Raw genomic sequence first — 72089 nt, 5'->3', positions numbered from 1 at the left:
CTCCCTCACTTTTCATTTCCAAGAAACAAAGTAAATGCTATTTTCCTGGCCAAAGCTAACTGAGGAAGGAGCAGGAGCAGAGCCCAGGTTAACAATGTCAGCAATGGTAATACAGCAAAATTAGTTATAGTCAGTTAGTGCTGTTTAAAAACAGTGGGGGCAAATTCTATAGTCCTTAAATAGAGTAAATGTACCACTAAGTTTGGTGGAAACTTTGCTTGACTAAAGACCACAGAATTTGGCTCAACATTTGGATCTATAAGGGCAAATTTAGCCCTGGTGTAAATCAACAGAGAGAATGGGAATATTGCACTGAGTAGCCTGTGCACTCTAGTCCACATTGTCAGTGTCTTCCCAGGCTCGCTGTCTCCATGACACTGCAACTCTGAATTGCTTCCAACTCACAGCAATCTAGTCCATAGTTATTCTCCTCCAAACAACCTTAATTTTGACCCTATACCAAGACCTATCATCTACCTTTCCATGAACAGTCCCTTTACTTCCACATTTATTCTTGAATACCCTTCAATAGTTAGGCCTGGATAGCAAGGTACTTAAAATTAAGCATATGAGTATATAAGAATATTTGTAACTTTAAGCATATGAGTAGTCGCGCTTAAAGTTACTCACATGCTTAATTACTTGTGGAATGATATAAATCTCACTACTCCGGAAGTAGAGCTGGCTCTTTGATGTCTCTTCTGGGTAATTAATAATGAAGCCCTAACCTGCCTTCCCTCGCCTGCATTATTATTTTAAGAGAGGAGAAAGACATATCAATGTGCCTGAGAAAAAAAGAAATGGGTGTTTTTCCAGTGTTTTATTCTGTACATACAGACACAGGACAAATATGCCTTTTTTTGTTTTTTTTTTTTTCTCTGACTGACAGGGCATAGGTGAGGAAGCTAGGCCAGATACAGAGGCAGCAGTTGTAGTGACCCAAGCAGTTGAAGAAACAATGAAGATGACTGGATGTGGGAGCTGTGGGATGTACATAATCCTGGAGAGGGTACCGTAAAAGAGCTTTGTTTATATGAAGTGCCTCCTAATAGAGCTGATGGAAGAGAAGATCTGAGGCTTCAAGTTGCAGGTAGAAACTCTGGTTGAATTTAGAAGAGGATACGAGCAGATGATGGAGCAAAGGCATGAGGAGGCTGAAGGGAAAAGCCCAGAATTGCAGATGGAAGCAGGACCAAAGAACTCTGAGGGGAGACTGCTGGGTGAGGAAAGTGATCAGTGGAAATATGTGACTACGAGAACCAGGCAGTGGAAAAGACAGGTTAGTGAAGGAGAAACAGAGCTCAAGAACAGGTTTGCAGAACTGAAAAATGAAGAAGGGGCACAGCAAGCAGTAACTGAAGACGGGAGGACAAGGAAGAAGAGAAAAGCAACTAGTCCTATGTACACAGTGGATGAGCCAATGGAGATATCACCAAATAAGAGCCCCAGGGGAATCCAGGATGAGTTGCAGAAGATTGCAAGACAGAATAGAAGACAAGACGATTTGCAGCCATAAAGAACAGGGGAGAGGCCAGAGAGTCACACCATCACCAGGAAAAGGCAGGTCTACATGATTGGGGACTCCCTGCTGAGAAGAAACAGACAGGCCTGTAACCAGAACTGATCCGGAGAACAGAAGGATGTGCTGTCTGCCCAGTGCTAGGATATAAGATGTGGACCTCAGGCTGCGGAGGATTCTAGCGGGAGTGGGAAAGAATCTACTGATTGTCCTTCATGTGGGAACAAATGATACAACTAGATTTTCACTGGAACGAATCAAGGGAGACTATGCCAGGTTGGGGAAGACTCTTAAGGAAATCGAGGCTCAAGTGATCTTCAGTGGGATTCTGCCTGTCCCTAGAGGAGGACAACAAAGGTATGACAAGATTCTGATGATCAACAGATGGCTCAGGCAGTGGTGCTATAAGAAGGGCTTTAGGATGTATGGCCTCTGGGATTCATTCATGGACAAAGGATTGTTCTCTTGGATGAACTTCACCTGAATAGGAAGGAAATAGACTTCTAGGGTGGAGGTTGCCACAACTGATTAAGAGAGATTTAAACTAGGAAATTGGGCAAGACGGTTGGGAGATGCCTGAGTAATCTCCAGGCCTGATTTTAACATTGAGAGGGAGGAAAATGAAATAGAAAAGGATATTGCAGTGGGTAGGAGAACAGATGTTAAGAGGAGAGGTGGTGTAGATACCAGTCTAATAGGTGATATTGGTGGTAGAATGACTGTGACAAATTGTATATGGCATGTGAGCAAAGCCAAATGGCAAAAATTAAGATGTTTGTACACCAATGCGAGGAGCCTGGGTAACAAAATGAAGGAACTAGAGCTACTTGTGCAGGAAGTAAAACCAGATATTATAGGAATAACAGAAAAATGGTGGCATAGTAGCCATGACTGGAGTACAGGTATTGATGGGTATATGCTGTTCAGGGAAGACAGAAATAAAGGCAAAGGTGGTGGAGTAGCATTGTATATCAATGATGAAGTAGACTATAAAGAAATTAGAAGTGATGCAATGAACAAGACGCAGTCTGTCTGGGCAAAAATTACATTGGGGAAGAAAGCTACTATAGCTTCCCCTGGGATAATGCTTGTGGTGCGCTACAGACCACCGGGATCTGATTTAGGTATGGACAGAGATCTCCTAATGTTTTTAATAAAGTAAACACTACTGGGAACTGTGTGATTATGGGAGATTTTAATTTCCAAAATATAGACTGGAAGATTAGTGCTAGCAATAATAATAGGGCTCAGATTTTCCTGGATATGATAGCTGACAGATTCCTTCACCAAATAGTTGCTGAACCTACAAGAGGGGATGACATTTTAGATTTGGAATTGGTGAGTAGTGAAGACCTCGTAGAAGAACTGATTGTAGGGAGACAACCTAGGTTCAAGTGACCATGAGCTAATTCAGTTCAAACTAAATGGAAGGATATACCAAAATATATCTATGACTAGAGTCTTTGACTTCAAAAGGGCTAACTTTAAAAAACTTAAGGCAATTAGTTAAGGAAGTGGACTGGAATGAGAACTCATGGATCTAAAGGTGGAGGAGGCTTAGAATTACTTCAAGTCAAAGTTGCAGGAACTATCTGAAGCCTGCAGCCCAAGGAAAGGGAAAAAAAATCACAGACAAGAGCTGTAGACCAAGCTGGATAAGCAAGCCACTCAGACAGGTGATTAAGAGAAAGCAAAAAGCCTACAATGAGTGGAAGATGGGAGGGATCAGCAAGGAAAGCTACCTTTGGAGGTCAGAACATGTAGAGACAAAGTGAGAAATGCCAAAAGCCAAATAAAGTTGGACCTTTCAAAGGGAATTATAACTCAGGAGTTGTACCATATGACTGGAGAATTGCTAGCATAGTTCCTATTTTTAAGAAAAGGAAAAAAAGTGATCCAGGTAATTACAGGCCTGTTTGTTTGACCTCAGTAGTATGGAAGATGTTGGAAAAAAATTTGATAGAGAAAGTAGTTAAGGACGTGGAGGTTAACAGTAACTGGGACAAAATACAACATGGTTTTACAAAAGGTAGATCGTGCCAAACCAACCTGATCTCCTTTCTTTGAAAAGATAGCAGATTTTTTAGACAAAGGGAATGCAGTGGATTTCAGTAAGGCATTTGATAAGGTTCCACATAGGGAATTATTAGTTAAACTGGAAAAGATGGGGATGAATATGAAAATTGGAAGATGAATAAAGAACTGGTTAAAGAGGAGACTACAACGAGTCATACTGAAAGGTGAACTGTCAGACTGGAGAGAGGTTACTAGTGGAGTTCCCTCAGGGATCAGTCTGGGACCGATCTTATTTAACCTTTTTATTATTGACCTTGGCACAAAAAGTGAGAGTGTGCTAATAAAGTTTGCAGATGACACAAAGCTGGGAGGCATTGCTAATACAGAGAAAGACCGGGATATCATACAACATCTGGATGATCTTGTAAACTGGAGTAATAGAAATAGGATGAAATTTAATACTGGAACATGCAAGGTCATGCACTTAGGAGACTAACAACAAGAACTTTTGCTATAAGCTGGGGATGCATCAGTTGGAAGTGAAAGAGGAAGAGAAGGACGTAGGTCTATTGGTTGATCACAGGATGACTATGAGCTGCCTATGTGATGTGGCCGTGAAAAAACTAATATGGTCCTAGGATGCATCAGGCGAGGTATTTCCAGTAGAGATAGGGAGGTGTTAGTACCATTATACAAGGCGTTGGTCAGACCTCATCTGGAATATTGTGTCAGCTCTGGTCTTCCATGTTTAAAAAAGATGAATTCAAACTAGAAGAGGGCAGAGAAGGGCTACTAGGATGATCCGAAGAATGGAAAACCTGCTTTATGACAGGGGACTCAAAGAGCTTGGCTTGTTTAGCCTAACCAAAAGAAGGCTAAAGGGAGATATGATTGCTCTCTATAAATACATCAGAGGGATAAATACCAGGGAGGGAGAGGAGTTATTTAAGTTCAGTGCCAATGTGGACACAAGAACAAATGGATATAAACTGGCTATCAGGAAGTTTAGACTTTAAATTAGACAAAGGTTTCTAACTAACTATCAGGGTAATGAAATCCTGGAACAGTCTTCCAAGGGGAGCAGTGGGGGCAAGAAACATAGCTGGCTTCAAGACTGAGTTTGATAAGTTTATGGATGGGATGGTATGATTGGACAGCCTAATTTGCCTGATCTTTGATGACTAGGGGAAAATATGTCCAATGGTCCGTGATGAGACATTAGATGGGGTGAGTTCTGAGTTAATATAGAGAATTCTTTTGGGGTATCTGGCTGGTGCATCTTGCCCACATGCTCCGGGTTTAACTGATCACCGTACTTGGGATCAGGAAGGAATTTTCCTCCAGGGCAGACTGGCATAGGCCCTGGGGGTTTTTCACCTTCCTCTGCAGCATGGGGCATGGGTCACTTGCTGGTGGATTCTCTGTACCTTGAAATCTTTAAACCATTATTTTAGACTTCAATAACTCAGCCTTATTTTAGGGGTCTATTACAGGAGTGGCTGAGTGAGGTTCTGTGGCATGAATTGTGCAGGAGGTCAGACTAGATGATCATAATGGTTCCTTCTGACCTTATTGTTTATGAGTCTATATGCCTTTGAGATAGTCAGACTCCAACTCTGGAAAACTGACAAACAAAGAAAATATTCTTAATCATAATCAGTCATGGTCTTGAATGTTGACAAATAGTGCAAAGGCAGCAAAAATAGACTAACAAAAATCACAAGTTTAATTTGCAGAAGCATGTTAAGTACAGTACTTACGACATATTACATTAGGTTTGAGGTAATGTTTTTCCCCTAACATAAGGAATACATTTTAGTTAAATGAATGGATGTAAAGAAATAAACTGTTATTCTATGCCTTTACAAAGGCCTCAGGAACTACTGATGGATAATCCAAAGCACTATTGTCCTTAAATTTAACCCATGCTTTTTGGTGACCCAAGAGTAAATTACACATCCCTTATTGGAAATCCTCTATAGTTTCTTGAGTTAAATCCCCCAAAGTCTAAACTTTTTCCTGGCATGCTTTCTGGTATATTTGGGGAGCACTCTGACCTTAAAAGGTTTAACACAAAGCATGATTTTCTAGACACATATGCAATATTCTGTGTGAAAGGAAGTGTCTTTATAATCCTTCCAAAATAGAAAATAAGACCTTGCACATTTTAAATCTAAGAAATACAGTAATAATGTCCTGATCCACCACAAAACAATGTGGAAAGTTGCCACACCCATCTTTGATGGTTTGCAAACACTGCAGGCATGCTGATGTTCACTGGTCTGGCATCTGATGCAATTCTGAATAGCTTACACAGATAAATAGTATTCCTCACAGGGTTCCTAATGAATATCAAGTTATTGCCATATCTACAGACCACATTTACTTCAGATGGACACTGATCCATACTTTAAAGATAATAATGAAGTAAGAGTGCTGGCTGGCTAGAAAATACTATAAATTGAAATTGTAAATTATAAAATCTTATAATTATGTTCCTTAGGGCTCAATTCTGCAACGGTTGCAGTTTCCATTTAACAAAAACACTCAGCATCATGTAGTATCAGCTCATTCATTAAGGATAGCAGAAGTATATTTTAGTATTATTACTATAAAAATATTTTTGCTATAGAGGCGTTACACAACATAGAATACACACACATTATTCAATACACAAATATGGAAGTCTCTGGGAAACTCAGCCCCTCTCAAATCCTTAAGCAGAGACGTAGGCCGCAATCCTGCAAAAACTTACACACCTAATTTTATTACTTGAATACAAGGTAACTGTCATCTCACATATCTATAAAGCACTATGCCATACATATTACTGCAAACTGACCCAAAACACTTGGCCAAGTTTGGTGGGGGAAAAAATAATTTTGCACTCATTTTGCGGACAGAGAGCAAGAAATAAATATAATGCAAGAGTTTTACATCCTAGAGTAGTTTTATCACTGTTAAAGTCAACAGGCATTTTAGTGACATTCAGACAAGGGAGTTATGAAAAAAAACCCATAAACCTACAGTGCTACAGATATTTGATGTATACAACACAAAGTTCTAACTTCCACATGCCATAGCTATATCCTAGACTATAAGGCTCTGATACTGCAAAGACCTTCACTCCGGCTTGGTCTACACTAACCAGCAAATTTGGCAGCAGTCAACAGGAGTTACGCAAGCTACACAGAGTAGCTACATAGAGTAGCTTGCATAACTCCTGTCGACTTTGTAACGTCCATTTTGCCTGCTGTCTCCACTAAGCTGCACAGATGGGAAATGTGTACCCATTGACGCAGTGCTATGCTTTTTTTGGAGATGATTTTATTAGATCGACTTCTGGATTGATTGAGTGTGTCTTCACTGCTGCTCAATCGAATCCCATCATTTTAAATAAAAGATACTTTTCCCTACTACTTTTAAGTACAAATTTTTTGTTTAATTCAGATTTTATCATAAAATAGACAGAACACTGGCAAATTCAAGATTATCCTTGTTTGGTTTCACTAAATCTTATCATTCAGGTTTTAGATTTGAAATCTAAAACCAGAAGCAGTTTGAATCTAAATTCCCATTTTATCTGAATCACTAAAGTTCAGGGATATGAATAAGAGACTCCAGTTCAAATTTATTTCCAATAAAACAGTACTTCTGTTGACCTTGTCAATAATGGAACCAATCCAATGGCCAAAAAAGTCCATAAAAAAGTCTCATTGGTTTCAGCCTGGTCCTTGTGTTACTTTTCTCAGTAGCTTACAACATCCCATTATTGTGACGAAAGTTGAATTTTGAAGGAATGCATCCTTTGAAGAGAACCATGGAACAGAGAAGAAAGTAGGAGGGAAAGGATGGGAAGTTAGAAAAATGACATGCATTCTTTTATGGAAAAGACTGATACAACTGAAAGATGTTATAGAAATGCAAATTATTACTCCAACGTGACAAAATGGTTTCATATTTTAAGTATTTACAAGTAGTACTGGGCAGAGTTCAAAAACATTTGGTGGCTTACTTGTCACCTTGGAGTAAGTTTCTGTTTCATTCTTCTGAAATGAAGTATTGTCCAAAGCACATTCACTTTAAGTTCAGGCAGGTGAGGCCACATAGCAATCTTGGTGAGAAGGCAGACAGGGCTCTGGAGGGTGCATGACTGGCACTAGGTCCTGCTTTGCTTGCGGGTCATCCTGCTGGAACCTGTGGCACTCAAGCCAGCAGGGAGAGCAAGGGGAAGGAGGCAGGGGCCAGAGGTGTCATTTTGCTATATAACAAAAAGGAAATGGAGAATACTGGAATATTGCAAATCATAATCTTACTCATGAAACTCCACAGGAGTCTTCTAAAGGTCCTGCTACAATAAACGAATAGGGATTGTAGGCCCTATACTATATATGCTTATCAAGAATCTATTGTTAACAACTCTGATTCTTCTCATAACTGAAAAGTCAGTGAAGGATCAAAGCATCTTTATTCCTTTTTGGAAATGCAGACCCTTCATGTACAGAACTGAGTCTAGAGATCAAGATTGACGTACAAATGGAAAACAGGAGATTATTCATTGCAATAACATGTTCTCCATATACCCCAAAGGGTATTATTCACTTTCTTCCAGGTAATCTAAAATAGAATACAATGAAACATGCTGTTTATGGATCTGACAAAATTTATTAATTATAATAAATGTGTGTTGAACTTAGCTGCATACTGATATACATAAGATATTACCTTTCACATCAGGATGACTAACAAAATTCCTGAATCATGGGAGAGGACTGAAAATTTTACTTGTACATTTAAAAAAAAAATTATTATAGTTTTGCATGTAAATATACAGAAAAATGTGACAGAGTAGAAAAAGAGAAAGGACTATTAGTGCAGAGGTCAGTTATTTAATATTATGTTAATAATCTCACATTTTAAACAACAACAATAAATAGATTAGTATATCTACAAAGCTTGGTAGCAATCACAAACTCAGTATTCATGTTTTCATCTTAGTCTATGTGTGAGTAAAGAAAAATGTCATGCCCATTTACATGTCTCCTTGCCAAAAGTATGCCTAAGTGAGTATATAGTTTTGGAGAGGAAATCACATGTAATATGGGTCTTGCAGATAAGCAGCTTTGTCCACATAAAGAAAAATCTTGTTGTTCAAGTATTAACAATGACATGGTTGTTATCAACTGCTGTATTGGGACTCAGTCTTGCAACTCTTAATATGTATGGCTGTATTAAGCTCCATGGAAGTCAAGCTTTCTATAAGATTCCCAGTATAGTTAGAAATAACAAGTGAACAGCATTTCCCTCGATATTTCTACACTTCTACATAGTATGAAAAAGCGTAAGGACATGAAAAAAATGCAATTTTCCCAACCCAACTAGATCATAAATATTCAAATACGTAAACTCATTTCAATTTTGTCAGAAACAATAGGCTACCATGGTGGATTAGGTTGCTAGGTACAACTGAGCAATTAACTTGAAAAGAATAATTTATTCACCAAATTTTGCTTTTTTATAAGCACAAATTCCCAGCAAATTGTGATTTTTTAAAACATTTTATTTACTCAAATTTTTAACTGGATAATTTCTGAGAGTAATTCTTAGTCTGCAGGCTGTTTACAGCCACCCACCCAACCTGAAGCAAATACTCACCAGCAACCATACACCCTACAAGAAGGCCAATCCAAGAACCTACCCCTGCAACAAACTCCGTTGCCAACTCTGCCCACACATCGACTCTAGTGACACCATCACTGGTCCTAACCACATCAGCCACACCATAAGTGGCTCATTCACCTGCACATCTACTAATGTAATATATGCCATCATGTGCCAGCCGTGCCCCTCTGCCACGTACATTGGCCAAACTGGACTGTCACTACGCAAAAGAATAAATGGACGCAAATCAGACATAAAAAATAACAACATCCATAAACCAGTTGGAGAACACTTCAATCTCCCAGGACACTCTGTCCCTGACTTGAAAGTTGCCATACTTCTGCAAAAAAACTTCAAAAACAGACTTCAGAGAGAAACTGCTGAGCTTGAAATCATCTGCAAACTCGACACAATCAAACTGGGTCTGAATCGGACTTGGAATGGTTATCTCACTACAAGAAGAAATTGCCACTGATCACACATTCTCACCTCCTAATCAATGGTTGTGAATAGGCCTCAACTACTCTAACTGAATGGACTTTGCGTTTATTCACCTTCCCCATTGTTGTTTCTTCCCTTGGATATGTATATATATGCCTCCCATGTGATTTCTATTCCTTACATCTGACGAAGTTGGTTACAGTCCACGAAAGCTTATGCCTGGAGAAATTAAATACGTTAGTCTTTAAAGTGCTACAGAACTCTCGTTTTTGTTTGGTTTTTTTTAGTCTGTTTATAAGTACCTAGCTGTGAGTATTTGATATCTGAAATTTTAGCTGTTTATTTGATACAGAGGTCACATGACATATTAATGTTTCTTGATTGGATGGCCATAACTCTTAGAATAAGTTTCCCCAGAGTGAACAGGATTACTGAGAGAAAATTTGCTTTCAATGAAAAATATACAAGCATTGCTTTTAAAAAAGCTATTAGACCAAACATTCTTGCCAGGATAGGCGTTTGCTAGCACACTGAAGAAAAACAAATAAAGGAACCTTGAACGTAGTTGAAATAAATTCATCAATCAGAACCAATATTTAAAGAAATACTTTTATGGCATTCACCCTGCTCTATTTATAGGTGATGCCCAGCAAGCGTTACGCTCCTTAGAATAAAGACAAAATTCTCTTTAGTTTCATGAAAGTGGAATAAACAATGTCAAAGTTTTATTTAACTCATTAAAATTTTTCAAGTGTTCCTATCCCTTTCACTCTTCCTATAAAATACTTCCTTAAAATAGTCCCATATACTCCCCCTTCAGAGTGATGTAGAATGCACTCACATGGTGCAAAATATAGCAACACCACAGAAAAAAAGCTACAGCAAGCCTATGGTAAAAATTTGTTGCAGTACTGTCTAAAAGAAATTCACAATTACAAGAGTTATCGATCTTCCAGCTTTAGGTCAAACTGATCACCTGCTGGGCTTTGGAAAAACCATCCCCCTGTGGTATACTATTGTTCTGCTCAGTTGCATTACGGGGTTATACTCATCTGTTATTGGTCACTGTCAAAAATAGGACAACTGGACAAGATGGCTCTGCTCTAATTCAACAATATTAATGTTCCTGCAGAGGGGGGCAGTCCTAATTTTACAAAATTTTAAGCTTCCAGACAAACCCACACAAACAAACAAACAAGTGAAATGATGCATAGAACTGCCCTTTCTGACAAAAAGTGTGTCATGTCCATTTAAAATACAATTCTTCACTGAAGTACTATATAACTTGCCTTGAGGGGGTACGGATTCTGAGCTATAGACTTTAATCTCTTGCTACTCTAAACCAATTTCCATTTTGTGAGAGAGCATTTCTTGGCTCAGTCTAGGTACACACTGCTTTTTTATTGCAGGGCCAATTTATAAAGAAGTGTGCTACAGTACATGTCCAGAATTCAAAACAAAGTTCAATTTTGTTTTGTGTTCTGGTCTGCAAACAAATTTTATTTCAATATATTTCTGCTATTTCACAAGGACACTAAATAGAAGGATTTTAGGGTGCTTTGGTTTAAAAACAAACAAACAAACAAACAAACAATTGCAGCAGATGATTCTCTTTTTGAATAATATTTGAGATTCATGCTGTCTTTGCAGGCCAGGACCTATATCCTGAGGTCAGTTACTTGGTGTATACTTGGAGTAATACAGTTTACTGTGTTAAATCAAGAGAGTCACTCCAGATTTACAGTGATGTAACTGAAATCAGACTATGGTACTATAAGTAAGTGAAAGTTGAATGATATTTAAGCTGAACTGGAATTTCTAAACCATACAGATTTAGCATGAAATCATCAATTTTGGTATTCAGCACACTGACTATATGATGTTCAGACAAATAGGTAGCCAATAATTTTCCATGGAGGGATATATACAAGGATTATATTTTTAGTGCCTAAGTAAACTACTCTATGCAGCATTATTTGTACCATGGTTTGATGTGGTCTGTCTGTGAACATATAGCATGACCAGTCTGACATTCTGACATGATGCATTATCATCACAGGAGATAATAACGGAGGCAACTGAGCTTCTTTAATACTTTGCCGCCATCATGTGGCTGGTGAGATAAATAAATGGGGGGAAAAACATCAAGTATTAAAAACAACTTGCCCAATGGTATTTAGAATTCAGTGTAAGAGAGAAGAGTCATTCTTATAGCTAGTTTAAATTAATCTTCTAATGAACTGAATAACTGGAAAGCAATATTGTGTTTTTGATGAGTAGTAGCTGGTTGTTTATTTAAACCATATCAAAATATCAAATACTTGCATTTCCCAATAATATCAAGGCCATATGTTTGTTCCCATTCAGAGTCTCTCTGTTTTAAACACTGGCATGTTAACTGCATATATTTTGGGAAGAATTTGTTATCCAACCCAGCTACCAACTCCAGGTATTACCTATAATTGTATACATTTCTTGTAGTATTACAGAGATTTTCCTGCATGTATGAATCTGCTGAGAGTTTCTGCCATTTCTGCATATAGTTAAAGGACCTGGACACCAGACTCTGTGACACCTCTCTGTCTGTTCTGTTATTCAAGAAATATTCCTATAGTAGCTGGAACAAGGAGTCTGATAGCTCCGTTTATTTGCAATTTTTTTTCCTCCCACTCTTAATCACATATAGCTGCACAAAGCTTCTCCATCACTCTTTGGAAGAACTTTGTGTATCTTCCTGTTAGCAAGGTCTGCCCTTATCAACATAAAAAATTATTTTTGGTTTTTTTTAAACTTATATATACTGTGAACCAAATTCAGAGACTGAGTTATCCCATTGGACCTAGAGCGGACCAGTGCTTACTATTCCAAACTCAGAAAAACTGAGATGAGAGTTTGCCTGAATAAAGACAGAGTCAATACTGAACAAGGTCCCGAGGGATTTGATTATTTTGTTAAGTTCATACAGATCATTCTATTGACTTCAATGTGGAGACACTGCCTTAGTATAACTCTGGGAAAAGTTTGGATCTAGATGTCTGAAAACACCTACATTCCCTAGAAGTGTGTTAAAATATTAATAAAATGAATACCATTAATGAAGATGCCGAGAGCTTAGAATTAGTTCCAGCATACAGTTCATTAACTAATAGTTACTACAGGCAAAAACCAACTGTTTTCAGGAACATCATCATAAATAATATAGACTTTAGAGTAACACTAGTATCTTTCAACTGATGATTTTAAAGAGCTGTACTAAATCAAGCAAGCAAATATCTCAACATTCCTGTCAGGTAGGAACCTGTGCTCTAGATTCTCCGATACCCTTACTCACATTGGGTAGTACTAATCACACAATTAACAGTTACTTAACATGAGTAAGGCTAGCACAATCTAGACCAATAATTATCCTGAGCTAAATTCCCTTCATGGGTACTAAGGAAATTATTTCCCCCACCTCAAATGATAAGGTCATTTCAGTGTTCAAAACACAGGCATGTGCCTCAATTCAAATTTTCTTTGATGACAGTCCACTAAAAAGTCCAGTACTGAAGCCAAGACTGACCTTTTAAAAGGTTTATGGCAAACGAGTCTGTAGAATCCTGCATGGAACATGCAGGGATGAGCACAGTTTGCAGGAGGGAAGAGTTTGGAAGAGACAGCAGGAAGCCATTCTTTTTGCGGATGACTTGAATGCTAGCTGCAGCATCTTTGTAAATTGGTTTATTAATAAAAAACCAATGTAGTTTTGCAATCACTGAGCCTTCTCACGTTATTACCCAGCCCACAGGCCATAAATAAGGGTCTGCAGTATCACCTTAAATATCTACAGAGACAACAGCAAAGGATGTTGGCATTTCACTAGTCTCTCCTCCTTTGGAAGATATTTCTCTGCAACAAAATCTGGCTCCAATGATTCTTTTGGCAGTTACATGGACAGCTGTATAGGTTTTATAGTTGCTGTTGGACCTGTTGCATCGTTAGGCCACACAGGAAGAATACAACTGAGTTGTTTTTCTTCTTGAACATAAATTTGTTTTTGACATGTATGAACTTCTGTCCTCATGAAATAAGGTTTTATTTTTGTATTTAAAAGTATACAATAATAAAACGCACCTATCCTAAGCTCTGGGCATTCTATCAAATTTTTAGTCACATAACTAATCAGAATATTATTGATATTAATTTCAGGGGTTTGAGCTCCTCCTATCCCTGTCAAGAGAACAAAAAGAGAGACGAGGTTGGAAAAGATTATATCCTGAGGCACAGATCAGCTCTTTACTGTCTAATAGCAGTATCACTGGCCTCATTTGGAGGGGTTTTTTTTGTAAGTGCATAAACTGATAAGGACTGTATTCTTCATCTCAAGTCAAGATTAGCACCCACACCACTAACACCACTTCTATCTCTAAACTCCTACCTCCATCCCTGTTCCCCAAATAAAAAGAGCTTCTCTTTCCACCCCCCAACCCCCACGCAAAAAGGGGAGACATGCCACACACTCTGAAGTCCACAAAGAACTCCATTGTTGCTATTGATTTTATATGTATAGGCACTCTTTATTAGAGGGCCTCTGAACTTAATTGGGAGTGTTCCAGGCGGTGAGATTCTGAGTGTGGCAATCAAGGCTTCGAAACCACAGCTCCCATGATGGCTTGGGGGAAGAGATAGAGTTCCTCTTCCAGGGAGGGAAGGAAAAGTAGTGAGTTCTATCTTGGGAGAGGAGTTCAGATGGCTTTTATAGAGCTCTGTCCATACCAGGAGCTGCTGCTAAACTTAGGAAGCCAGAAGCTGCCTGGGAGCCTGCTGGGGTTTTGATGGAGCAAAGAACCTGAGAGGTGGTTGGTGTCTTCACTGGAGCCAGGGCAGAGACTGTTGCTGTGCTGACTGGGGTGGGCCTGCAGTGAAGGCAGGAACCACCACTCTTGTTTCAGAAAGTACTTGCAAGGGAATGAAGACAACAAAGAGACTCTAAGGGGTTGTTTGAGTCTGAGAAGAGGCAAAGTGATCTTCTCATCAAACCAAGACCCAGGGTTGCTGACATTTTATTAAAACAACTCCGATCTCCAGAAAGGGTGTACACTTGGTGCCTCGGCTGGACTGATTCACTGGACCATCCAAGTGCTGTCTCCAGCTTCAAAATCTTCAAGTATACCTATTCAAGCAAGTGTTTAGAACTCTGAAATCCAGAGGAATGTACACTCCTGGGTGGGGTTAATGGTGGCAGTGTAAAAGCAAGTTAGGTTAATTTTAAATTTACTACTGTAAACTATATTTTTAACTGATTTATTCAACTATCCCCTGCAGATTTAAATTAGTGGTGAAATTTAATCTCAGTTTGTTATATCATGTTTTCTTAAATTTTTAAGTAAAGGTGTGTTATCTTAAATGTAAATGTATATTGTTTATAACTGGTATTTTTTAGTTAGACCCATTGCATAGCTTAGCTTAGATTTGTTCCTGGAGGCTCCGGAGGCACACCATTGAGTGTGTACATGGCCAAGCTAAGTGGAGGCAAAGCCAATTTTAATTTCCTTTTCAAGTGAAAGGACTGCAGCAGAGGGGTGAATAGAGGATTCCCACCTATCTAGGATCACCACTGGGATACTCAAGATCTCCTTTTCTGTCATCATCATCAAGCACCTGGGCACACAGGTGAGTGTTGCCTGCTCCTGAGTAACCCAGGGAGGAAAGGGGAGGTTACATATGGAAGGCTCAGGTATTGCAGTTCATAGATTCCAGAAGGGACCACAGTTATCATCTAGTTTAACATCCTGTAAAAACAGGCTCTAGAACTTCCCCCAAAAAATTCCTAGAGCAGATCTTGAATGTTTTGAAAAACATTCTGTCTTGATTTTAAAATTGCCAGTGAGGAAGAATCCACCACTACCCTTAGTAAATTGTTCCCATGGTTAATTACCCTCACTGTTAATTTACAAAATAAATAAATGAATAAAAAAATACACACCTTATTTCCCATCTGAATTTGTCTAGCTTCAACTTCCAGCTGTTGGATCATGTCATATCTTTCTCTGCTAGACTGAAGAGCCCATTATCAAATATTTGTTCCCATTGTAGGTAGTTATAGACTGTAATCAGCACGCCTTAGCCTTCTCTTTGTTAAGCTAAATAGATTGAGATCCTAGCATCTTTCACTATAAGGCATGTTTTCCAATCCTTTAATCATTCTTGTGGCTCTTCTCTTAACCCTCTTCAATTTATCAAAAACCTTCTGGAATTGTGAACACTAGAACCGGACACAGTATTCCAGCAGCAGTCATACCAGTTACTATAACCTCTTTGTTCCTATTCAAGATTCCCTTATTATGTATCCATGGATCATTACCCTTTTTGGCTACAGCATCACACTGGGAGTTCACATTGATCTGATTATCCATCATGACATCCAAACCTTTTTCAAAGTCACTGCTTCCCAGAATAAAGTTTCCCCATATTGTAAGTATGACCTACATTCTTTGTTCCTAGATGTATATATTTACACTTAGCTGCATCAAAACACACTGTTTGCTTGTGCCCAGTTTATCTTGTGATCCAGATAATTTTGTATCAGTTACACTGTCCTCTTCCTTATTTACCACTCCCCCAAAGTTTGCAAACTTGATAAGTTATGATTTTATGTTTTCTTCCAGGTCACTGATAATGTTAAATAGTTAAGGGCCAAGAAACAATTCCTATAGGACCCCACTAGAAACATACCTACTCAGTGATGATTCCCTGTATATCATCTGAGACCTATCACTTAGCCAGCTTTTAATGTGTGTCAGGTTAATTTTATATCATCTTAGATACTTAATCAAATTTCTTGCTCTACCAAGTCAAATGAGACACAGAAATCTAGGTATTATGTCACCATTATTATCTTTATCTACCAAACTTGTAATCTCTTCAAAAAAGATTTCATGCTAGTTTGACATGATCTATTTTACAAAAACTCACATTGATGTCTTAATTATATTGCTCCCCTTTAATTCTTTATTAATCAAGTCTTGCATCAGCCACTCCATTATCTTGCCTGGAATTGATGTCAGGCTCACAGGCCTATAATTACTCCGGTCATCCATTTACCTTTTTAAAATATTGGCACATTAGCTTTACCCCAGTCTTCTGGAAATTCCCCATTGTTCCAAGACTTTTTGATGCAAGTTATCTGGATCTGGTGATTTAAAAATATCTAACTTTAGTAGCTGCTGTTTAATATCCTCCTGAGATGCCAGGGGAATGAAAAGACGTGATATGACTACATCGTCTGTTTCCCCCCCCCAAGACACAATAGAAATATTTTCTTTTGCCTTTTATGCATTATTATTGATTACTAGATGGAAGTGGCGGAGGAGTTATGGACGAATGCTATTGGTAGGATTCTTTTTGTCCTTTATGTATTTGAAAAACTCCTTTTTACCATCCTTAATTCTGCTGACCATAGATTTCTCCTTGTGTCCTCATTTGCTTCTTCTACCAATTTTCTACAATTCCTAGCTTCTGATTTCTGTTCATTACTATTAACTTCCCCTTTTTTCCATTTATGTTTTGTCTTTTTTTTAAAAAAAAAACAACTGCCTTCATTTCCCCTTTATACCAGGATAGTTTTTTTATTCAGTACATCCTTCCTCCTTGATTGTCGCTTTTTTTGGCTTCTTGTAAAGTGTTCTTAAACAATTCCCTATTATCATTTGTCTAATTAAATTCTTCTTCCCAGTTGTTTTCAACTTCGTGAAATTAGCCCTTTTAAAGACCAAGTATATATATATTACAAGTCTGGACTTTATTCTGTTTGCACATTATAGATGTGACCAAGTCATGATCACTTGTACATAAGCTACCATTAATTTTTAGTTCTGTGACCATTTCCACTTTATCTGCCAAGATGAGGTCTAATATAGAGCTCCCATGTGTTGGAAGCAACACTTTTTGAATTAGGAAATCGTCATATATAATATTTAGGAATTCTAAAGAGGTTTTACTACTGGCAGCATGATACCTCCAAGCCTGTGTCATTCAAATTGAAATCCCCTATGACGATGCAGCTTTTTTCCTACATAAAAAAAGAAAGATATGGGGTGGTGGTGGAAGTATATAACCCTAAGACAAATGTTAATAAGGTTACCAACATTCGTGAGCTGACCATGAGTTTGCATGTATTACAGAGACCTAAGGGAGGAAACTACAAAAAAATCCATTATTAATGTAGTTATCTCCTGACAAAAATGCCTCAAAAATCTGTGAACTCCTCCCTTGCAATAGAAGGTATATATGGAATGATCGGATCTTAAGGAATTTATGTATTACCCTTGGAGATCTGCTATGGCTGCTGTAAAAAATTGATGGGTGCTAGTTGATATTCATGTGTTAGTTCCTTTTATATTTTTTTCCTCTCATTGGGGCTGACAGGTTATCAATTTGCTTCTCATTGCCTTAACTTGTGGGAAAGGAGTACCAGTGTAAAATCTATCATTTGACTAGTAATTATTATATATCTCATAGCTTTATTAGATGGTGCTTTCCTGTGGCCTAATGTATTAAGGTTCTATTGGCAATAGGTGATTACTATAGTGGTAATGGTTGGGGCCCCAGGGGTCGTGAAAATCTTTCAGTTTCACTTGATCTGGCTGCCCCCTCTGGGTGTCAAGTGTATTTCTGGACTGTTTAAACAGATTATTCATTTTGATTGTATGATAATGTGTCTCTCTCTCCACTAATTTTTCCATTTCGTTTTTTTCACATATTTAAATTTCTCCTTCTGCCCCACTCCTGTTACCCTCCCAAGCCGGGAATTCCTTCCCACTCTGTAGAATGTATACTGGGAAGTGGCACTCTGGCCCTGGCCTATATAATTATCGCTGCTTAGATATGCAAGAACTGTATGCTGCTCAGGAAAATTTGCAATTTGTCATTTATTCGCCAAGTGACTTTATATTTTATTTGGTATATTTTAACAATGAAGGTGCCAATACTGAAATGTGTTTCCTGGAATATAAACGGTTTTAATAACCCTATTGAAAAAAAAAAAAAAAAAATATATATATATATATATATATATATATATATAAAATACACACACACACAATGCTTAAAAAAAGAGAACGCTGACATCACCATGCTCCAGGAGACAAGTCTGCCAGAACTTGAAGCTTGTAAACTGAATAGAGATTGGGCAGGCCTCTCTAGTTTCTAGTTGCTTTAATTCTAAAGGGAGGGGCCTTGCTCTACTAAAGCATTAAAAGTTGAAAGTTAATGTTCTGAGCACAAGACCTAACAGTGAGGGCAGATTTACTGTTTTTAGGACTGAAACTGGCAATTCTATAATCATCTTTGCCAATTTCCATGGGCCAAATTAGACTGATTCCAAAATTTGTAATGTATTGATGAGTATAAATACATGGGACACCATACTATTGTAGTTGGAGACTAGGAAAACTTTGGAGCTGGTCCTTGATAAATCTTCTCCATCTCCATATAAAAACACCGTTACTAATCAGGTATTTTATATATATATGGCTGATTCAGGTTTACAGGATGTGTGGAGATTGGGTAATCCTATATTCAGAGACTATAAGGGTTTTTTTTTTGTTTGGTTGGTTGTTTTCCTGCAGGTCATTCAACAGTCAATATTGGACTATTTCTTAGTGTCACAAGACTTGATCAGTTCAGTCACTGATTGTGGCATTGGCACTATTATTATATCTGACCATGCGCCAATACATATGTCTTTTAGGCCCCCAGGATATGCACCCCTAACTAAAATGTGGAGATTAAACACCTCTCGGCTGCTTGATATATCATTTGTTAACTCTATCCAACTGGAATTAGAACTTAAAAAATAAAATATCCCCACTGCTTCATCAGTTGCCAAATTTTGGAAGCCTTAAAAGCTTTCATCAAAGGCTGTCTCGTTTCTTATGACACCTCTAAAAAGAAATGGAGAAAACATAGAATTGATATACTTGCAAGGGAAAGTAAGGCTGTAGATGATGTTTCTGCCCCTTCCTGAGAGCGCCTCGGAACCTTCATCAATCGAAAATATGAAGTCAAGAAACTTCTGCCCCAAAAGGCTGAGTTTATGTTATTCTGTTTGAAGCAAAACTACAAAGAATCTGGTCTAAGAGTTAGCAAGCTGTTGACATATAGACAAGCAAAATGCTATTGCAAAAGAATGCTGCTATTCATCATAATAGCAATACATTATATATAACACACTCAGATATCAATAAACAACAGTTTTATTCAAAGCTATATTTAGCTGAAGAAGGAATCTGTAAAGATGCTTTAGATAACTTTTTTTTAGTGGATTGTCTCTACCACAGATCTGATTCTTAGAAGGAACTTTTAGATGCCTCTTTAGGAATCACAGAACCCAGGCGATAAAGGACATGAAGTTGGAAAGACACATAGTGCAGATGGATTCCCAACTGAATTTTACAAAGGTCCACTGAAACTTTAACACCTATTATTGAATATGTTCAGCAAGGCCAAGAATGAGCAAACTCTCACGCTTACTCTAAGAAAAGCCGTAATTTCAGTTATTCCATTAAAATGGGTGGCAAAACCTTGATGTGGAGAGATTGGATGCATAGAGAAATTATCACTGGGTCCCAGCTAATTGACAATGATATATTTAAACCCTTTGTAGCTCTTCAGCAATAATTTGGTCTACCCTGCTCCACAGCAGGGAAATATCTCCAGTTAAAGCATTTACTTACAAATACATTTGGACTGGTTGCACTAGGAGCTCCAGAACCTCTAGAACTATTATTATTTTGAAGGAAACTTCCTGAATTTACTTCATCAGAAGTATCCTCTTCCAATTTTCTGCCCCCAAAAAACTCTAAAGATTGATAATTTGGGAATTGCTTGGAACCGAGATTTAGATACACAACTATTGTCGGGTTCCATGCGGGCCGGATAAAGCACAACAACCAATATGATTGCAAGCTAAATCGTTTATTTCATATTTTTCTCCAGCTCATATACCTTTTCATTATTTCTTCAGACAATGATTATGCAGTTGCTGATTGGCTATTATACAATTTCACATGCTCAGCACGGGAACAGCTTACATTTCATTGGTTGCCTTTTATCTTACACAACTCCCTTATCTATGACCTTGTGTACTTCTTTTTAGCTAGTGGATGGCAGCCAAGTCCCCGAAACTTGCCGCCAGTGTGGCGCCTGGCCGAAAGTGGCTGGCTTCCAGCTTCCTTGTTCGCAGCCTTATTTGACCCGGTGTCCATCAGGCCTGCTGTATATTTCCACATCTGCAGCCATTAGGTCAGCATATGGATGATATACCCCCACAAACTATCTCCAATCCAGTGGAACAAAATTGTATCCAATGCTTTAAAAAATCTACCGTGCACTTGAGACTCTAGCTTATTCACAAAAGATACTTTCTGAACATATTGGTCCCCACATAGGTGAATGGTAATGAGCCACATAAATGCTGATCACTGTTGGAAATGTAACTTCCTTGCTGCTACATAGGTCATGTGTTTGGGGAGTGCCCCTGTATCAAGAATTTATGGTATGAGGTGGCTCAAAGGACCAATCTGAATTTGGATGCCAAATTAGAGCCCTCCTTCTTAAATTTAATTCTTGGAGATAATCCTGATACCTGGAGCTTACATGTTAACAAGGTGGTGTGATTCCAACATGCAACTTTGGTCAGTAAAAAATACATTGTGCAAAAATGGAAAAGACAATCCTCATCAAATATTGATGCTTGCCTCAGTGATATGGCTGACCTTGCAGCTAACAAACAACTGGCAGTATGTACAAAAAGGGAATGCCCAACAATTGAAAGAAATTTGGACAGACTTTTTTTTTTAAAGGGGTAAATTATTAATGTAGACCCTGAAGATAGATAAGTCCCTTCCCCTCCCCTCCCTTTGTCCTAATCCTCTATTTTGTGTATTAAGATCAATCTGGTATTTTGATATATTTGTTATATTTGGAAAAAATAAAAATTATAAATAAAATACACAACTCTCTCATTCTCAGGCCTCAAAGTAAATGGAACTCATGATAAATACCTCCAATATTAGTAAGTATAGAACAAACACTATTATTTGAAACCACAGGGATGTATTGGGGACCTGCCTTTTTTAAATCTATGCTAGAAGTTTCCAAGTCCCCTTCCCCAAATCAAATTATTTTAATCTTTTTGATAAGGCTTATTCTCCTATTTTTTCTAGTAACTTCATGAGATCATATCTCAGTATCAGATAAGGATCAGAGAAAAAGGAATTGAACCTTATAACAATCACCTCCAGAGCATCAAGTGACTAGATCTGAATATGTTATTCTTTCCTGAATAATCAACTGATAGTTTTGCCTTCTAATCTTACCTTTAAAGGCTTCCAATACTGCACTAGCGTCCAATATAGCTGGTATATTTGTGGATATTTAGTTGGATTTTAGAAAAGATATTCAATATTCATCATTCAGTAAAGAAGAATTAAACCTCCCTCTAGCTGTTCTGAGAGGATCAGATCCCAGCATAATGCTAAGGAAACTGTACCATAATCAGGTATAGAACTGGGCAAGAAACACTTTTTACAGAAACATGTCGGGTTTGACAAACTTCCAAAAAACCACAAGCAGCATTGAATTGGAAACCTGTCTAATTTCCTGCAGCTTGCCTAGCAAGCTGTTGCGTATCCCAGGGCTCCCAGGCTTCCATAAGGCTAAGCGCCCAGGATCTCAGCAGCTCAGGATCCCTGGTATGAAGCCAAGAGCCTGGGTTGGACTTCCAGGGCCCTTGGCCCCACAGCCACTAACCCTGGAAACTCCTGCAACTAGTGCCTGAAACTGACATGATTCTTGTCATTTTTCACTGCTGTCCATCACCAAATAGCAGCAGTAAACCTAACCCAACTGGGATCCGAGGGAGCATATTTCATTTCAGAAACGTCATGTGTCAGAGTTTCCGAAATGAAATTTTTTTCAGAATTTCCATTTTGCGAGAAATTTTGAAAAAAGACTTTTAGTTCAAATCAAAATAAAAACAAATTTGGGGGGAAAAAGAAAAGTGTCAAAATGCCCTACTAAATGGAAATTTGGCTGTTCAATCAGCTCTAGTCAGAACAATAGCAGCAAAAATAAATGAAACTATAGTTCGATCCTGTGGGGTGCTGACACTCAGGCAGCACTTTGTAGAATCAGGACCCATGTTTGCAATCGACTGGTGTGATCTAAAAGGAAATGCAATGGGGAGAAGAGTAAATCCCGGAGAATTTGACATTGCATTTCTTTAACTATTCCCGTCTCTAACCACTTAAATTAGACAGACAAGTCCAGCATTTTCTTCAATGTTATGCAAAAATTCTGGATCATCTTTGTATTAGATCATAAATAGGAACTATAAGGAATATTCTTGCTATAAACAAACACCTGTGCCATGAAACAATATTGTATAGACTTCATTTATAGCTAAAGACCCTAGGTGCCCCTCAATTACATGCCATGATGGAGAGCACATGGCTGTGTCATAGATCCACAGAATCTGTGCTGCACCCCAGTTTTTAAATAGTCTCTTGAAGGTCTCACTCTTACTTCAGGGTAGGCCACACAACCTCACTGACTGCTAGCCTTAGCTACCGGGCTACAGCACTCCTGTTTCACACCATGAGCTCTGCTCAGTAAGTCTAACTGAGATAGACTCCTAGTTAGAGACTTGTACACTCTTCAGGGACTAATGCACCCCAGACAGTAGTTGGAGTGACACCCCAAACAGCATTTCCAAAACGGAACAGGATTTATTAGTCAAGTGGAAAATGGCAATGGAAATCCTTAGGTGAACAGAGAAATTAAGGTTAAAGCATAGTCCATTCTGCTCAAACCATAATTCACCAGCCAAGCTGTAGTGAATTCTATTTTTATGCTCTGACTCCCTTCCTTAGTCAATTCCCATATGAGAGCACCCCAAGCTACTTTCAGAGCCCACACTTATTCTCTGCTGGCCACGTGTCCTTTGTTCTCCAGACAGGGCCATGCTGAGTTCACAATCCACCTGACAAAAGTTTCCCACTATTGACTGTCCATCCCTGAATCACTGGATCTCTTATTGATCTGGGTCAGTTTCAGTCAGTTCCTTATTGATGAACCATTCTACCCAGATGGGTAAGTGACAGCGACACACACACACACACACACACACACACACACACACAGTCTCAGTCTGCCCTGAGTGAAAACTTAATCCTTTTCCCCCTCATAGGGTAGCAATGCAAAGAATAGGCGGAAACTGAGGCACACACAAGATTCATAAAAATTATTGAAAATTCCCACTTTGTCACAGGGTGGAACTGAATTAATGAACACTACTTAGAGGAGAAATACAACTATAGATGTATCAGCTCCACAATCACCAGAAATTACCATGTTTGTATCCAAATTATACGCATGTTATAGAAATGAACAAAAAAAGCAGAAGACCTGTCAAAATGAAGAACATTATAGAACAACTGTTCTACATTAAATACTCCCCACATGAATCTGCATAACAGGTGCCTACACATACTTTGTACTGTTAGCAGTTAGATTAAATCTCATAGGGTTTTCAAACCAAAACACAAGCACATCACTGCCAAGAACAAAGGCACATACGAGACCACTTGGGAATTTGAACTATGTTGTCAGAGGCATTTTGCTGGGTATTGTTTTGCACACAGATGTGTGCACAGGAGGAAGAGAGTGACAGAAAGAGACAACAAAAGGATACAAAGGAGCAGAAATCTAAGGACACAACCTGGACAAGTAATGGAAGCATGGTCTTTGGAAAAAGATAAAGACATGACTTTTTGACTTGAAAAGGGCTTGGAACTCTAAGTAAAGAAACTGCCTCCAGTGATGGAACTGCCTCCTATTCAGGGAAACAGGACTTTGTACATTGTTTGTAAATAAACAGGATTGTCTCAAAGATAACTCCAGCAATCATTTTTTTCTCCTAACTGGAACAAGGGCGGGACCCAATATTTTCGATAACAGGTCAGGACAAAAGGAGTAACAACATGTTTTCACTCTATGCACTTTGTACCATAATCCCCTGGGAGTCACATGAGCAACCAGAGGTGGGATAATAGAGCCAGTCATAATGCCATGCCATGGAACAGAAATTTCCACATTTAACTGGAGATCATAAGTCTGGTCTTGTGGCTAAGGCACTGAACTGGGACTCAGATTTGTTGTAATCAAGGCATACATGAACTTAGGGGAGTTATTTCATCTCTCTTTTCTGGCAGATGGGGAATTGAGTTTCCTCAATTCTCCATCTGTACAATAGAAATACTTCCCTACAGTGTTACTGTGATGATAAATGTATTAATGTTTGTGAGGTATTCATAGATTACTGTGTTGAAGGCTGCATAATGCATATCTAGATAGTGTGGCAAGCGGCTGGCTTCACACTATCGGGTCTTGTGCTTCTGCTTCTTGTAGTGGGCCAGGGCATCTCCAGTTACCCCATCTCCGTGGGGAGGGGAGGAGGGACCCGGGCCCGCCCGCTCCTCTGGGTCCCAGCCCAGGGGCCCTATGAGTAGCAGCAATGAGCTGCTGGCACTGTACTTGCAGCTGCCGTCTTTTCCCCTGGGCTACTTTGCCCCCTCGGTCCTTCTGGCCTCTCAGGCCCTGCTTCCTTGCTCCCTGGACTGGGCTTCCATACCGAGGCCCCTGTGCCTGGGGGAGGATCTCAGTCCTACCAGGGGTGGGTTTCCCCCTCCTGGGCCCAGTACCTTTCTCTGGACTCCTCTGCTCTTCCACACAACACTGTATTTCTGCCTGCTTCTTTCCTTTCCTTTGTTTAGCTTTTAGCAAAGCACAGCAACTCCTCCAACCCATCCCCTGTCTCTCTGGAGCAGAGGGTTTTTATCAGGCACCTGGCAGGGCCTTAATTGACCTCAGCTGCTCCTAATTGCCCTCTAGTGACTCAGGCTGGGGGAACAGAGCCCTGAGCATTCTGGGGCTTACATATCTTCCCTCCACCACTCTCCGACTGCCCTCTGCCCTCGCTATATCACAATAGATAGATAGAGTTATGGGTTTTTGCTATTATTTCTTATGGTTCTTGTGATTTTTTTTTTTTTTTTTTTAATAGACAATCCACTTGACCATTTTGCACCGAAAGTGATTCAGATGATCCAATGGCAGAGTCACAAAGGCTACAGATATTTGTCAAGTAATTGTTCCCTTTTTCAAGGCTTGTCATATCCCTTAAGTTTATTTTTTCATGTTCACAAACTTCATTAAGAGTTAATATGCATCAAAAACAATGCCATAGGTACATTCATAGAAAGATCCCAAGATGCATTGTGAATGCAATATACAAGAGTCCCTAGCATCCAGCTCTGAAGTGCAACTACATTTCAGCATGAAAGATATCAACTGCTTAACAGAGAACAGGAATTTCAGTAGGAATCAAGGATTAATAGCATAGCCAATTGATGTTCTCTGATATGAAACTGCCAGGTAAAGAATAAAAGCAGTTAACTATAGTATCTTTCACTGCCGTTTGTCAATAATGAAACCTCACTATTTTTATTCCATCACTTTTCTGTTCTTTTACTCTTATGATTGGAGATTTTTCTTTGGCTCCTAGATGTTCAGTAAATCCATTTAATAAACCTACAAGATAGGCTAATGAGAAAGAGATTTCTTCTTTTTCAAGACATCTAGTTAAGGAAACAAACGATACTGACTCGTTCTAAGACTTTCTGCAACTTGTTAGTCACTTTCCTTCTTGCCCCTTTCCCCAACATCCAGATACTGAGTGAGGGAGCAAAGGAGTGTGTGTTTCTCTCAATGTCTCTTTCTGTAGTCAAAGCTCAATGAAAAGAACTCCAATTATACAAGTAACCCCCATAACTAAGAAACCTATATGATGCACCTGGAAAATTCCACTGAGCGCTATTAGTTATTTAAATGTGGTATGTTTATCATGAATTACTAAACAGTTCAGCTAATTTTATTACTAGTGAACACTGAATTGCCATTTTTGAACATACAATATAGGTCTTTCACCACCCATAGGGCATGCCCATTAGCTTCTAGGAGAAGAAAGTGATGCCAATGTCAGAGCTTAAATTCAAATTATAAAGATTTGTGAGGTATTTTAGGTCAACATTTCAGCAAGAGTCTTAAACAAGAGATGTGTAGTCCTGCTTGCCATCATAATAGCTTAATACTATTAACATAGGAGACTGATTCATTGCTTGGAAATGTTAAGCATTTTTCACTTACCTTGGATCAACAAGAGCTGCAATTTTGAAGTTTGTCTTTTATTTTTTTGTTTCTAATTTGTAATTAACAACATTTTCTGTTCTATATTTTCTTAGCCTGCCCATCTATCTTATCTTTAATAATAAAGATCTGATATCATGCCACATCACCAGTTTATTTTCCTTCTGCTATTTTTTATTACATAATTCACTTTCAAGACTGTTGGTTTATTGACATTATCCCACTAACCCTTTTGGCTTCAGTTCAGGAAAGTGCTTACTTAAGTACATGTCTAACTTCAAGCATGTAAGTAGGCCCATTGACTCCAACCTCTTCTGTATGCCCTGCATATTCACAAACAACGAATAAATAAATAAAGCAGAAGGTGAGAAGGATTTAGTCTGGATAAATGGCAAGAAATCAGATTTTATTAAATCCAAATAAATTCCTTCACAAAAAGGAAATTCGATATAAAGGATGTCAATAGAAAGAGAAGCAGTGGTTGGTATGTAATGTAATCTGGAAGTTAGGACTATGAAGAAATATCAAGAGCTAATAATAGCTAAGGATCAGTTAATGTTAGATTGCCAGAGAATAAAAAAAGTAAATAAGGAGGGAAATGTCTTCAATGAGGGTACCACTTTTTTGTATTTAGTCTTCTGCACTGAAAGATGACCACCAAGTGATACTTACCTCAGAACTTTCATTTGCATGTAATAAAAAAGAGGCACTATTTGAGGATTGGAGGATAACTAGTATTGGTACCTATCTTTTTTTTAAAAATAAAGTTGCTATGGTTTGTCATGGGGATTACAGGCATCTGAACCTTACTCTGGTGTTTGGTAGGTTAAATGAAACAATTAAATATTGACAAGTGCATCATGTTACATATTAGAGGAAACAATTGGAACTATATCCTTATAACTGATAGTCTCTATAATAACTGCTTAAGGATCATAGTCATACCCATTGACTGCTGCTGCATGTCTAGACTGTGTTTTAAAATCTGCAGGTGCGCGTCTCAGAGCCCAAGTCTACAGAATCAGGCTCACAGGGCTCAGGCTACTGCACTAAAAACAGCCATGTAGACTTTATGGCTCAGGCTATGGCTCAGAGTCTGAAACCCATCCCCCTCCCCAGACTTCAGAACCTGAACTCCAGCATGAGCCCAAACATCTGCACAGTTGGTTTTAGTGCCATAGCATGAGCCCAAGTCTCCAGACTTGGGCTCTGAGACTTGCTGCCCTGGGTTTTACATAGCCAATAAACAACAAGTAGTTAAGCTGTATGAAGAAAGGGACTGAAAGTACACCTTTCACCTTAAATATCATGTTCCTGTTTGTCAACCTCAATTCTAAAAGAACGTAGCAGAAAGAGAAAAAGTTGACAGAAGAAAATTATATGTATGGAAAAATTTCCATGTGAGTAAAGATTAAACCATTTACTTTAGACAGGAGACAAATAAGATATTACATAACAGAGGTCTGTGAGGAAATGAATGATATAAAAATAATCAGACAAATGCTTGTCTTCGCTCTCTCATAATGCTAGAATGAGACCCCAAAAGAAAATTTTAAAAAGCAACAATTTTAGAACCCACAAAAGTAAATATTTTATTTGCAGCATATAATTTTTACCTGTTCCCAAATTCACTGTTCCCAAATAATAAAGAGAGAGACACAGAACTTAAAAGGATGAAGGAATTCAAATAAATAATAAAAACAGAAAAGTTAAGAAAAAAATGTAGGCCCCATCCTATACACACACAAGAGATACACCTAATGTTAAGCTTGTTTGTGTTTACAGGATTGGGGCCTCCACTGGGATATTAATTCTCATGTCTTAGCAAAAAAAATTACACAGCAGCACAAGTCTAGGTATCTGACAGCAGAATTGTGTCTAACTCATAACAGACAAAAAGTGTGAAGAAAAAAATACAATATTCCACAACTGGATGAAAGTCAAAGTCCACAGTAATTGTCCAAGTAATTCTTCCGCTTCTGCAGCTGGAAATAGTAAATGCCTCAACTGTTCTTTTTTAAGCTCTACCTTCTTGGTGTGACTATGTGGGAATGTATTTTTGAAAGAGAAGGGAAAGAAATTGGAAAGTAGCACTTATATCAGATGCTTATGAAGGAGGAGGAGGAGAAGGGATTAATTTTCTTGAAAACATAATTCCAATTTGGCTAGTCCATTTTCTATCACATGCCAGGGGTAAAAGCTATTTGTTCTAACGTGGAATCTGACATCAAAAGTACTTGCTCAAAGCCAAAGAACAGGGCAATGGAAATGTCTTTGACCCAGACCAGTGAACTGCTTTCATAACTTTTCTTTTTGTCTCTAGTAACAGCTACTCCTGAGTGGAATGTATGAAAAAAGAGGGAATTTCATTTCCAGCCTGATCAAACATTTCTCTAATCCAAGAATGAATATTATTCAGTCTTACAGGACTCCAAGGACCTGTATAATGGACAAATTGCTTATCCATATCCACTATAAGCCAAATAAAATATTTGAATTAGGTCATGAGACAGGGTACAGGTACTGTCACCTTTACTCCTTTATTCCACAGCAAGGAGTAGAGAGATTTAATTATCTCTCAGTTTGCTCTACTGTCAACTAGAACTTCCTCTTCCAAAAGACTCTTCTTGATCCCGATTTTGACACTGAATATAGTTTGGAGTCAATGAGATGAAAGAAAGCTATTTCCATTAAATATCTTGGAGATGCCACCATCAAAGCTCACACACTTGGTTAGCCTCAACAGATGCCAAAAAACAGATGGGACATTGGGACTGTTCTTTTCATATAATAAAAATTAAGCAGTATTAACACTCAGATGTCAAAACAGAAAGTATTAGAACAAACTAATGAAGTGCAATGAGCTGAGAGCCAAGAATGGACAGGATTCATTCAAGAACTTTGACAGAACTCAATTTTAAAATGGCTGAAATGCTTAAAAAAATATACAAGGTCTGGTTTAAGTTAGCATTTACAATGCTTATCTAATGTTCTAGGTGCCATGCAGCCACATACAGGGCTTGTCTACACTTATAGTAGTGCCACTGTATTACTTAGTGAAGAGAGCTTCTCCCAAAGGCATAGGTGTGCCACCTCCCCAAGAGGCAGTAGCTAGGTCGATGACAGAAGTCCTCCCATCAGCACAGCACTGTCGATACGATGAGTTAGGTCAGTATAACTGCATAATTCAGGGGTGTGGATTTTCCACACCCCTGTGCGATGCAGTTATACTAAGTTTGTAGGGTAGACCACGACACAATGGCACTGACCTGAAGCTAGAAAGCATTCCATCTGAAAAGCAGTCAAATGATGGGCAATTAGAAAGCCTTCTGAGAAGAGATTAGGACTGTCTACAGAGCAGACAGATATGAGGAACATATAAAGTAGAGGCATATAAAATAATGAATTGCGGAGAAAATGTAAATCATGCACTCCTGCTTACAATTTCTCAATAAAAGAAGGGCTCACTCATTGACATTAAAAAGCAACACATTTAAATCAAATAGAAATTTATATACTGCATAATTAACTTGTAGAAATCACTTCCATAAGAGGTGAAGACTGGCAGTGAACTTGGGATTTTTTTCATCTCTCTCTGCAACCTGTGGGTTGCTTGCCAGGATTATCTGGATATATCTCCATTATTTCCATGTCACTGTGGGGACCTCGGACACTGGTGCACCTTGATCTTTCCTATTCTCTGCCTGTGGCACATAATAATCTAGTCTCCTCTGGGTTGTGAACTTTGTATAATTTTGGTTGTTGGGTGTAGTGTGCGGGCACTGGTGGAGGCCTGTGCTTCAGTAGGTCAGACTAGATGATCTGGTGGTTTTTTCTGACTCTAAAAGGATTAAAAATAAGATTAGAGAGTTATATGAATAATGAAGATATCTACAATTATATTTGACAAGAAAAAATATAAGGGCTATTAAATCTCTATGCTTCAACCACTAGCTCATGAGGATTACTGCAATTCTTGAATATTCCTCTGAAGTATCTGGTACTTTCTCTCACACCATGAAACAGAATTGGGACATGTCAATGGGGCATATCTATCAATGAAAATTGATCAGTTATTGACCACAGTGAATCCTTTCTTTGAAGCTTCATGAAGCTTCATTCTTCAATGAAGACTTCATTCTTTGAAGCTGTTAATTCAACTCTTTCATGGGCAGGAAATTCAACTTTAAAATATTTTTCTAAAAATTACTTTTTAAAAATGAACTCTGACATCCATTTGCTGAACTGTTAGGTTTTCTGACAATAAGCCCCTTTCATATAAAAGTGCCAAAGTAGGGGGTGTAATTTTTTGTATCTAAAGGTTTTTATTTGAAAAAATCCTTTCTGACAAAATGAAAGTATTAGCATGCATACTGGTTAAGCATCTCACCATATAACTGTGGAAACAAGAGCTTTTACATACCCTACAGTTTGAACGCATAAAATGCTATAAAAAAATCTTAGACAAAAATGTAGGGTTTGGGACATAAGGGTATTTTTTCTTGAAGGTCCCAGTGACCCGAAAGCAAATACAGCAAAAATCAAACAAAATGCACCAAAAATGATCTCTTTGTGTTATGGTTTATTTACAAACTAGGGCTCCAATCCTACAACTAACTTCATGCAGGTACAAGGATCCACCCATCTGGAGCTCAGTAGTGGTCTTGGGCTTGGTCATAAGAGTGCTTTTTCTTTAGCCAGTTCAAATTTAAAAAATTTGAAAAAGGGCAAGGAATGGGGGATGGAGGTGGTGTAGAGGAATTTTGCAAATTTAGGACCTGTAATCCTGACACATTCTATTGATGTTCATGGGAGTTCTGGGCATGCAAGGAATGCAGCATCGGATGAGTGATAACAGACGTATAACTTGATTTGAAAAAAACAGGATGCAGTATTTGGTTTTATTCAGGTTTTTATACTGCACTCATCATCCAAGCACTTGAGTGGCTTCAGAAAATTTCTTCAATGGACTACTCAAGGCAGAAGATACCACTCAGTGTGAGCATGGGAGGCAGAATCTTTCCCAGAATTGGCAATGTAGTTATTTTCAAATGAATTTCTAGTTATTGCTGTGTGCAACAAGCCACAATTCCTACCCTTCAAGTTAACACATCCCAGCTTAAATACAAAATGAAGTATCTAGGCTAAAAAAATCTTCTCTGTCTAATATGAAGATTTAAATCTATGTTTTGCTACAAATGCTCAAAGTTATTCTTAACAATTATTTTGAATTTAAGGGATTGTTCCAATTTTAACAACATGTATGCAACTCACATTCAAATGGACTTTATGAGTTTCAGTCTTAAAATGCATCGTCCAGCTCACATTGACATTTTGGCTAATTTGTACTGGAATTGTACATTTGGCTATGAAATAATATCAGGAAATACTAAAAAAAATGTAGACTATAAAAATACTAAATTATGGGTAAGTTGTTACAACTTACTAAGTTACAACAGTGTAAATTTAGAGTTATTCCATTGCCTTAGTAGCAAAGGCCTTGGCCATTAATGAACGATAGCGTGGAAGCTGCCAACATCCTACAAGTATGCATTGACTCCAGACTCAAAACTGAGCCAAGGGGTGGAACCAAAGACAAAGGCCTTGGCTGCAAGCCCGTGAAAAGGGGCTCTTAGAGGCCTCATGATTTTCCTATTCTGGACTTCTCTAAGACACTGGAAGCTCTTTCACATTGCTCTTGTAAGTGAATATATTTCAGCAAAAGATCAGAATAAAAAGTTCCCCTTCAGACCTGTCCCAGTCCCACTTGGTTCAGTCCACCTATAGACACTCCTTTCTTTAACCCCAGAGCAGATTCTCTATAATGAATTAAATAGTGGGACAGCGTCTCTCATCTGCAGATTAGCAGTTCTTAGTCTGTAGAAAACATCTTCTCCACTTTCAGTGTTTCAAGAGATACTTTCCAGCAGTAGCATGAGGTTTGCTGTCCCTGAGTACACGAATGATGCCCATAGCCATTTTGTGAGAATTCTCACACAGGTATTTCTGCTTTTGTATTACAGCACTGCTGTTCTTCCACCATTTTAGTGGCTTGTTCTATCTAGAGATCAAAGTTGTCCTCATGAGGCCAAGTTGGCTTCATCTCAGAGAACAAGTGTTGATGAGTTTTTTTAGGGACCATTCTCCAGATATGTTTTTGTGGCATTCTCCATGAACAATATTAAGGCTTGAATCAGGGTATCAACAGGAGAGAGAGAAGGTGCCACAGGACCTCACAAGTTATTACATCATTTAAAGACTTTCCTGTCATTGCTAGGAATGCCTGAAGCTTCTGACTAAAATCAGGTTGTATGTTGGAACTAGAAGTGTGACTTGTCCTCCCCACATCAACAGCATCCAGGGTAGAATTTCTGGCATACATGCTGCAAGTCCAGTGTCTCAAAGGTATCGCACAGCTCTGGGAACAATTGATACGATTTCCATGCATCTTCATTCTTTCCAAGATTCTCCCAATGCTGGCTGATTCCTCAGTTTAGGAGATATCAGCTAACTTAGGTAGCTCTCCCAACTGCATGGCCTTGGTGGTACTGAATCTTCATTATTGCACTGTGGCAGAGTAGAGGGTGATTAGTCCCTCGTTGCCTCTGCCACCCCCAACCCAGCTGCCTGGGATGGGGTAAAGTGGGCCAGCAGGGCCACAGATAGGAGAGGAGAGCAACAGCTGAAGGTGATGATTAAAGCACATAAAATCCTTGCCTAATGAGGCAAGGGAGAATATCTGTTTCCCTAGCTGGGGGGCTACATAAGCCAGATAGGGAGACACCTAAGAGAGGCATGGCTAGGGACGAGGGTGGAAGCCCTGCTACTCAGTCTGCCGCTTGGCCAAGGAAGGGTGAGCAGCCCAAAGCTTCAGGGCCAAGTGGGCCTGGTTTCGGAGTGGAATTTGCATTTGTACACTGTAAATTAATGAGCATGGGTGATTGCACCAGGTGAAGCCTGCAAGTCCATTTGTTTCAGATGGGGGAGACTGCAGAGAGGACCCAGAAAGGCAGGGAGCCAATGGCAATCCACTACATGCACCAATCCATCGGAAGGTTAACTCCATCTTGCTTTGAGGTCCAGAAGTCGTCATACTTATCTGGTCACTCTATTTCAGTCAGGTCCAAAGAACTGATCCCAGCAGTGCCATTCCTCCATTGGACAAGGCTAGCTAGTATGTCAGAGAGCTCAGAATTTGTAAGCTTGGGTGGCATTGATCTGACCTATGGAATTACCTGTATCTACTGAACATGTGACAGTCACAACTGAGTTGATATAGATTCCAACCATATTAGTTTATTCTTAAATTGGAAAGGGAGTCTTCCTTTGTGTGGACTCACCCACTGACTTCCATGGGAGAGGCCAGGCTCCTTATGGCATGTCTACACAGCTCACAGCAGAAAGCCTCCCAGGCTAGGTTGACAGACTTGGGCATGGTGGGCTCAAGCTAGTGCTCTAAAAATAGCGGTGTAAGCATTGCTCTGAAGTTGCCAGTCAGGCCAGAGTTTGGGCTCTGAAGCCCACCTCTCTCCCTAAGGGGGTGTACCTTATGTACAAGGATATGCCTTTCTTCAGAATGTTAAAAAGGCATTTTTGTGTTTAATACACACAGCAAAGGCCTAAGTTCAACCTTCAAAATACAATAGAGTAGGAGTTATACACCTAAGGGCAGAATTTGGCTCTTCAGTGGACAGTGTTAAACAAATATAAAACTTCCAGATTAAATTCAACCAAAGAATTGAAACACACTTTGTAGTTATTTCTATAATGCCATAGGCTTGTAAGATAAACTTAAATTAAAAAGAGAAATACTTTATATAGGGAGCTTAAAATCCAAGGCCCCAGTGTAACAAATCACATTAGCACACATTGGAAAGCTTTGCTGGATTGGAACCTAAGTTAGGACAACAAAGTATAAGACTGGAATATTATGGTATGGATGAAGTTTACATGAGGTTATGCTTCTATTTTTGTTGTTATTGTTGATATGGTACATTAGAAGATTGAGGGAACAAATTCAGAAATGAATGGTGGGTGGAGGTTTGTACTGAAGAACTAATTGAAAGTAGCAATGATTGGGGGGGGGGGGTACATCTGAGGGAAAAGAATGAAGTTGCAATATGCACAATCTTCTTCCTTCATTGGAAGGCAGCACAAGAGAATGTGAGGACTCATTCACAGAAGGAGACAACCGTGAGAATGTTGAGGTGCATTAAACTGGCGGAGCCGAGAAGGTACACATGGGAGAAAGTTGAGATTCCTTCTAAACAAGGAACAAAGAATCAACATTAACTTGTTTCCATATGTTTTTGCTGTCTTCTATTTAGACAGGATTTGACATTCTTTACAGTTCAGTAGCGCAAATCCTGGTTTGGTTGATTTCACTTACTGAAAGGCCTGCAATTTCCAGAAAATAGTGTGAAGGAGAACACATACTGTATAAAGTTGGGGCTGTGGGGTGTAAATGAAAGGATAATAGGGGTCAGCTGAACATAATTATAACACCAACAAATAAAATTATTCTTCTGGTTTTGATATTTTTATTTTAAGTATTTGACTCATTAAACAAAAAAGTTAAAGTGGAAACATTGGTACAACTTTGCCAAAAGCAACCAGAAAATGCTCCCTTGCAAATTGTTCACTTCACTATAAAACATTTAAAATATGGAAAGAAAAACAACATTGTGTGATTTCAGGTTTTGTTTTTTTGTTTGTTTTTTAAGAAATAAATTATCTTGGAACAGAAACAAATCTCTCTGGCTTTCTTTTGCTGGCTGTCTTGAATCACCAAGGAGTGATCATCCAAACATTAACAGGCTTCCAGACAATGACATACTTTTATAATATACATACATATATATGCACAAAGCATTGTTAACTAATTTGTGAAAAAACTTAGGGATGTCTAAAAGCTCTTACGAGAACTGGTTATTTAAAGCAGAGACATTTTTACCACCATCTTCCTACATCAACATCCACATCCCTTGATCTAAGCCCTTACTCAACACTCTTTCTGCAGTAGATGCCCTAACGATTGTAATCCCTCAGCACACCACAGTAAAGGATTGTAGGAAAGATGGCAGCACCACGTTCTGATGTTTAAAACGGACAGATGGCAGCATAACATTTTGGCAGGGTCCTGGAAGAGATCAGGGAAATAAACTTATTTTTTGGATACCTAACATACTATTGTGGTTGTGCATGAAATACCTAGCCCTTCCTCTTAAACATAAAAGGATCAAAATAAGCAAGTAAGCATGCCAGAAAAATTTCTACTATGAAATATTAAGGACTTGTTAGCATCAGTTGCAAAAAAAAAAAAAAAAAAGTCGGGGGGGGGGGGGGGGGGGGGGAGGCGCCAAACTATGGGGAAAGACATAGTATTTTCTTAACATAAGATCTCAAATTGTACAATGACAGGAGAAAAAGACAACCACCAAAATGTGAGGTCATTGGAATTAAGATATAATGTGCAGTACAGGAACTGTATTGTTTGTGTTTTAAAAGTAAATGCAGGTGTTAGTTTACTTGAAGATCTCCCAGAACGTACTGAAAGGGAAAGCACAGATTCATAAAGGCAGTATGTTGTAAATTAATTGATTATGGAAACATATTACAGGTTTATTTCATTTCAGGTTAATTTATTTAAGTTATCTTAATTGTACTTAATATATTAATTTCTCTCTACTGCTTGCACTGCAAGACAAATAATACTACTATCTCTAATACAGCACCTTTCATCAGAAGCTCCCAAAGCGATAGACCACAGGAAATTACCCTCTCTTCCCTTCAATGAAAGATTGAAATACATTGACACGGGACTGTGAGGAAGCTTTCTTTGCTACTGTCCATATGACAATGTAGTATTATTTGAATACAATAAGGTAAAGATTTCAGTTACTAGTGCTGTCCATGTAACACCTTTAGTTTTTAAAATTATCTTGTTTTCCTGGTGTATGTTGGATCAGAAAACAAAGAAAAAATAAATATGAAATATCAAGATGTCATTTGGATACCATTATTTGACATTCTATTACTTCTCTGACATAATCACACTTTTATAGATCTGCAAAACTGGCAGCAAGAAATAAATCATGAGAACAAATGTGAAAGACAGGAGTTGCCTTCACCGTCAGATAAATTTGATTTGCATGAACAGGAAGCTAATTTTTAAAAAGTTAGAAGCAAGGGAGCTTTTGCATAGAGATTGCAGAAAGCTACCATGACAGAAAATGAGTAAGAAGTTGTTATTGGCTCAGGCTTACTGTTTTCTATACAAGAGATCCATAAGATTATTGCACAAGAAGACCAAGTAATACATATTATCCCATATGCTTTCTAACCCACTTTTTACAATAAATAAATAGTATCCCTCCATTACAAAGATATTAATCCATTTGGACTCCAGCAGAGCGATAAAAAAGAAACATTTGCATAGCACAGAGGGTGGTGGTGGGGAAAACAGCGCTAGGGTATGCCTGCACTGCACTGCAATTAGACATCCATGACTGGCCAGTGCCGGCTGAATAGGGCAGGTGATGCTCAGGCTACGGGGCTGTTCTTCTGGCTGGGGCTGTCCCACTTCTCAGGGTCCTAGAGCCTGGGCTCCAGTCTGAGCCCATATGTCTACACTGGAACTAAACAGCCCCGCAGCCTGAAACCTAGTCAGCTGACATGGGCCAGCCACAGGTTTTAAATTGCAATGTAGACATACCGTTAGAGTGCTGCCCCTTATCAAATTAACGTTATTCATATTATCGTTTGGATAGTCAATTCAATAATCCTTACAAGTTTTAAATTAAGCACAAAATATGGAATGTGTGTGTGTTCCAACTTACAAAATACCTTCATGGCTGATGGAGTCCCATATCTTAGTAAAACCACAAGATCATAATCAAAGTAAGAGAGATGTGGAGCACGGCTCTAAACCATCATATTCTGAGTAACCCAAATAACCCCGTGATGACTGCTTTACTATGCATGACACCAACAAAAAAGGAAAGTGCAGGGCTCTTAAAATATGCCATTCTAATTCAGGTATTGGATGATTCAAGGGATTGACAATGGCTCAAGTCCTTCTTTTCTAGCAAAAACAACTTTTGCTGTATACAGACTAACCCGGCTACCCCGTCTGGAACTTCTTTTCTAGGTTACTGATTTAAATCAACCACAAATCAGTAGTGACTGAAAACTCTTACCATTCTCTGGTTGATAGATGGTTTACATGAAATAATTTGATGGTCTCAATCCACTTCTCTGTTTTAATTATACGTTTACTTGTGGCATTTATTCAGCCATTAGATGTTTTTGCATGCTGTATAAAGTTCAAGACAGAGACTGTGGTCTCTTCTAAACCAGACAGATAGAATTCCAACTGTATACAAGCCTGTGTTATCCTTTATAAGCACTTCCCATTTTGGATGCACTGATTCCATATAATTATGATTACAAAGGAGAAATATTAACATCATTTACACACACCCTCCTTGCATTGTGTGGCTTCTAGTACACCATCCTGAAAGAGAAGAGCCAAAGGCAGAATGCGGTATGGAGACTGAAATACCATCACTCTCACCAACAGCATTAGTTACTTTATGTCCAGGAATGTTGGCAGAGCACTCTATCTAGATACTTTTATGGTTCCCATCATCACAGTATTTGACATTAATATTATTTAACACTGATTTATCCATATAAACACTTCTGCAAGGCAGAGAAATGACAGTTACTGACCTGTAACTGGAAGCCCTTCAAGATGTGTGATCCCTAACTATTCTACATGTGTACCATGCACCTGAGAGCACAGATTTCTAGCAAGGGCATAAAGGGTGGTGCAGACTGATGCCTTTCCAGTTCCTCTCTTACGCAAAACAGAATAAAAAATAGATGGGGAAGGAGAACAGGTAATGGAATACATATAGAGACCACACATCTTGAAGAACCTCCAGTTACAGGTCAGTAACCTCCATTTCTTCTTCAAGTGCTGGTCCCTATGTGTATTCCACACATGGGTGATTGATAAGCAGTATTTAAACATGAGAGGATTTAAACATTTGGCATAGATGCTTGTAATACTTCAGTCTCAACAGCCGCATTTGCAGAGAAGGCTTGAACTAACATTTAGTGCTTCATGATGCATGGATAGCGCTCCAAGGAGCTGCTCTACAGATGTCCAGTATATGTACCTCTTAAAGAGATGTTGTTGAAGTTGCTTGTGCTCTAGTGCAATGGGCTTTTGTATCACCAGAGGGAAGAATACATGCCTTTGGCAACACAGAACAATGCAGCCAGAGATTCACTTAGAGAGTCTGAGCAAATAATGCCTTTCCTCGTGACCATTCTGCAGTAGCGACAAATAACCATAGTGATTTTCTAATCAGTATCGTCCTTTGAAGGTAGAACATCTGAGTTCATCTGACTGCAGAGAGTGAAGTCTCCTCTCTTCATTGGATGCATGAATTTTGGGAATAATGCCGGTAAGTGGATAGGTGGATTTATATGAAAGTCAGAAATTACTTTTGAGACTAATTTTAGGTGAAGACAAAGGGAAACCTTCTCTTTATGTAAAATAGTGTATGGCGGGTCAGCTGCATGTGCTCTCAGCTCACTCACCTTTCTGGTTAACATGATGGCAACTAAAAAGGCTACCTTCGTGGAAAAGTGGGTAACAAAACACATGGCCAGTGGTTCAAATGGTGGTCTGGTAAGAATAGATAGTACGAGCTTGAGGTCCCATTATGGTATAGGTTTTACCACCAGTGGAAAGGTCGTAACTCAGAAATCTGATTGTTCTTGGGTAAGTAAAAATAGAGTGGTTTTCTGCCGAAGGATGAAAGGCACTCTTCTCGGTGGGTCCGCCTAGCAGCAAACTAATGGAAAACCCTGCTGTATTCAGGACTGGAAATAGTCTGATAGCAGGGATACTTGCAGACACTGCATAACTGATTATGTTGCACTCAGGAAGAGAAATGCCTCCATTTAACCAGATAACATTTTCTGATGGAATTTTCCCTACATTGATTGAGAATAGACTGAACAGCCTTTCCACATGAACATTCTAGATCTGATGCCCACACAAGTACCAGGCCATGAGATAAAGATGGCCTGGGTTGAGGTGTCTAACCTTGCCACTCTCCTGTGTTAGTAGATCTGGAAAAGATTGGATGCTGACAGGAGGACAGCTTGACTGTCACAGAAATCCAGAAATCAAAATTGTCTGTGCCAGTCAGGTCCAATGAGACTAAGTTGATCTTTGTTGTATCAAATTTTCCACAGAACTCAGAGTAATAGAGGAATGGGAGGAAAGCCACATCTGAGATGGTCTGTCTATGATAACAGAAAGGCTGTTGGCCCCTGAAGCCATGGCCCAGAGCTGCCCTGGAGCAATAGATGGTGAACATCTTGTTTGTTTGAGATGCAAACAGATCTCAGTGTTCCCCACTGTGTGAAGAACTTGCTGAGGATGGAACTGTGTATCTCCCACTCGCGTTCTGTGGAGAAGTATCTGCTGTGACTGTTCACTACAGAATTTTATGTACTGGTAGGTATGTCTCAGAGAAGTAAGTGGTTTCTGAATTAACAATTCTATAAATTGACTGCTTTTAAGTAGAGAGGAAGGGATATTGATCCACTTTGTTAAAGTAAAAAAAAAAAAACAGCGGTCATGTTGTCTGACAATATTTGGCTATGGCTGGATCAACTAAATGAGAAGAATGCATTGCAAGTTATATGGACTGCTCTCAGCTCTAGGAGGTTGAAATGTATTCCAGCCTCCCAAAGAGACCAAGTGCCTTCCATGGTGTGGCTGTCCAGGTGGGCTTCCCATCCAATCAGGGATGTGTCTGTTACAATTGTCACCTTGGGTGTGAATGTCATGAAAGAACTCCCACATGCATTTGTTCCAGTTTTATCAACAGGCAAGAGAAGCTATGACCTTGGCAGGAATTGTCACCATGGTGTTTTTGTGGTTTCTGTTTGTTGAGTAAAAGAACTGGAGGAAGGCCAGTAGGTGAAGCCTGGCAAATGGTATTACTTAAGTACACAATGCTCTGTGGCTTGGTAAGGAAAGGCAGGCCTTGAAAGAGGTTCCTGACAGTGACATGTTTTATCAAATTATTCATGATCTGGAATGGGGCAGTAAGAAGGAACTAGAGAGGCATCAGTCTACACTGCCCCTTATACCTTGGGTTCAGAGCATGAAGAGAACAATAACACAGGCACGGACCAACATACACCACTTGCCAGACATCTGATATCAGGTGCATGGTGCACATACATATCCAGGTGGGGAACAAGCGCAGAGACCAGCACCAGAATAATTTTTCATCAGTAATATTTCCCCCACTTGACAGGTGGGTGAATTGCCCGAGACTTCATGGAAAGACAATGGCAAAGTTAGGAATTGAACCCCAAGTATCCAAAGTCCTTGTCCAATACCTTAACTCCACAATAATCCTCCTCTCTTTCTATATTCTTTCTGTGGAAAAAAACAGGAGACTTCAATCTCCTTGACTGTCAAGTAATTTACAAGCCATGTGTTTAAAAGATGAGACTATCTTTACATTCTTCTTTTATGAAAAAGCTAGCCTGGAAAATGCTAGCCTGAGTGAAATCTTTGCCCTTGAAATGTCGTTTGATGGAGCATCACTGAGTTTAGCCCTAATGGGCTTTGCCCTTCAGGCTCACCATGTTATGTTCTCATTTATGTTCGACCCTTTCAGCAAGCACTAATAATCCCACAGGACTGTTTTAGCCTCACTTTGTTTCATGTTTTTATTGTTTTAAAATCTCTGTTGACTTGAAGGCTTAAGTGTTCCTGTTTTACACTTACATTTTTGGCGAAGCTTTTATGACAAAGATACTGAGCATGTTCAACTGTGTAACAGGTTTTCTACATTTACTTTACTACTCACGAAAGTAATTACTTATTATAATGACAGAAGGTTCTCTAAGCAAGAGAGATTTTCCTACTTTTGTCCGGATTTTCTGTATAAAAATAAAGTTTAAAAAAAAAAAAAAGCTTTTTGTCTTCATTTTCCTGTAATATATTGATGGCAGGACCTAAGAGTGTTGAATTTAATCTCAACACATATGTTTTTAAGTAATCAAAAATGGTTTATTGTAAATTAGTGGGTAAATGCACAATAGTTGCAGTGATAAAGATGAATATTTCTTGTTTTTCTTGTATTTAAAATCCTTAGTCTACAACATAATTTATAGTTGCTTTCAGAAACTTTTAAGACACTTGGAAATTACCATCAGTGGCTGGCCAATTCTATGATGGTTGTTTAACCTTTTTGCTATTAAGGGGAAAAAAGAGTAAGAGGAAAAACTGACGGCAGTATGCCAGTTTTTTAACATTTTTTTATCCTGATTGAAATACTCGTGTTATCCTACCCTTTGGCTTTATATCACATTTCTCTCCCTCAATCTTTTCATCGAGAGTGTCCTTTAGCCAAAAGATCTGCATGGGACAGAGACTCCTTAAAGGCCAATAATTCTGCTAACTCAACCAAGATTGCCACAGAGCAACACAAGAGGTTTTCCTTTTTTGTGGTCAAATAGCGTTTTCTTCATTCTTTCCATCCGTCTCTCTTTTCTTCATTCTTTCCATCCGTCTCTTTTTTCTTCTTCTGGGTTCATATCATTGCCTCCTACAAACATGAACTTGCCATTGTCTCACACGCTCTCCCACCCTCAGAAGGGGATGGGCCTCATCATGAGCTTTGATACGTCAATTATCTCCTTCACTTCCTGTACAGATAGCTTTCCAATGTAGGCAAGCCTTGGTGTGTAGTGAGCTGGGTTGGCTGCCCACTCCTCTGGCTCAGGGAGACATGAGTTCCATGCCAGTGAGACAGAAATCACATGCCAACTCAATCACACATGCCTACGGTTTGGCTCTTGCTGGTCAAGAAGTTCATTGCTTACTGTTCTTATAGCATATTGGTCTCCACATCAAGTATGCCAGAGTGTAACTTCCCACTGAACTAACAGACCTAGGAAAATGAAAATGAATGTACAAATGGCACATACTTACTAAAATCAGCTTTGATGGCTAAATATTTTGTTTCCTGATTTTTATTCCTATTAGCACTGCATAGAGCTAGCACAGTTTTGAGACTGAACTAGAGTCTACTGTTGCTTAGACAACAAAAAATATTAAGTTCCAACTTCAAAATCTTTATCTTGAGTTCAGAGATCTATGCCTCAGTTGCACCTTAACTACATTTATTAATTGGGTACATTTTACTGGTCATGATGCAGGAGCTAGAAAGAATATCTTCAGTCCTTTGTCTCTTCAATCCCATTCAATTACATTTCAAAGGTTACTTGTTAATTTTTAAAAGTATTATGTACTCGTCAATATAACAAGTTTGATCAGGAAATGATTGTGACAGAAATATGGGGTCTCATAATGCTGTTTTTATGGTAATTTCTCAGAACAGAGCTGATAAAGATAGTTATAACTTCAATGGAGGCCTGTGGTTCTCATTTTTGTATACCTCTTATTCTACCTTAACACTTCCTTTTCCACACTGCTAAACTACATACTGAAGACGATAACACTACATAATGAGGAAAAATCAATTACAATACTAAGGAAACATTCCATTCCCAGACCTTTACTTCACTTCTGGAGACTAAATCAATTTCCATCCTGAAAAAGCATCCAGTTGGTAAGAGTCATAGTTTGTTCCAAAAGAACATAAAATTATGCTTTGATAGCTAAAACAGGTGGTGCCTTAAAATATGAATCTTGCAATACATTAAAATATTTATTTTTTTAAACAAAGAATCATCCCTCAGTATGACACATAACACTAACATCAGATCCTCAATGGTATACTCAGGGAACCTATTTACATCCCTAAAAGGAGACAGGCTCTTCAAAACATGAATAACTTCTATAATCCTTGACTATAATGACTTCTAGTCCTTGACTAATGGGATGGAAAACATCCCCCATGTTCCGCTGCTAGTCTCCAGTGATCGGTAATACATCTTTAAATCAATTTATGTCCTTTTATTTTATTTTAAGTGAAAGATCCTGGATTAGTAGTGTTCAGGACAAGTAAAGCACTTGTATCGCCAGTGCAAGTTTGACCACACCGCACCTTAAGTGGGGGATGTTCAGGATTGCCAGAGGAAGAATAGGAGTGCTTTACATGGAGGAGCAGGAGGAAGTCAGAAGTTGCTGCAAAAAGGGGGGTGGAGGTTAGCATAGCGACATTGACTCATTCCCTGGGAATGGAAGTGCGGAAGGCTTGAAAAGGGGCAAGCCCAGACTATGACAAGTAGTGCATTATTTAGGTGACTTTTTTTTTGTGGGACAACAGGGTCGGATGAGTGTGTTCACCTGTTGGACACATTTCAGGCCCTGGTTAAACAGCTGGAGATACCCTTACCAAAGAAAAAAATAGAGGGCCCTTCCACTACATTGACCTTCCTGGGGATCTAGACACAGGAGTGAGCATATGGCAGCTCCCTCAGGATAAACTTCAGGAGCTATTGGGTTTTCTCAGGAGAGCTGTAGGAGCCAAGAAACTCAGAATCCGAGGCCTGAAGTCTATTATGGGACACCTGAACCTTGCCTGCAGAATTGTTTCTCTTGGGCAGGCATTCTGTATTCCACATACAAAATCTTATTGGGATACAGAGATGAAATTGCTGCATATATTGGGGTTCTGTATAAAGGACACTGTCATACTGCAGAACACGAAGTCCAAAATGATAAATCCAGGAGTGTTGAGAAGTATGAGCTCAATCCTGCACTGTGGCTGTCATTGAGTACTCTGGTTCTCATTCCACAAAGCAGTTCAGTATATGCTTAATTTTAAGGGAATTAAATAATCCTGGTTGCATGTATTCAGACCCTCTTTTGCACACAGATATGTGAATGAGTGTTTTTGACCCATCGTGGATGCATATACAAATTTTGTAGGTAAAATAGTAATGATCCCCTTTTGAAATTTTCCATTGATGTGTTAGAGTTTCTCATCCATTACTGGCTTTGATCAATTTTACTGAGGAAAACTAAATTCATTCTCAGAAACAGGTATTTCATTCCATCGTGAAGTTATCAAAAGACAAGGCCATCAAAGCCATCCATTAAGATTATCCTAATATAAAATTCAGTGAGATTAACAATGTGTCCTTTGGCATCATCTAGGAACCTTCATCAGCAATTATTTGCTCAGGCAAAATGATTGAAGTGACTATTGAAATTCCCTGGTATTATCCCTCATTAGCCAATTAAACAAATCTCAGTACAGAAAAACTTAATCAGGTGCATGTGTCTGATTAAAATTGCATCAGGGTAAACAATAGCCAGTTATTCCATTGCTCTTTCAAAAAAAATGTCTTGCTGATATAGGATTATTTGGCAGCAAATATGAAAAGGATGTTTAGGACCCAAATGCACAACAGAAAAGGAATCAATTACAGAAAGACAGTGAGGGTAGGTAAAAATCATTTATATTTTCTCGGGGTCGTCAGCATCCTTGTAATTGTCTTAAAAATTACATCATTTTACTCCTATTTTGCCCCTAGACCTTCTATGCCCTAGAATGATGCCACCATCCCTTTATAAAAGGATCTTCAATTTAACTGGTCTGTGATTGGTGGCAGGTTCACTGCAGAGTAATGTGCTGCTTCCCCAGAAAGAGATAAGCACAATATTTACCTACAATTTGCTGACCCAGAAAGTAAGAACCTGGACATCCTTTGTAATTGTGAACAGAAAAAAATCTTTACTTAACAATTGTTTCAGGACCCAATTAGATTCCAAAATAACTAAAGGCAACACCAAATAAATAATGTCCAATTATTAGTATTACAGGTAGTGCATAGAGGCTGCAACTGAAGGCTCCATTGTGCTAGGCATTCTGCCTCTACAGAAGAAAGTGACCTGAAGAGCTTACAATCTAAATAAACAAGACAGAGAGAGAGAGAGAGAGAGGAGAATTGAGGCACAGACTAATTCAGTGACTTGCCAAAAAGTCACACAGGAAGTCTGTGGGAGAAATGGGACCCCAGATCTCCTGAGTCCCAGTCCAGTGCCCTAGTGAGAAAGGATGGCATGGTGGGTATTTCAATTTAGCTTTGAAAATTCAAATAAACTTGGCTCTAATAACCAATAGATATTAATTGCATTGTTTGGGGAACATAAATAGCAAGGGTAGGATTTTCAAAGGTCATCAGCATTGGCCTCACATTGTTGCCACTTGATACAATTTGGCACTGTAATAGGGATTACAATAAAAGCAAGAGAATGTTGGGACAGTAAGACATCAGGCACAAAGACATCACTCCATAAGGGAGGTCATACTCCCATCTCAATATGGCCCTAATGCAACTGAACCGGGACAACATATAAATAAAGATATGAGGCTATTGGAGACCAAAGAAGATCACCACACATGTTCACAGAGCTAAAAACCACAGGCTGATTTAGAAGACAAAAGTACAAATGAGGAGAAGCCAGTTAAGAAATGATGTAGTTAACAATTTACAGATACGTGAAAGGAGTCGATGACAAGACAAAAATTTACTTAGAATGGTATATGTGGGCATAAATAGGAAAAATGGTATAAAATCAAGGAAGGATTAAATATTAAGAAAAGCTTCAGGAAAGTGAAATGAATTAAGCTATGGAATCATCATCCTAGTCAGAGATATGAAAAAAACCAACATATACTAAAAAGTGCTCTGTATGGAACAGTCCTCTAGTAGCAGGAAAGGAACAAGATGATATAACAGGCCTTTGTAACACAGCACTGTTACATGCATGGCAGTGTGTCTGTTATGGCCCTGTAAAATTGGGAACTGTAGTCACAGGGCAGAGACTAGGAGTAACCATGTGAACCACATACTAAGGCAGATGCAACCAGCAGGAGAAACCCAAGGACAGGCAAAGCTTTACATAGAAAGGACTATTAATGAGGAAGCGTCTTCTCTGCTCTCAACTGGTTAGTGCCTTGTAGTCTGAGCTGATCTATTCTGGTTTTGTGTTTGAAATAAAATCAACTCTAAAGAAAGGAATACGAAGAGACCTCTAGTTGGGACTTTTTTTCCTGTCCCCAGCTGGTGAGTCTGCACATGGGCCTACAGTCTTTTTAACTCTGTTATTTGCAGTAGGTAGAGCTGGGAGGCTGTGATACAGACACATTCAAGCATACACAGGCAGGTATATTACCCCCATGCCCTACCATCGTCTCAATCTCTGGCCAAAGGAGGTTGTGTGTAGTCTCTGCCAAAAGCTAAGAAAAAGCAAATGCTTATGGTTATTGAAAGATATTTGTATGGGAAATAATTTGAGAGATATGTAAAATGTAGAATACAAGGTTTCAAAATTGTTGAAGATAGACCTGAGACTACCCCTCACCTTAGGTGACAACTCCATCAATTCCGAGAACAATGGACATCCATGGAAATAGTACTATGTTTATTCTCTGGACCAGGTGCAGGCTTCAGGATTTACTAAAGAGACAAAAGAATCCCAAGAAAAGTCTCTGAGCAGGGCATCCCAGGGGTAAGAGGCAATAGTCTGTAACTGTATAAGAGAAAAAGAAAGGGCACAAGATTTATCCATTACAAAAGAGAGACTCTGCCAGTGGGAGTGTCTCATGAAAGGTGGATCCCTGCTTTCTGGACTAGACAAGTGCTATAAAAGCTGATCAATGGGTGAGAAATATCTTATTAGATATTAAAGTAACATGTTAATAAGCATAAGCTATAGAATGCATTTTATGTTTTTCTTTTACCTGTAACCTTATGTTTCCAAACCATTATACTTGCTTGTATTCAAATCCCTGTCTCAAACTTTGTCCAATACACTTCAATTTGGTTTTGCTCCAGACACATCTAAGTGCCTTATGCCAAGGAGAATGCTGAACTGAGGAAAAATAAGTGAACTGGAGTACATTGTTTCTACAGAGGCAGTGGATTGATATACATTGTGGGTGTGCAGAAGACAAGCGACTGGGCACTTGAGTGTAAATGTGAGGTGTGTAAATTGCTAGCATGCACTGGGAAAGAGTAGGGCTTGTGGAGCCTGGAGTAGAGTACTTGTGTTGCCAGCAGCCAATAACTGGGGAGGGTTTCCCCTGGTGGACACAGAGAAGACAAAAGCAAGTGATAGCAATTTGCATCACCTTGGGAACCCCAAAAAGCATCAGACACCCCCCCCCCCCACACACACACACACACAAAACAGTTCACCCAACCTCTGCTTGAATCTAAAACTGCTATGACTGTGTTTACACTCATTCTGTTTACTTACTAAAGATGTTTGCTTGACTGAGCTTTACTTAGATGAAAGATAGCTGAAGGTCATTTCAAGGTTACACACGATCATATACAGAAAATAAATTTTAAATTTAAGTGATTGAAAATCCTAGCACAGACAAGAACACAAAGATTTGAGGTGGCACTGCCTCCAGATACAACAATGAAGTCTTGGCATACCATAATATTTTCAAATTGTGGCAGATAACGTGTCTTAACAGAACCAGAACACAGGACTGTAAATTCTAATGCAGACAAACTCATGGTTACAAACCCATGAACTCATTCTGAGGTCTATGATATCCCACAATTCACTTTCACATGCATTTTGGTCCTGCTACTGTTGAATTAGGGAGTCAGACTACCTCCTTCCTAGAAGATCCTTCTTGGATTTGGTTTTGTTACTTGGATTATTTACCAGTTTACCCATGAACAGACCAAGACAAAAACAAAGGAATTTGTCCAACTGGGCAATAAAAACCACCACTATTATACAATGTGCCTTGTTTGGGTTCTATTTTACATATTTCATATAATATATGAACTAAGCAATCATACTTCAATATTTTATTTTGAACCTTGGGGTATATTAAAATATATTAAAGCTAAAAAACCCACCAGGAACAAATGAGATGTTTTAATTCTAGGAAGCTCTCTAAGCGTTTTGGTTATAAACAATGTTTGGAGCACTAACATAGCAAAACCAGGTCAAATTTAGCCAAATATATATTTTCCCCAAAGATATAGTCTTAAAAAACTTAACACTACTAGAAAGGTTTCCATGATTTTTTTTTTTAAATCTATAAATGTTTTCTCTAAAAAATCACTAGAGGATTCGCTAACCAAGACAGTGCAGCACTGTGTTAGTGCATGAAACAAACAAACAGACTAGAAGTAAAAGTGAAACTGACAAAGCTCCTGGTACTATAAAGAAATCTAGAAAATAAACAAACAGCATAAATGGTGAAGAGTAAATTTATTCAACTCTTAGTAATAAGGTCCCATTCCTGCAAACATGCATGTAACTTAACATACAATTATTACCACTGAGTTCAGAGAAACTATGCAGGTGATAAAATTATTCACATGCATAAGTAAGTTGTATTGACGTCACAGTTTATCGTTTGTAAAAGATGCATTTTTTTAAATAAAGGATTTTTATCTTGCCCAAGTCAATTTTCTGTAGCCCTAGCTACTGAATGTTGAAACATTCTTTTTAAAGTATTTTGTTTTGGTATACGTTATATGATTTTCAGGGATTTGTCGGATAGTCTCCAAGATGAGATAAAAGATGAGCAGTGAGATTTGTTGTAAGTTTTGACAAAGGAAAACAGATGGGACATACATGATGTAATCAAATATGTAAATCTATAAATAGTTTCTTTTGTTACTGTTAAAAGAACACCAATTAACTTTGTCACTGCTGCGAACGGATGATAGGGACAGTGTCAGCAGTCTTAGGCTCTAAATCTGTCTCAACTTTTCTTATTAAATCTCTTTGCACAGTTCATTAAATGCTTTGCATGAGTTTTCATTTCAAAACATGTTATGCCCTTTTCCCCAGTAGAAAAATAAGAAGAAGAATACATTAATAAAACATGCATGCCAGCATCTCAGCAGTTACATAGGAAAGCCAGAACATGAATACACATTTCAGGAGGAGGCGGGGAATGTTGGGTAAGAAAAAAAAATTAATTTTAATAGGTTATAAATAATTAAAAAGGGGTGGTGGAGATGAGAAATTCTGACCGTATTGCTCTATAAAATGGACAATATTTTGCACTCTATTAGAACTTAGCAAAATATTTGCAAGGAAACCCAAAAGCATACATGGCTTTCCTGATGAGTTTGTTCAAAACCCAACCCAGGCTTGCAACCCTCAGTTCTTGACTGAAGCTAGAGGAGTCACTTCAGCATGATATTGCATTTTTTGACTGAATTTTGCTTTCAGATTTCAATTTGAATTTTAAAGTGAAAACAAAATTTGGGTAAGCCCTACCATAAAATTAAAATCAAGGGAAAAGTTTGCACAAACTTCTGACTAAGAAAGCTGCCAAGTTTTGCTCAACTCTATTCAACGCAGAGCAGTCTACAACAGCACACCAGCAACCCGAACGTCTTCTTACTAACTCTAATAAGTCACCCCAGCTCTGTCCTCAGCTATTATTCAAGTCAGCCATGTCATGTCAGTAGTTATTAAGCAGACATCCCCAATGAAATCTATGAGGACTTCTTCCTGCATGTCAAAGGTTCAACATGACCAAATGGGAGTTGAACTTGTCTTTGTGTATGTGCCAGGTATATTCTTTGTAAAACTCTGCAAGTGTTCACAATGAGAGCTAAAAGAAAGATTCAATTATACTTTCTCACCTGGAGTAAGTATACCTTACATGGCAAATAGTTCAAATGACTTCAGTAAAACATCTTTTGGATTAAAGAACTCCTCCCACACGGGTGGCAGAATCTGGCACCAAATGATTACGGCTAGATCATGTTCTAGCCTTATGTGGTCATGCGGAGGAGTAAGAGGTAGTAAGCACCCCATCCCTCCCTGCACAGCCAAGTAGGACATGCCCAAATTTTTGCTTCAGGCATGGATAAGGGGTGCATGGCCTGCATGTCCAATACCTCCTTCCAGAAGCATGGGCTGGAATGGGGCAATGAGAGATTCTACTCCCCATGTATCTACAGTATCAGCTGTAGGTGACTCATCATATTCCACCTACACTGGAAGAGGGATGCCCTGGAGAAATTGTGCCTCAAGATGTGTGTCCAAGTCACAACTCCTTGCTGGTGCAAGTAGTAAGGTGCTGGATCTATGTGCTGCCTCAGGGCTGTATCTTAAAGGAACAATCAGTAATAATAAATAGAATGGCTGGATGGGTATAATGGATCTGTACAGTAAATTTTGTGATAGGAACTTCTAAGCACAAGCATGGATTTAGGGTTGCACACTTAAAGTTCATTCTAATTCTAGAGGCATTATTCTTCCAGTGATTGCCAATATAGCTGGAATCAGTAATGCCTCTAAAAGCAGAATGAACTTCTGCTTCTGAAATTATGCTCGTGCTGAAAAGATCACACCACCATTTTTACGACACAAAAGTAGTTACAGCAATGCATTCTGCTTATAAGCAAAAAAGGCAAAAATCGGTCTCTACAGATTAATAAACTAAAAGTCAGATTTTAAGCCACTGGCCTTAATTCTGTGGCCCATGATGCTTGAATGAATAGGTTAAATAATATTATGTATTATTTGTATTATCATAACACTTCGGAGCTTTTATTGCGGTCCAGTAAAATCCCATACACAGAACAAATAGAGCTCAACATTTAGCACTGAAAACCTGCACCTTTGTTTTTTGAAACACTACCTGAGGAAAGTCAGGAGTGGCCAGAACATTATCCTGTGGTCTTGAGATTAAAAGACATTTCACTGTAGACTTTAGGCTTAAAGAAGCCTCTTCTTTTTTTAATTTATGCCAGAGTACTCTCGATCTTTTGATGAGTTGGTTTCTATTTGTCTCTACTGCAGAGAATAGAAGTCGCAACAAATCAAGTAGCGGACAGCTCTGTAGCTTTTATTTGTGCAGCCTGAAATATGACTTGCTATAACAACATTTGAAAAGAAGTGATTTAAACTTTTTTTTTTTTTTTAAATGTAGAAAATTAATTGACAAACTGCAGCGTAACTACTTGCTGCTCACATCCCCTGCTTAACAGGGCTTTGGCATTTCATAACATTTCTTCTGTAGCAAGGAATTTAGGGCTAACTTCTCACCCATAAAGAAAATCTTAAAGATCCAATTTGTCTTTGATGCACAGCGGCCCACAAAATAAATTGAAACTTGTGGGCTTCCTGGTTTCCATTTTTATCCTTCAGTATTTAACTAAATACCACATGTAACCAAAAAACCTATACCAGCTTTCCTAATTTAATCTGTGTGTGTTTATGGAAACCATTAAAAATAAAAGTGAATTGCATATGGTCTGTTCTCGGCATTTAAGCTTAACCTAACTTCCTGCTGTCATTTTCTGATAGTAGCACAGCATTAAATTAGTTCTGCACTAAGTTATTATAATGAAAACCAGACCACAAAAAATATTCATTTGGGAAGGGCAGGATTTTACCAGTTTATTGAAAATAGGGCTCTCACTTTACCTTTACAGATGGCTGCGCAAGTGAAGTCTACCTGAAGTCTTATAGATTGCCTGGGAAATTCAATCTGTACTTTGAGCCTTGTAGCGAAGACTTGAACATCTGAAGCCAGACCTCATCTGGCCACCTACATTCTTCACTGTTAAAGCTGCACCGCACATCTTCTAAATTTGTGTATATTAAAAAAACACTTTGATGTTCTTTGGGGCATAGACTTGACATCCTGAGGTTTATGTGAAAAAATACTTTGCGTGAAATGACTGGACAGTGCACAAATTAGCTGTAGAAAAATTTAAACAACTCAAGAAACAAGGTCTTTCCTCTGCTTTGCTTTTGATGCTTTAAAAAGAGTCACAGCAAGGATAAATTTTACTGTGAAATTAGGAACTGACTTTGGAGACTTGGAACAATTAAAATCATTTAGTTATTTCTTAATTATTTATTTAAATTGAACACTTGGTTTAGTTGTCTGAGGTACTGTTTGCTTGCTCTGAACAACAATTTTGAAGATTCCATGTGAGGAACAGATCTATATTCAACGCAAATTAAATATATCCATATTTCCTGAAACTTTTATTTATAAGAGAAGTCCCATTCACTTCCAAAGTGTAAGAGTCACTTGCGTGAATGTAGGAATGAGTTCTGAAATTTTACATTTCATTTGAGTTGGTCATTGTAAAACCAAATGTGCAAAACGTTGATATGCCTCTATGATATCTGTATTGTTGTTGCTAACATAAATGCCTCATGCCATTGAAATCATAAATTACTTCTCTGACTCTGCATTAAAAATAGAGAAACTTACTTTTGGAATGCTCTATTGCAGGCTCAAGTCCTACTAATCTGAAAAAGTTCACACTGATTGTTCACGCAGTCACGATGTCCAAATTATGAAGTATTATACTGAAACAAAAATTGTTAAGAAAACATTAGGGGTACAGGAGTAAGAATTCAAAAGTCAAGAAATGACATTAAAGTCACATGCCACCTGTGTCCCCTAGTACACTTGTATTACATTAGCCTTTAACAACTCAGAGTTATAATTAGATGAGCTGTAATTCAAGTTTTTCCTACAAGTGTACTGTGTTTACCAGACAGATTCTATTAAAGCTATATGAAGACTGTACAATAAGTAGTGATGGATTAAATAAAGTTCATGTTGACACACCTGTTAAAAATACAAGAGATAAGAGAATTCAGCATATAAAATGACCTAAGTAAATAATAATAAAAAAATCATCAAGATTGAAAAAAATACAAGATACTTCACTTCCCCATTCCATCTCATCTGCTAAAAAGCTCACCAAGTACATAAGTAATGCTGACTTTTAAATCATCATTAGGGTTAAGAGTTAACACTGAAATGAGATTCAATTGGAGAGTTTACACCTCTGAGACCCATTGTTTCAGGCTATGTGCAGACTCAGGAGGACAATACTGCATTAGTTTACACTTGATTGTCATTTGGTAAGTTTTGTTCACAACCATGAAGGCAAGTCCATTTGGTGTGGTTTATTTCAGACTGCAGGGCTATAAAATTGCAGTGTAGATGGGTGGGGCTTGGAATGGAGCCTGGGCTCTGAGACCCTGCGCCACCCCCACTCCCCGTTTGCAGAGTGTCAGAATCCAGGCTCCAGTCCTAACATCTACACTGCAATTTTTAGCCCTGCAACCCAAGCCACGTGAGCCTGAGTCAGCTGACACAGGCCACCTGCAGCCATGCTATAAGTCCTTTATTGCAGTGTAGGCCTACCCATTGTGGGATAGCTGGAATAGCAATTTAAAATGCAGCCTAGGGAGCAGATTCTAATACCCTTATTCACATGGATTTGTTTCTTACTCCTTGAGTGATCCCATCAACTTCAGTGGGACTTGGAGGAGAAAAGTAGTACCTACCTTACCTGAGTAAGGATCTCATTCTACATTAGCTATATTTAAACTGCCTTAAAATAGAGCAGGAAGAATTTTATCCATTCCCATTATCAGCTTCTTTCATGCAACACAGCTGGCAGATGCTTTCACCTGACTTTTAACTATTCTTATGCAAACTACAGGATGTGCAAGGGCAGAATAAATATGATGGCCAACGCCAACAGCAACCACTGATCCTAGATGCAAAAAGCCTATATTTATGGATGTGCATGCATGTGTAGTGAATATCTCCTAACGTTTGGACTTTTATTTACATACTCTGTCCACAGTTATCAATAGCTTACAGCTCCCTTAAAATGAAAACGATAGATTTTCAAACCTAACGAAGACATTAGCTCCTTAATAAGAACACCACTTCTTGTAAGATTTCAACTTCAGCTGTTGTTCATGCTTTCTGAGCCAAGAAAAACCACAGGGATTTGCTCAAACTTTCAACCAGTTTTCAACTGGGGTAAAAATCATGCCCAGAAAGTTTCATCGCAAAACATTAATGTCTCAAAAAGTTAGGGGTTCTAAAAGAGTCTTATAATAAAATCTGATTTGTAATCTTCCCTACTGCAGGTACACTTAGTATCTACTCTAACTAGAAGACAACAAAATATGACTACACAACTGAATTATAGGTTTTTTAATGGTTTTATGACCATTTTCTTTTAAATACTGAGGTACTCAGCACTAGCTGCACTATGCAGAGTCAGTGCCACCAGCCACAGCAAAGATGCCTTTGAGTATATGATTTGTTCCTGCTGCTTTCCATCTTTCAGTTTCTCTTTTATACTCTTCCTTTCAACCAGGCTGGCAAGCATACAGAAAGTGGATTAGCACAATGCTCCTGAACATAAATGCTTTCCCAACAGCCCTTCTGCAGAGTGAAACTGACTAGGCGCCCACCTTACAAAACCTGCAGCAAACATTATGGTCTGTGCCCTAAAGACTTTTACTAGTCCAACTTCTTCTGGCAGAGTAAATGGAAAATGCATTTATGTCTGGCAAATGTCAATGTGTTTGGCTTTAAAAATACCAGAGCTATTTTAATTGCTGAAAATCACTTAGGTCTAAGTTTTAGTGTCTTTTTTTGTTACTATTGGGCATTTAAATGATACAGAAGTAGAGTTTAAGGAAGAAAATTCCCCAAAGGATTTAGAGTGCATCTCCGAGTTGGCTTAAATCTTTCATGTAGAAACCTTACAGTTGTTGGATTGAATCTGGTGCGTTGTAATTCACAGAAAGCGAGCATTTAGCAAAGAGTTGCAAGTGTAAGACATTAAAATCCTGATCCAGAAAACATTTAAACACCCAATTGTCATTCAAAATAGCAGTCCCATTGGTTTGCAAGCACAGAACCGAACATTGCTTAGAGAAATATGAGTAACATGACAAAAATACAATGAATATATGCATGCACACACAAAATAAACTGACTTGAAATCATAAAATGGATTATAAAACCATTATAATCCTTACCTCTTCATTTCCCAGAAAACATTGCTGTAACAGAATCCTGTGAATCCAAATGAACAAAAGACAAGCTCTTTTCCAACCGAAGATGCTTTATTAACACTATATGCATGGACTAAGAGGGTCTCTCTTTATAGTTGTATCTTGCACAAGACAAAGCATGTTCTTAGCACTAAATAAATAGTGGGAGCAATTGCTAAAGCACTTCCCAAACTTCAGTGGGACACCTATGTATAAGATTAATAAACACAGAAATATTGGCAAAGACACTTAAGTGGTGCATCACAGCCCCAATCCCCTGTAAGTGGCCTTACAATGACAAGTTTCTCTCGCCCCTTCCTTGCTCACAGATGTTCCCTACTATCTCGATTCTCCACTGCCTTGCCCCTTGCATAATCACTTAACCCTGGGCAAAGTGAGTGTGCAGTGCTATCAAATCAGAGTTCTCCTCCACCGACTCCTACCAGTAAGAGCACAGATGTAAGCAACTAGACAAGATGAGAAATCAGCCTTCTGTGTATTTCATTGTGACTAAAATATGCAATAAGTGATTGCTGCCTTTTTTTTTTTTAAAGCACCTATGGGCCCTGCAGAGCCAACAAAGCTACAAGTGGGCTGGATTTTATCCCTTCCTATGCACATTACTATGGTTCAACCAATGACACCTGAGAAAAAGCACTTTAAGTCAGTGGGGTTGCACAGCTATTACTGAGGGCACCTGTGTCCCACAGAATCTTCATTGTCACTAATAAAGTGCAGCTGAGCTTTCAGATCCCTGGTCTGGCAGTTGGAAAACATCTTTGTCTTTGCAAACTGATCACTTTCTTTAGAAATCATTTTGAGACAATGAATCTACAATCTCATGATGCTGAAGAGTTACTGTAGTATTATACCTAATTTAAAAATACAACCTTCAAATTATGACCATGCTGTTGATTTAGAATTTACAACAATACACAAGACAACTAGAAAATGAGCAAATACAGACACTTTTAAACTAATTAGCTGTGCTTAATTTAACTTGGCACCATACCTGAATAAAACTTGATTATAAACAATTGCGGGAAAGGGGGCTGGCAAAAGAGGGAAGTTCTTTATTTGGTGATCTCAGCTTGCTTCAGTGCATTCCTCCTAAACACAATCAAGGAGTCTTATTTAAAAACAGCTCCCTTGCCCTGAACAACTTTGTTTTAGCTAAAGAATAATACCCTTCAGCATCCCACATGCATTTTTAATAGAGGAAAAAAATTAAAGAAACAGAACAAAATAGCATCTACCACTCTTGTCGGCATGCTTTTTAACCAAAAGTAAAATTCCTTTAGCATGAATTTTAAAGATAAAGGTCTTTTTTCACTCTTAATTTTTTCAAAATTAAGCCCCTAGTCCTGCAACGAACCCTACATGGCCAGAGTCTTGGCCCCATGCATAGCCCTACTGAAGTCAGTGGGATATCATGTGATTGCAGTCTGATGGCATGGAAAACATTGCAGGACAGGGGCCTAAATCTACCTACACTCAGCAATGAGCAAATGCTGCTCTGAAGAAACGGGAAGCTGAATTGCTTATGTACAGCAAAGTTCAGCCTTAGAAATATCTAACAATGTTTTCCAGTCATGACTGTTACATGGTATTAGTGACTTAAAATGAGATGTACTTCGGCTTCGACTGGTAATTAATAATGATACTTTGTAATTACACAGCAACTGCCATTTAATGAACTTTGCAGATATTAGTTAATTAAATCTCATGTCATGTCAGTGAGGTAAGTTAAAGCATACTGCTCAACAGACAGTTTAAAGATAGGTACAGTAAACAGGCACGGAGATCTGCCAGAGATCACTCAGTAGCAGAGCCAGGAATAGAATCCAGGGAAGAGGAGAGTGAGGACATACTTAAAGCCATGAGAGAGCCTGGTTCTTATCTCCATTACACTGGTTTATGCACTGGCACAGCCCCACTTACTCCAGTGGAATTATTCCTGATTTACCACACCTGAAAACAGGATCAGACCCAGAAAGAGCAACTCATCAAATGGAAGTAAGGATAGGGGGAATCTCAAAAATTACTCTTCAGATATTTTGAAGTTTACACGGCAAGGTTGCATTTTGTGAAAATCCAAACTATCGTGGCCCGGCCGGCCCCTAGCTGGAGCAGTTGGCATCTCACAAACCTCTCTTTCATCATAATTGGCCATGGGCTCACCTTTATTTGTGAAGTCTTTGTGGAGATCTGTAGCTTACCTCATTCTCCTCTGCCAGCTTCTGAGAACGACAGGCTGTCCACTCCCCACATCTTCCATTATCTAGCAGTTAGAAGGTAGGCTTGTTGCATTCATTGCAATCTAAGGAGAGCATCAGATGGTAGATGAGGAAGGGAGGAAAAAGTTCTTCCCTCTTGATCACTCCTACCCATCAGGAGAGCTTTCCTGTTAGCTCCCAGGCATAGAATAGGGAGGAGAGCGAATGTAGTGTCCTGTCAAGGCCTAAATGGATCACAAAGTGCAAAAGGTTTGAATTCTGTTCCTACCTCTCTCTCTCTCTGTAGTAATATTGCTTCATACTGTACTGTTCTCCAAATCAGCCATATTTTGGCTCAAACTCCTTTGCATGTTCTTCAAACTAGTTCTTAAATTGGGTTGGCTCACTTTAACAACAAATTGTTAAACTAATTGTCATCTGATTGCATGGAATGATCTCAACTGTGAACGTTGGAACATTCTTGGCCGAGTGTCAAGGTCATTCTAACTGTGGCAAAGGAAAAAAAAAAAGGTCCATTATCTTGGCTGTTTTTGTGAAGTGATGGTCCAATGTCTTTTTAACATTGTAAATGTCAAAAATGGCAGAAAAATCCTATCCAAATTAAACATAATTAGGTAATATTAGTGTATAAATTATTAACAGAGGCAGCATGGTCAAGGCACTGGGATTCATGAGATATGTTGTATTCCTGGCTCAGCCACTGACCTGCTGTCTGAACTTGGACAAATCACTTCCTCTCTCTGTGCTTTTGTTTTCCCTCGCACCCTTTGTCTGTCTTGTCTATTGACAGCAACTCTTCAGGGCAGAGACTGTCTCTCAAAGTGTGTTTATGTGAATTATAGTGTATTGATCTCTCTCAGGACCTCTCCATGCCACTGTCACGCAAACAATAGTAATAATATCCTGTATCACTTTGGTGGCACGTTGCTTTAAATTAATATATTATAAACACCTAGGTCAGGTCTGGGCACAAGTAAAATCTTATGTTATGTAGTAAGTCCCTTTGAAAGAAGGGACTTTTATATGTAACTGTCAAATAAGGGGGAAATACTGTACAACAGCCCACATTTGTGTTTACATTTAGAGAATCCTTAAACCTCCTTCCTGATCCTCAGCCAGCTACAGAAAAGGGCTGCGGGGAGGCAAGTCAGTGACACTCCCTGAGGCCCGATTTCCACTTGACCACCACCTACCGTGTGACCTGGACAGCCCAAGTCACCTCTGGATAATAATCAGCTGATTATGCACAATATCAAAATTTTCATGTAGGATGAGGGAGAGACAGTGTAACACATTGCAGTGTGGGATGGACAAAGGGATAGGAAGTACTTCTTTGAACTATCCATTTCACCGTAAGAATAAGTAGTCTGCAACACGAAATAGAATATCACCTCCCCTTATCCAGGAAGTGCCATAATGAAGGATTTTATGAAAGGATGATTAAGAAAATTTTTCTGCAAACAGAGGTAACTGCTGGAGATTTCTCCACAAGTTTATCACTTTTACCCTCTCCAGTCATCTAGTGATGCCAGCCTCATCTATCCGTTTGTCCCCTTTCACCCAATCTTCCCCCACACACTTCTTTTCAGCAAAGAAAGCCACTCTTGAGCTCATCCAGGCAGGGCCGTATTATCCATTAGGTACAATAGGCACAGTGCCTAGGGCCTACGAATTTTTTTTTTTAATATATAATTTTTTATTTTTATTTAAAAAACTATTTATTAATAGCTTAAAATCAAATTAGTTATTTCGGTCAGGAGGCCTACAAAAGCAAGTGTGCCTAGGGCCTACGAAGGTCTTAAAACGGCCCTGCATCCAGGAGACCACTAGCCGGCATGTTCCTCCTGAAGAACTACTTCTGCTGTGATAACTACGGGAAACTAGCTGAGTAATAATGGCAAGTTTGAGGGGTAATGGGGAATAGTTTGTATACCCTTAAACATGAGCATAAGCTTATATTAACAAGTCATGACTAGTCAATCCCTTAACCATTATATTTATATGTTGTAAACCTCCCCCGTGCTTTTTCTGTCTAATATGAATTTTTCCTGTTGAAAATGCACCGAGCACATGGTGGGCATTACCCGAAATAAATAATAATAAATTTGCTCTATTGATAGCCAGCTGTCTTTCCATTCACCCAAAAGTACAAGCTTGTAAATATTGGATCTGCACCATCAGGAGCTAAAAAAAGCTTTCAGATTATTAATATACCATTCCTGTTCTATTTTGGTTCTATGTTGGAGGAAATCATGAGGGGAAATAGGGGCTACCCCTTTTCTACTTCTTTGAAAAGTGCCCTTTGATTTCACCTTCCCTCCAGTAGACAGTAAATACATTTGTTTGATTTCTTAAGCATTCCTGCAATCAAAAGTATAACACTAAAGGAGTTTAAAGGGCTGTTATAATAAACATATCTATAGGAAGTTTATGTGGTTTCTTTACATTTACATAAAAGTTGTAAATTTAGTCCAGACCCAGCTCTTTAGTAACTCTTCTTCAGAATCTACAGCCTGCTAGCTAAATTCAGCTTCTCTTCACCAGAGCTGGTACAAACTGAAAAGTATTTCATAGCTATTCATACTATTTCATTAAGCACTGGGCCTCTCTAATTTTATCTCATAAGATGCCACAGCTGAAGAATTTAATTAAAGGGAGAAACAAATTGTGCAAAACTTCACAGTTTAGCCTCATAAAGAGTCTATGCAAACCACCTCACCGCACCTTTTTTTTTTTTTTTTTTTGGGTTATTTCAGTTTGTGTGGGTTGCATCCCTTGAGTTTTGCTTTAATGACTTAAGAAGGCAGGATCTGCAGGATCAGCTGACTTGGGCTGGGCAGTGGGCCAGAAAGAGTCATTTCAACCCCAGAATTGGAGCGATGCCGAGTGGCATGGCTGATTCAACTCCCTGCACAATTTATAGTAGCCTAAGGCTGCTCTAAATTGCCCCTTGCTACACACAATCCAAAGAGGCCTACTCTATGAATTTAGATGGAATAAATGGGCCCAAAGAATCAAAGATGTTGACGTGATACTGCCTCTGTCCAACATTCAACAGTGTTTCAGGTTTCAGGATTTGATATGCAAAGACCTCGGCCAACAACTAAAAATCATTTTAATTTTCTGTATCTTTAATAAAAGGTTAAGAAAAACAGTTAAAGTGTTTAAAATTTGAAGTATTAAGTAAGGATTTTATTTTAACAACATCCCTTGTTCCCTCTCCCTTTAGCTGGAAAGAGGTCTTAAAAGGAAAACCCCTCTTTTTCCCCCCACAGTCTCTTCTATGCTATTAAAGAAAATAGTGAGTGTCATTTTGGGGAAAGAGAAAAAGTGAATTGAGATGGGCTGGAACTGTTGTTGCTGTTAAAATCCCATCCCATTTCCTACAAGACAAATACGTACAAAAAGGGGAAAGAAAATAATGGACTAGACAGAAAATGCAGCTTCTGTCTCTAGCTTTGACTCTCCCATGCAAACTCACTTTTAAGAAGGCACAACACATGGTTTTATCCATTGCTGCAAGATCTGGCAGACTTGTACCAGCATTGGGCTGCTTAGGGCGTTGCTTAGTGATTTTTCTGGTCACAGGCAGTGTTGCAAAACATACAGTCTTAGTCCGCTAAGCCAGATTCCTATTTAAAAGAAGGCAAAAGGAGAGGGATGGGAAAGAGACAATATAAATTGGGGGAGGAAGAGGATACATAAGGCAGGGTAGGGTGCGGAGGGAGAGAGAGAGTCTCAAATCCCAGGTGGTATTCAGGATTTAGCCAGAGCCCACGGAGGTGGTAAGGTCATCTAATTGCCTTGCTCTGGCCCAGTCTGCTCATGACATGTCTCTGGATTAGGACAAAAAAGGCACAATGATGATACCCTGCATCCTACGTCCCCAGTAGTCGATGGGGTGGCAGCCAGGAAAGTGAAGCGCATCCCTTCCCATTCTCTCATCTTTCACTCAGCTAGTGTTTGCATCTGTTCGTCCCCCAAAATATTTGAAGGACCCCAAAAGGCAGTGATGTGCAGAATATTCCAGACTCTCATTAATTTTGTCCACCAATTAAGCCTAATTTCCAACACACCAATTTTGGTTCACTGATTGCTAGTCCCACACTTATTTACCAAGCATGATCTCCAGGCAATCCTTGAGTTATATCAGGAGGCCTTTTTGTCTGGACTAATTCAGTCTGTCTTGTCCTTTTGCGCCTTTTCCCATCAACATTTATTGTTAGAAGTTACTGCGACACTTCACTTTCCTCCACCTTTCCACAGTTGAGCTCACAATTAGGGTAAATGTACAGGCTCACTTATCAAAAGAGGCTATGCTTGTTGCTTGCCAGAGCACAGGGTCTGAACACATGTTCTGCCCATGCTCCCTTTGCCTCAGCTACATGCCCTGTTCTAGTGGTACAGCCAGCATGACAGCTCTACACTGAAGGAATCCTCAGCAGATGAGTAATTTTAGGCTCCCAAATTATAGTATTTTGGCTTTGACCTTATTATGCCTCAATATGCCCATCCGTAATATTAATGCCAACTTCTCAGGGTGGGGGGTTGTAAGAAGTAATTTATAATTGTAAAGTATTTGCTATGTGAAAATTCATACACTGTTACTAGTGCCATATTCAGAAAAAGATCCTGTTAATTAAGATTGCATGAAAATATAATAGACCATTTGAAAAGTAATCCTATCATGCCCGATGGTGGTTTTCTACACTGTATAAAGAAAAGATTCTACTATATTTTTTCTTAATAAAGGCACAGAAAGAAAACATACAAAAACATACACTATCACCTGCATTAACATGGAACCAAAGACCATCATGAAGGACCAAATCATGCTTCCACAGAAGACTTCTACTGTATTCAGTGGAAGCTGGATTGGTCTACAGTTACCAATGCTGTTACTTTCCATATTTAGTTGTAAGCCCCTTTTGCTCTATTTGTTTTGGCAACCAGGAATCAGGCATCAGGAATATTAGTCCACAGTCATTGTTCCTGAAAATGAGATTCTAAGTATTTGCTGTCTTTACTAACAAATTAACAGAAGTGTGACTGGAACATGGAATGGAACCTAGAAATGCTAAACATATAAATGTAAATAAAGCCATGACTGACTTTTTAGCAAAAGGAAGGAAAACTCAGACTATTCTATCTGCAGACCTGCTGACTCACAGGACATTATGTACCTGCTCTTACAGCCAACTTTCCAAAAATGGCACAAAAATGTCCAACCTAGTAGAGAAATTATATTTTAAAGAATGAAAGCAGAGATTTTTTATTGATCTCTATTGCTCTATTTCTATCAGATCTCTGCTTTTCTCTTCTTGTTAATATCATTTTCAGTCATTTGGGTAGGCAATAGAAATACCACCATTCGACACAGGTGAGCAATCATGCACCACAAATAATATATCTAACTGATTGCCATTGTTTTCATACTGGGCCCAACATCATGGTATCTGATCATTTACGAATAGGCAAATAGATTTGTAAACATTTGTCTTGGTATTCTTAATGCTATTTGTAAAGTAGCCTTGTGATCTTCTTGAGAGATAGGATTCCCCAGCCTAATCATGCTAGTGCACACTAGAATTTATTCTTCTCTGGTGTGGACTAATGTACCCTGTATATAAGGCCTCACTTACACCAGATAAACCAGGAATAGCTTCAATGAAGTCAATGGAATTACATCTGAGTAAAACCAGACTGAGATCAGAATCAGGCCACAGGTCTCTGAGTCCTCAAATACTTGGTTTTTTCCCCATTCCTATTCATTTTGTTGCCTTTACCCTATATTTTTAATCTGTGAATCGTGGATAGTGACTTTCAACATTGTTGTCCACCATCATTTTTAATGTTTTCCATATTGTTTCCTTCTTTTCCCCCTGAAAAAATGACAACTTGTCCAAAAGTAACTTGTGGCGGAAATTAGTATAATTTTAGGGCTAATATTCATTCATTCCAAAAGTCTTTGAAGAAAGGAGTGGAGGAGTCAATGAGACAGTTCATTTTATGTAGCTTGTACACTGTGTACACTTATATCCACATCCATCCATCTTTAAATTTATCCTTCTCAATTTGTGTAGTCCTTGCCCATTTAAAAAGGCCTCACCGCACGTTCACTTTGAAACTTTTGTCTACCTGCTTTTTTTAGCAAAGCTTGGGAGCATTGGTGGTTGGAAAAAAAAAATGCTAACCATGAAAATGTTTTCCAAATCACATTGAACTATCACAATGGAAAAGAAAGAAAACCAGCAGCACAAGTTAATGGCAACAAGTAGAGGTGGTGCTAGGTCATTGAAGGTCTAAGCACGAATACTTTTACCCATCCCCGCCCCCACACAACAAATACTCAAAAGCAAATAAGGGGCCCCCCGAGAGCTGCTCAGGGCCCTTAGCAATTACTTATTCTGCTTATGCCTACCACCGGCTCTGCCTAGGTGATTTTCATTATGGAAAAAACAGCTAAAGATATTTGCCCAAATCTGTACTTGTACCACTCTTTTTTTTTTTTTTTTCTTTTTTTAAAGGTGAAAAAGATTTCAGAAAGGTTTTGATTAGCTTATCTCTTGGTTCCTCAAGCTTTCAGATAACCTTGGGAGCAGGACACAAAATCTGTGAGCATTTTCAAGGGAGCCAAGGAAGAAGACAGCTTATTGTCTAAATTTCCCTTTTTAACCTAGAAAATGACAAGCGTAAATATAGAAGTAATTTTGCAGCAGTGGTAAAATCAGCTGCTTATTCCCGAGAAGTGTATGCTCCAGTTTAGTCTCTAATTTTTTTTTCCTTTTTAGCATCACATGTTACTTTAGCAAATCTATATGGGACAGATTCTGCCACCATTACTTATATCAAGCAGTATCTTATGCCATGAGGTGTCTCACTGAAATTAAACAGAACTCCTCAGGTAGCAAGACACTGGGTTACATCAGAAAGTAGTGTGGCAAAGCACCTCCCTCCACATTGCCAAGCTCAGAGCTTCCTCCTCTGGCCGAGTGGTGTGGGGGGCCTTGAGTAAATCAGCTCCATTCTGAACAGGGCTCATTTTCCTATTTGGGGCTTAGGTCTCAATATTTTCCAGGAAAGCCTTGGAGCAGGAGAACTCCCCCGCCCAACAAAGAAACAAATTCACAACACAAAACTAAAAAAGAGAATACATTTTCCTACCTCCTCTCTGGGGGAGGCTCTGTTATGGGCTCTGGCGTGTCAGTCCTTCCTCCAAATCAGCAGTAAGTTAGGTAGCTTTCCCTGTAGCGAGGAGAACAGCCTCCAGTCCTGGAGAAGCCTTTCTCCATGTTGCCACTAGCCCTGCAGCAGCTTGTCTCTGCCTTCTCCTCTCTCTCACCAGAGGAATGGCTTTTAAAGGTCTCAGGCAGCCCTTAACTGGACTCAGGTGTCCCTGGATGATTTGAGGTAATCCCTTTTCAGCTTATAGGGAAAAGAGCCTTTATCACTGTAAGGCTAACATCCCCCAACATTTTAACAGTCAAAAAAAGAAAATACTCCACCTCTCCAACACATCATAGAAATTGGAGCCAACCAGAAACTGGAATTCCTGATCTGTGGGACATTCCAACGTTTCCAACAAAAAAAAAAAAAAATTCCAAAATGGGACATAACACACAATTCCCAAATTTCCCACAGAATGGGATTTCAAAATTTCACATAGAAAGTCTGTTCTGAGAGCTCGGACTGCTGAGATGCTGAGGCTTGGGAGTGGGTGCCCATGGCTTTCAGGCTCTCAGCTCCCTGCCAGACAGGATGCTAAGAAGCTGAGAGCCCAGGCTGATGGGAAACCCACCAGGCAGCCTGCTGAGGAAGCCAAGAGGACAAGCTGGCAGGAAATAAGACAGGTTTTGAAATCTGCCTGATTTCCAGACTGTGTCAAAGTTGATGAGTCATTTTCCAATGGAAAAGTGGTCAGTCAGAAAATTGCCAACGAGCTTTAGCTAGTAGCATTGCAGGGGGTGAATGAACTATACATCCATTGATTTCATGAGAACATCAGCTCAGCTCCTGACAATGCATTTAGTTGGTGGACAGTTATCCCCACCATTCTGCATAACCGAGTCTGATTGGCAGTGATTGAATTAAAGCGAGGACTCAGACTGAAATAGCAGGTTATTAAAAACAAAACTGAAGAGTTCTAGTGTCTGAAGGTTGTGCATCACTTAACTGGAACAAGACATATTGTTGCTAACAGTATTAGTCCCTAACTGCCATAAGCACTTACTTTGAATTAAAATTACCCTCCAAAATCTAACTTAATGCCCACAAAAGATAAAGTGACCCAAGTAAAAGAGCAACATAAGGCATTTACTAGATGAGAAGAGAGGCAATTCACCACTTAGTATAACATAGTAGCAACTGAAAATAAGCAAACAGTTGGAATACCAAACGTGATTCAACTGTAGAGTGCTAAACACCTCAAATGAAATTGTATGAAGTGTGACACTAACTGTAAAGGAATTCAAGTTAGCAAGAATTCTGAGGAACTATTTGAAGATTATTTTGTTTGCACAGTACCTAGCACAGTAAGGTCCTAATCCATGCCTGGAGCTCCCACGCACAATTGCACTAAAAATAAATAATATCACCCACAGCAAAAATTAAACCATAATAGAGCTGGTCAAACTTTTTTTATTATTATTAAATTTGGCACTCCTACATCTGATCAGTTTAATGAGCTTGTTGAACGGTATTTGTCAAATTTGTGAAAACTGAAGACTTGTATGTTTATTAAAAAAAAAAAATTGCTATTACCCAACTGGTTTTAAACAGAGTATTATTCATGGCCAAATTGCAAACCCCTTGTTTACACTGGTGAGCAGTCACTATTTCAAGTAGGGGGTTTGTAGCCTGGCTCTCAATGAAAATAAATGCAATATCTTTTGTTGTATCCACCTGTGGTCTCTCTTATACTTCGTTATAAATTCTTTGGGCAGGACTGCCTCTTTGTTAGGTGTTTATCCAGTGACTATCTCAATCTCACTGAAGAAGAACCTTTCCTTTTTGAAGTATTGTAGTCAATGTACAGTAAAGAAGAACCGAATGATATTATTTAAAAATTACTCAAGCAAAAAATTGTAGAATGTTTCCAAGCTCTCTGGCATTTTGAAGGCTGGTTGAAAAAGATGTGGAAAAATAGACAGTGTGACATTCTTGGAGATATACCTTTCAAAAGCAGAATTTTGAGGAACTGTGTTAGTTTGTTTTATTGGTGCACAGTATCTTGGTTTGACAAAATGAGGGTTGCACAGTACAAACATTTAACATTTCTACTATTTTGACAGTTCTACATTCCTCATTATGAGCTAGATTTTGACTAGCCCTAAATGACCCAAACACACAGGACTGAAGCACCAACCCACAAACCCCTGTGCAGCTGCATAGAAGTTCCTTGCTGGTGTGTCATGTAGAGACTGTACTCCAAATACTAGTAGGTGGAGAGAGGGCAGAAAGGTCCGAAGTATAGGTGGAGCCATGGCTTTCTCTCATTTCCTTTATGTGCTGGCCCCACGGAGGGGGAAATATACTGTAAATTTGAGTAAATTGATTCCTCCTTCCTCACTAACCCAGAACAAGAAGGGAATCACAGGAAGAATTGTAATTCTCCATATCATAATTCCCCGTATGGCTCTTCCTGGGGCAATGCAAGTACACACCACTCCTTATGTAGGGCTGTATTTAAGGGGAAAAACAGTCTAGCTTTAAATGTTTAAGAAATCTCTCTCATACTGGTAAAAATCTCTGTAAGTGCGAGTAACCACTGTACATATGATTTAGATGCCTGCACCAGAACACTGGAGTAAATTTTGCCCATAATCAAAGGCCAGTAAATACTTTTTCTGGCCTGAGATGGGTACTCAGATAACAGATATCATGGCTCATCCACATTATAATCAGCCAAGAGCGAGTCACATAAGTGGACTTCTCCTGAGAAAACCAACCAGATTCTTACACAACTGAAACAGTATCCAATCAAGCCCTTCAAGAATCAAGAACCACACCCGTTTCTTCAAGTTTAAAAAAAAAAAAAAAAAAAAAGAGAAACAGAAGGACAAATAATGGGTACCTGTGAAAAATTGCAGGGTTTATTTTTGTTTTGTTTTTTTACTTGTTCCTTAATACAGCACACTTAAATTATATGGTATGTTAAGGCTTTATGTTAAATTCTAAACCTCTTCAGGATGTGTTTGCCTATTAGATTCATTTTAAGATACCAGCAAAAAGATTTAGTTTTGCCCAACCTATTGAGAAGGGGAACTACGTGAAAATATCTTGGTTGTACCACTGACCTCAAGAAGAATTATTTTCTGTTATGAGGAGGCTGAACTCCAAGGTCTCAAGTCACTGGCAGCTGCAGATGACTTTTATATAATGAAGAGCTTCTGTTGCTATACTCCGTTTCTGACAGTTCTTGCTTTTCTATGTAGAGAATAACCACTTTCCTTAGGCTCTCATGCCCCCGCACGTTAAGCTTTAGAATGTCAGCTTTCTATACTTCACATTCCTTTCCTGCAATTGGAAATATTAGTGCTACTATATTTGGCGTTTCTTTATCAGTTAATAGAAATATCTAAAACTTCAGCACCATAAGAATGTCAGGCATACTTCTATTTATTGACATACAGTATGTTTTGCTGGGGATTGAACTAATTCTATAGACTTGATTTCATAAAACATCTTTAACATCAGTAACTCCTCTGGCTTCTATGGAGTTTTTTCCAAGTAACGCCAGCACAACTGAGAGCAGAATCTAGCTCTATAGGAACTATATCTTCCTTTCATTTCCTTCATTTTCAACAAAATAGTCCAAAAACAGCCATAGTGGTGAGAATTTTTGGTCGGGATTTCAACTTTGGTACTGGCTACTATTTCTACAGTGACCTGAATCAAAACTACCAGATAAAAACACCTCCAAACATTTGGGGGGGGAAGGGGGGTGTAAAGTTTAGAGTTTGCAGGTTGGGCCCATCTCTATTTTCAATTATTTCAATAATTACTTAAGGGCAATTTTCCATAATGATTCATTTTTCTGTGACCTGCCTTTACATCACAGGAGGGAGTCCTGATTCTGGCAGCCAGGAGTCAAAATTGTGACCATCACAGAAGGTCACCTTGGGTCTATTCTATTACTTGTTACTTGACTATCATTGGTGTTTTAAATGCTCAACCTTAATTAGGACAGGGGCTGAACCTATACAACCCTATGCAAACACCACTGCTACACAACATCTAGTAAAGAGGCTTGCAGATGTTAGACCTGCAGATCCAGTAGCATTATTTTATGTCTAAAAATCCTACACCTCCACACAGCAGATCATACAGTAATTCCACTGAAAACAGTGGTGCCACATTTTTATGGTTCTCTATTTAAGAAATTCATATTTAAGATCAAGGGCCATGGAAGAGGGTTCTACAGCTCAGAGGATTTCCAATACAGAACTTCTGGCTGTACTAACTTCTGAGAAAAATCCTGATGATGCTGGTGGGTGGGACAATGAGCGTGCCTCCAGGTCCCACCCCAGGCATGGATCTTTGACCTCAGAGAGTCTTCTTCCTGAGGTGTAGGACAACAGGGTTTGTTCTGTGGAGGTAGTTGAGCCGCACCTTTCCATCAGACATGGAAAAAACTTTTATGCAAAGGATCCCCTCATATACAGACCAAGGGGAAAGTAAAAATGAAGATAGTTAATGTTGTTGCGCATATTCTCATTGGAACAGAGAAGGCTTCAGGATGGCCTAATAGAAGATTATGAAATTACAAAAGGGGTAAAGTGCTAGAGAACATTTTTACACTGATATAGTTTTCCGAATCAAGGCAACTCAGTCTAAGGCCTAGATTTTGTTTTCAGCATACAACATTATTAAGGGATGGTGCAGAGAGGCACTGCCCCAAAGCAAACATCTCCAGGCACTGTGACTTAAAGATGCTCATTGCTTTCAAGGTCTCCCCCATTGCATTGGGCGGCAGGAGTGGAGCAATTTACTTCACCTCTTTAAAAGATGTGGCAGCAAATGTGCCCCAGCATGTCTAGCCACATCCACTGGTTAGCACTTTGGGGGAGCCATGACTCTGCCTGCTCCTTGCCTACTCTGTCCAATCACTCCTAATGGGAGGCATTGGAGCTGCAACCTCTATTATCCCCAGAAGTGCTGTGGCAGCAATTGTAGTCAGGCCTTATGGAAACTAAACTAGAGGAAGGAAAGGTCCTAACTCCATCCTACACTTTTCTACAATTGTGTAAGGGTAGGACACAAGCTAGCTCTAAATTTGTTTCTTGAAGGAATGGCTTTAAAGGGTATGGTGAAAAAGCAGGAAGGTACAGCATGAAAAGGGTAAGTATGTCAGGCCACGCTGCCTTCCCCTATTCCCATAATGGATAGTACATTTTATTGTGATAGATTCCAAGGTCACTCCAAGGTTAATTTGGAACCTTTACCAAGACTCACACTAATATAAAGGATCTCTACAGAAACTGCAAGGGACAGAACACTTTCTTTGGTTGGGACCAGCTGTGGCAGGCCCAAAGGGCCAATAAAAAGAAATAGTTCCTGTCTGCATGCAAAATCACTGGAGACAGCTGTTAGTGTTCCACCACTGGGGCTGGGTGACAGTGTTTAGACTTGCATTGATGGGAAGAAAAGTAAAGAGGAAAATGATTGAGAGGGGAACTTGAAAATGTAACAAGAGAAATACTTTTAAAAGGTTAGGGATAAAAAACAAAATAATTGTTAACTATAAAATGTCATCTTGCCCTTTCACAGAATTCATACATAAAATCTTTAGATTGAAAGGTACCCACAATATCTGAAAGTGCAACTCTCAACAAAGGCCCATACAAGCCTGTGTATGGTGAAAAGGCACGAGATTCACAACTGATATTGGGAGAAGGTGAGGGTGAATAGAGGGAGAGATTCTGATTTCAATTACCTTACACTAGTATGATTCCCCTAAAGCCAGTGCAGTTACAGTGGTGTAACTGAGATCAGAATCTGCTCCAGTAACACCTTTTTTCAAACCAATTTCTTATGATGTACTAGAAATTTGAAAGGTGCAGACCTTTTCCCTTGTTTAGCTCCATATTCCACATGATGAATAAAGTATGCAATAAGGGAATTATGCATTAACTGCTCTTGGATGATTCAAACGTCTCATACTGTAGCTTTCATTATATAACTAAGTCTATAACCTAAAAGCAGCTGCTCTGTAAATTCCATCTGAAGCCTAATGTAGTGAAATACTACAAATTTAAGCTGCAGGCATCTTTTGATGGACCAATTGCAGCCCTTTCAACATCTTATCAGCTTACAGCAGAGGCATTGTATCTCACTGATGAATAGACTTAATATGTTGTGGAATACTTGTATGTGCATTTCAGACTTTCAGGCTATAGTGTTACCTAACTGCAACATGGCACTGTAATATTTTCTCTCCCAGGGGTGTTGCAAACCACACGATATCATTTAGACACATGGTGATACTCATGGCTAAGACCAGATGTTTGCCCAGGAGGTCAGAAGGTCAAATCTGTTTCCAATATCCTGTTGGTGTAATTGTGTTTGAAATAGAATTAAATAAATTGAGTAGCAAACCAGACCAAGAAAAGAATGCCAATAATTGAATACCAAGTTCTTTCAATACTGTTATCCTATTCTGAATATGCCTCAAATATTTGTCTTTAGAAGCTGTAAATACCCCCTTTTTTTTTTTTTATAAAAGGTTAAATATTTTAAGAAAGTATTACTTGTTATGCTATTTTTTTGCTATATTGTTGCAAGAATAGGATAGCAAATAATATTTTAGTCTAATTTTATTGTTGGTGCTGATGGGGGCCTGTCATATACAGGAGATATGTTAGATGATCAGATTAGATGATCTGGTGGTCACTTCTGGCCTTAAGCTCTTTGGGTACATCTACACTGCCCAAAAGACCCATGGCAGCAAGTCTCAGAGCCCATGTTAGTTGACTCGGGCTCATACTATGGATCTAAAAATAGCAGTGTAGACATTTCTGCTCAGACTGGAGCCTGGGATAGGAGACCCTCCCCACTTTCAGAGCCCAGGCTCCAGTCCCAGAAGGATCAGCTACGCTGCTATTTTTATCAT

The 72089-nt window shown here is 38.8% G+C and overlaps 1 long non-coding RNA gene across 1 annotated transcript; it reads right to left on the bottom strand.

The window, feature by feature from the left end:
- Positions 1 to 35866: 35866 nt before the first annotated feature.
- Positions 35867 to 65213, bottom strand: LOC137154666 (uncharacterized). Its single transcript, XR_010920268.1, has 5 exons — positions 65144 to 65213; positions 57962 to 58062; positions 56755 to 56852; positions 53137 to 53234; positions 35867 to 36023 (listed from the first exon to the last, which is right to left on the bottom strand). It is a non-coding gene; the product is annotated as an uncharacterized lncRNA (long non-coding RNA).
- Between the last annotated feature and the right edge of the window lie 6876 nt (positions 65214 to 72089).

The sequence above is a fragment of the Emydura macquarii genome, unplaced genomic scaffold (assembly GCF_026122565.2).
Source record: "Emydura macquarii macquarii isolate MOO-44397 ecotype Brisbane River unplaced genomic scaffold, CSIRO-AGI_Emac_v2 contig_1263, whole genome shotgun sequence".
NCBI lineage: Eukaryota > Metazoa > Chordata > Testudines > Chelidae > Emydura > Emydura macquarii.
Note: the sequence above shows the minus strand (reverse complement) of the source record. Positions and strands in the feature narration are given on the sequence as shown.